The 72,089-nt window shown below is 36.5% G+C and overlaps 4 protein-coding genes and 1 pseudogene across 6 annotated transcripts in view; 3 read left to right on the plus strand and 2 right to left on the minus strand.

Annotated features, from left to right (window-relative positions):
• The first annotated feature begins 3,718 nt into the window (after window positions 1-3,718).
• Window positions 3,719-18,933, plus strand: LOC121756163 (SNARE-interacting protein KEULE-like). 2 transcript variants are annotated; one of them, XM_042151635.1, is made up of 21 exons: window positions 3,719-4,084; window positions 8,194-8,252; window positions 9,216-9,297; window positions 10,356-10,434; window positions 10,695-10,745; window positions 10,916-11,012; window positions 11,129-11,161; window positions 11,422-11,547; window positions 11,628-11,819; window positions 11,912-11,995; window positions 12,076-12,174; window positions 12,261-12,334; window positions 13,276-13,372; window positions 14,142-14,267; window positions 14,355-14,450; window positions 16,779-16,898; window positions 16,979-17,053; window positions 17,635-17,831; window positions 18,032-18,122; window positions 18,189-18,278; window positions 18,647-18,933. In XM_042151635.1, exons 1-21 carry the CDS (start codon window positions 4,012-4,014, stop codon window positions 18,698-18,700), a joined length of 1,995 nt encoding a protein of 664 aa, XP_042007569.1. In that variant the 5' UTR covers window positions 3,719-4,011; the 3' UTR covers window positions 18,701-18,933. The 2 variants fall into 2 exon arrangements, with proteins under 2 accessions (XP_042007569.1, XP_042007570.1); XM_042151636.1 differs by lacking the exons at window positions 3,719-4,084; window positions 8,194-8,252 and having other exon boundaries at window positions 9,237-9,331.
• Window positions 18,934-41,218: 22,285 nt separating this feature from the next.
• On the plus strand, window positions 41,219-41,706 carry LOC121754444 (transcription factor bHLH51-like). Its single transcript, XM_042149805.1, has 2 exons — window positions 41,219-41,347; window positions 41,425-41,706. Exons 1-2 carry the CDS (start codon window positions 41,219-41,221, stop codon window positions 41,704-41,706), a joined length of 411 nt encoding a protein of 136 aa, XP_042005739.1.
• A 933-nt stretch (window positions 41,707-42,639) lies between these two features.
• LOC121755110 (uncharacterized protein At4g22758-like) lies at window positions 42,640-44,412 on the plus strand. The gene is made up of 3 exons (XM_042150402.1): window positions 42,640-43,015; window positions 43,663-43,870; window positions 44,060-44,412. The coding sequence occupies exons 1-3, from the start codon at window positions 42,722-42,724 to the stop codon at window positions 44,260-44,262; spliced, it is 705 nt and encodes a 234-aa protein (XP_042006336.1). The 5' UTR covers window positions 42,640-42,721; the 3' UTR covers window positions 44,263-44,412.
• A 6,583-nt stretch (window positions 44,413-50,995) lies between these two features.
• On the minus strand, window positions 50,996-52,746 carry LOC121754984 (annotated as a pseudogene).
• A 14,091-nt stretch (window positions 52,747-66,837) lies between these two features.
• LOC121755500 (kinesin-like protein KIN-UA) overlaps window positions 66,838-72,089 on the minus strand; it is a 13,134-nt gene continuing 7,882 nt past the window's right edge. For both annotated transcript variants that reach the window (XM_042150796.1, XM_042150795.1), the window contains exons 11-19: window positions 71,679-71,813; window positions 71,462-71,593; window positions 70,575-70,713; window positions 70,070-70,162; window positions 69,373-69,498; window positions 68,346-68,471; window positions 67,883-68,026; window positions 67,311-67,439; window positions 66,838-67,215 (exon numbers count right to left, since the gene is read on the minus strand). In XM_042150796.1, the coding sequence (XP_042006730.1) occupies window positions 67,028-67,215; window positions 67,311-67,439; window positions 67,883-68,026; window positions 68,346-68,471; window positions 69,373-69,498; window positions 70,070-70,162; window positions 70,575-70,713; window positions 71,462-71,593; window positions 71,679-71,813 (1,212 nt within the window). In that variant the 3' untranslated portion in view covers window positions 66,838-67,027. The remainder of the gene's footprint in view (window positions 67,216-67,310; window positions 67,440-67,882; window positions 68,027-68,345; window positions 68,472-69,372; window positions 69,499-70,069; window positions 70,163-70,574; window positions 70,714-71,461; window positions 71,594-71,678; window positions 71,814-72,089) is intronic.

Below are 72,089 nucleotides of genomic sequence, written 5' to 3' on the forward strand. Positions count from 1 at the left end.
CTAGTATATCAAGTGTGTGAGTAGTGAACAGGGGGGTTGGCTGCTGCCACGCTTTAACTTTGAAAGTTTTTAACTACTGATTTTAACTTAGACAGAAAAGTAACTAACTACTTGCTCAAGGGAAATTTAACTACTGGGTCAAGTGAATTTCAGACAGGAAAGAAAATTTAACTACAAAAGCTCGTTACTTAGATGGTTAGTACCCGGTCTGTGGGGATACCATAGTAGCTTTGTTAGCTCTTGTGATTTGTATCTCTCGTGCGGACCGAGTCACTTTTGGGCTTGGATGATGTATGTTCTTTTGGTGATTTTTGATATATACAGGTTGGGGGTCCGCCTTAACCCCTCGCCGTGATGGTGTTTGAGGAAAAAAAACAGTAAACACCATGATGAAAACGAAACAACTTTGATTAAAACTGAACTCAGAACAGTACAACGTGAAATCTAAACTAAGCTAACACTTTGGAAAATACGAAAGCAAGTAAAACCGAGGAGATCCTCGGAGGGAAATTTAAGAAAACACCGACAGATATCAAGTATTCTGCAGAGCTCCTTCGATCGCCCTTTCTAACTAAGCATTACTTTATCTAAGCTAAGCTAAGCTATTCTAGAGAACTGAACTAAGCTAAAGAACTAAGCTAAACTAAGACGGAAAGTAAATGATCGGATGATTTTCATGTGGTGGCACATCCTCTATTTATAGGCTCGGCGCAACCTCCAGCTGGATAACGATCTTGGCAGGGAATATTCACTCATGATGAGAGTGAGCAACTCATTGATTGCTGCGTGCTCTTCTTCTAGAATGACGATGCTTTTCAGCAACAGAATCGTGACTCAGCTCCGTCCTTGCGTCTCATATTTCAGCATGTGTCCCCTTCTAGAACGTTGTCTTTGATAATAGAATGTTGCGCACCATCCAGCTCATAGCCTCGCGTGTCCTTCTTCTGACATGCAGTGGTCCCCTCCTTAACTGCTTGATTATTCCCCTTGATCAACTTCCCCCGAAATTTGGCCTTTTTCGCGTATTGTACTCGCTTGATCAGTTTGGCCTTGTTGCCTTGGTCAAGCGGCATTCCTGCACATTTAACACTTGCTTTGCGCGATAAACCGATCAAGTAGAGTACACTTTACCCTTAAACCAATGCATGAAATGAGCCTTATCAATACCCACACAAGATCAATTTTTCATAACTAGATTCGACAAATGACTCCACCAAATCCAACAAATACATCTACATATGCACAATATACGTTAAAATCATGAAATTACCTTGCGCGACAACAATCGGTTCTCTTTGATGAAAATTTCGTCGCCCGATAATGTGCATCATTCTTCTACGATGCCTTGTTGTGAGACGAAGGTTTGTCTTTGAGTTGTGCTCAAATTCAAAATGAAAAAATGAGGAAGGGAAATTTGGATAAAAAGGAGTTTATCAAATACGACGTTCGATGCTAGCTAATAAATGCATCAAAATATGCGATGCTGAAAATAACGTGAACAGTGCAAGCCTTGCTTCTAACACCGGGCCGACATATAACATACATAAGTAACCAAACACAAGGTTTCGTGCAGATAATAATTGCAATCTGGCCGAAATTTAATAGCCAAATGACTCCTTAAGTCATTGTTTGTACGATGGGATAAAGAGGGGATGACTGAAGTGAGAATGAAATGAAGATTTGAATGAAATGAAGATTTCATTATCTCCTTGTGCTTGGTAGGCACAATATATATAAAAAGAATGCAATTATTGATCATTGATTGATTTCATCCCAATACTTGGTAACTATATAATATATGAATGAAATGGAATAAGATTGTATACAGAGTCCACACATTGCACTAACACACAAAATATTACACACACTACACGCTACATACTACACACAACATACACATATACTACACACTACCCACATAACCACACTAACTACACAACACACAATGCGCGCGCGCACACAGTACACGCATTGCACACACATGATACATACACTATATATAATTCACATAATTTTGTATAGTACACGCATTGCACACACATGATACATACACTATATATAATTCACATAATTTTGTATGCATGTATGTAGGAATGTTAATTCAACTTGAATCCAATGTGTTACCTGAATAGTTTGACAATTTGCTAGGTTTATGATTGAAAATTTATAGCCTACAAATATCACAACTCGAATGATTCTGAACTGAATAACCCACAAGGGTTGTCGCGAAATTAGCCCCAAGTCCCATAGGTTTATCCCGATATTAACCCAAATCCAATAACATGGGATCAAACTTGAACATGTTGGACCGACTGATATCCTTGTGTGTGTGTTGTGCATGAAATTATTTCCATATAGAATGAAATAATGATAGATTGATGTTTTTTTTAAAAAAAATTATTCCTAGCAAAGGAATGCACCAATGTGTTATCTATTACAAATCTTTTCTAAAGAATCATGTTTTATAACACATAAGTTACTTTGATGTTAGAAATACATCCAAAGTCAAAACCTCAAATTAAAAGTTATAATTTTCTTAATTCTTATATTTATTAATAAATTCAAAAGTTGTGCAGAACTAAAAGCATATTCTCTTTTCGCCATTAGAAGTCCAATTTTTTGGCCCACGGTTTTTAAGAAATGTTAAGAAAAATGGATAGTAAAAAGTTAGTGGAATATGAATCTCACTTATATATATTAGATTTAAATAAGATGTCAGTTAAATGAGTTGGTGGAATATAGGATCCTATTACTCCTTCCGTCCCAACTAAGTAGAGTTGTATTCCTTTTTGATATGTCCCGACTAAGTTGAATCATTAAACTTCCATGGAGTCCAAATGGAGCAAGGTAAAAAACATTCGAAGAGAGAAGGGAAATAAACAACAAAAAGGCGAATACAACAAAGGTGAAAATATGTGAGTTATAACATGGAGTGAAGAAGATGTCTAGGAGTGCAATCATGTCTAACTACACATGTCGTAAATGTGGCGAAAAAGGGTCATAACAAGAGGACAAATGTAGGGGGACAAAAATTAGACTTTATTCATTTACTACAATTCAAAATCTTTTAATTCCACAATTTGAATTGCATATTAAAAGCGGAAAATTGAAATTCCAAATAGTAATAAAATTACATAGTTTCTCTATATATCATAACAAACACTTCACACATTTCACACACTACACACATTTCACACACACTACACACATTTCACACACTACACACACTTCACATACTACACACATTTCACACACTACACAAATTTCACATACTTCATACACTACAAATACTACACACACTGATAATAAAGAGTTTAAATTGAACCAAACCGAAAAACTGAAAAACCAAACCAAATTTGAAATTTCAGTATATGAATAGTGTGTAGTGTGTGTGCAATGTGTGTAGCTTGTGCATTTTGTGTATAGTATATATGTAGTGTGTTTATTTTGTGTATAGAGTATGTGTAGAAAGTGCAATGTGTGGAGTGTGTTTCGTTTGTGTAGTGTGTGCATTGTGTGTACTTTATGTATAGGGCGTGGAATGTGTGTATTTTGGGTATAGTGCGTATGTAATGTGTATAGCATTTATATTTTGTGTATAGCGTATGTAGAGTGTGTATTTATATATGCTATATATATTTTGTGTAAAGTGTATTTGAATGCGTATTTTGTGTATAGTGTGTATAATGTGCGCATAAATTCTTCAAATTCAATTTCATATAGATTACTTCGTTTTATCGATTCCAATTGCAACTGCAATTCCAATTGCAACTCCAATTCCAACCGTGTACTTCACCGATCAGCAAAATTCATCAATTGGAGGCGAATAGTCAAACCCACGCAAAACCCGAATTTATATGCTATTGCTGCCTTCCTTTATCTTCCCTTAAAACCTCTCTCTCTACAATCCAATTCACCAGAAATCAGGATCAACAACGTTTTTTCTGGGCTTTGATTGATCCCTTGCACAAGGAAAAAAGTCACGCCGCTACAAATTACAATCGATTTGCCATGTCGATGTCTGATTCCGATACAGCGTCGCTGGGGAGCGAGTACAAGAATTTCCGCCAAATCAGCCGCGACAGTTAGTCAATTTTACAATTGATGTGCCTCTTTTCTGCGACATATATGTATATCCAGAGAGTGTGTTGAAATCAGCTGGTTTGTGCATGTGATTGGGTTGAGTGACACTGATACCTCGCGAGAATTATTTCAGTTTTCTCTCCGTGATTCTATTGTTACCTTTGTTTCTGTGTATGACTTGATGTACTTGTATACTTTGATTTGAATTTAGTGATCGTGTAGCAGCTATTGAATTATCTGAGTGGCTAAAACTGGTGTTGGATTTGAGGCTTAGAAAAGGATTCCGATCGATTAAAGAAAACCGCGTCCTGGTTTCAAGTACTAATTGGATATATTTTCTAAGATTATACTCTTATAGTTCTGTTTTATTTTTTGTGTCAAGAGTGCTAAGGGCACCAAAGTTCCTTTGAGTTGATTTAAGAACAAGTGGTTGTTTACAGTTAGTTACCACTAGAAATTGCTCTGTGATACTTCTAGTAAACAGTCTTAGCATGCGTCTATTGTTAATTATCATGTTCAAATTTGAGTATGCAAGTCATGCGACCATAATGCTCTAACAAATGAGTTAGGATCTTAATAATATGCTATACCTATGCTTTATCATTGGCAGTGTCCGTCTTGCAATGTCAGCACTCTTGACCATGATGATACCTTGAGAAGTAATGCGGGTCCAAAATTAGTTCGTAGCTTTTAGAATAGAGTTGTGCCTACCATTAGATTATTTATTGAGACTTTACTAATATATTGATGGAGTTTTGATGTCAGCAGGGCAGTTACTCAAAATCATTATCTGCTCAAAAAGGATATATTTAGTACATCAATTTTCATTTCTTTTTCAATACTCTTCTAGGATCAGAACACAGAAAGTGTTAAGAGATGATTTCTCTTAACAAGTTTCCGGCGTCGCAGAGGCGATCGGCGGAGGGATAAACAGTAGTCGCGGGAGCTTTGCCCGTCGATCAAACCAAGATTTAGGATTGCAAAAGAAAGTAAAATACGATAAAAGGAAAATAAGATAATTTGATATTTCTTGAATGATCGAAATGAATAATAAAGTCCCTATTTATAATAGTGGATACCATAACTTAAGGAACAAGAAAATAATCCTAATAAATATGAAAAGATATGGTAAATCAATAACCAACTAAATAATATAGATATGGGGATAATTCATGAATATGCTCGTATCAACTCCCCCACGGTTAAAATTCACCTTTCCTCAAGGTGGAAACCACGAAGCATGGCGAACGCCTATGATCCTCTCGTCAAGCAGCTTAGCAAGAACATCGCGTTCCACCGACTTCACAAAATGGGCTAGAATTGCATTGGTGTAGGCAGCCATAGCCACAACAATCCCAATCGATGTGCTATGTTGATTCATTCCACTATTGGACTCAACATATAAATATCCATTTGACTCAGGCAAGTCCCCTTTGCATCCTCTCCATTCACTGCTTTTCCATATAGTTGAAATATAATCAAGTGGAGAATTATCAAAGTCCATGACGCATAGGAGCTTCGATCCATCATCTCTTTCGCCATCCAACAATGCCTCTTCCTCCTCAATTTGAACTTGATTAAGTAATCGATCAATTTGGAGCTTGTCAAGGCGTCTATGAATGCCCAAACACGGCGTGTTGTTTTGCGGAGGGATCAATCGTGCATCGGCGTCGAGCGATGTTGATCGATGATTCATACTTGCGACATCCCTGACATGAAATGAATCACTCAATAATTTTAGCGATGCGTTGTCCACAACGGAACTACCCAAACCAATCTGGGCTTGGAGAATCTTGATTCGAGAAGCATTCAATTGTCGCGAGCACTGAATCTCGATGCAACCTTGAACCGGTTTCTCTTTGCGCGTAGAATCCGGACTGGACTTCTCCATCTTCTCAACCTTTTCAACTCCTCCAAAACCAACAGAAGAATCGGGAATCTTCTTGGTAGAATCAGCAAAGCCTTCCTCAACTCGATCACAATAAGGAATCAACGGCGGCGGCGGCGGCTGGTAGGTTTTTGGAGGAGGCACTTGCGGGTAATTTTGGTGGGGTAGGGCTGCTGGGAGGAAAGTTGTAGCGGCTGGTGGTAGTCGTGTGACGGCGGCGGCTGAGTGTGGAAGTAGTGTTGCGGCGGCGGTCTGTAGACGAGCTGCTCCTGCTGCCATGGATCGATGTAGGTCTGGGACGTCGGCTGCATGTATGGGTTAGTGTCGTGGAAGTAGGGTTGTGGCTGGTTGTCGAAGTAGGGGTTTGTAACGGTGCCGGATATTGCAGCGGCGCAGTGGGTAGGTGCGCCCATGGTGCGTCCCAACAAGAATTTGGGTTTACCTGCGGCAACGTGTAGGGCAGCGGTGGTTGCGGGTAGGGATGGAATGGCTGCACAGGCTGAGGGAGGTCGTATTGATGATGGGCGTGTTGTTGTTCATCAAGCTTGTCCAATCTCTTGTTTAATCTGTTGCAGAAAGCCATTATCCGGTCACATAGTGAAGACAAAATGATTTCCTCATTGGGATTCATGGATGAAGGATGAAGATGATAGAAGATGGAGGATGAGCACGAAATGAAAGCACCAATTGTTAAGAGATGATTTCTCTTAACAAGTTTCCGGCGTCGCAGAGGATAAACGGTAGTCGCCGGAGCTTTGCCTGTCGATCAAACCAAGATTTAGGATTGCAAAAGAAAGTAAAATACGATAAAAGGAAAATAAGATAATTTAATATTTCTTGAATGATCGAAATGAATAACAATGTCCACTGTTTATAATAGTGGATACCATAACTTAAGGAACAAGAAAATAATCCTAATAAATATGAAAAGATATGGTAAATCAATAACCAACTAAATAATATAGATATGGGGATAATTTATGAATATGCTCGTATCAGAAAGAATGTGTAAATTGATTATGAAAGGCATGGATATCAACTAATATGGTAGATCATGATCTTTCTTGTAGCATAACTAGTATATATTAGAAAAGCACCTTTCTCTGAAAAAAAAACATTGACAGGAGAGGCCTTTCCGAGTCACTCACTAAGATATGCTTGTATGTTTTTAGAATATGTGCCGATCTCAATTTTTTTTAAAGAGAGAAAATGACCATCCTTTTTTGGAAATAAAGCAGAAATGCATGCCTTCACTTGACTACTTTTCAGACATATTTGTGCTATCTTGACAGTTTGATTTGTTTATAGGCTTTAGTTATGTTTATATGCTTTAGTTACAGGTTTCACTCTTTTATTAATTGTGCAAACTTTTTAATGTTAAAGAAATCCTGAATAAACTAAATAACTAACTAATAAGATAGCACAATTGACTCTTATATTTCTTAATGTTATGCATTAATATAGAATATCATTGAGCACCAGAACTTGAAAAGCTTTTTCAAGATAAAACAACACCTGTAAAAGGCAAACTGAGTCTCCTTATATTTTTTAGTGTCTGTTGATGCATATATTGCAGAATTGAGCACCAGGGCTCGAATAGCTTCTTAGCTTCAACATGTATAATATTTTTTCTACTAATCTCTTGCAGAAGCTGTTGATGCTATAAAATTACCATTAAAACACCACTATTAAGATAAGCCAATTTAATTGCCCTACTTTTTCCACGCCTGTTGATGGCTTGATGCATCGATTAAAGGATATCTCTAAACACCAGAAGTTTAAAAGCTTCTGGAGCTTCAGTCTGTATCAGTTTTAATTTTTTGTATACTATCTACTTCTAGAAACAGTTGATTGCTAAAAGTCCTGTTATGAAACCACTGATTTGATAGGATCTGAATCTTCATACAGATATAACATCTGTTGATGCATACATTAAGGACTATCATTGAGCTTTCTGTATCAGTTTTATTCTACTGGTACAATATCAGATGATTTTCTAGTTCATATTTTCTGGTCCAGCAATGTTAATTTTTCTAATCTCTTTTATCAGTTTTTTATGACTGATGTATGCTTGCTGATGCCTTGGTGTGGGTCTTAGTTTGTTCTATGCAAATCTTTCTTAGTGGGGATTATTATTTAAAAGGATTAGCCAGCTACATTTATATATTTTATGTCCTCTGTAATTTCTCTATAATTGCTAATTTCTGCAATCCCATATGCAGGATTGTTATATGAAATGCTCCGATCAACCAAAACAGGGGACTCCAAGTCGAGTTGGAAGGTAGAAAAGAATATATATTTCTCTTACACTCAGAAAGTTAATTAGATCTAGGTGTGGGTGATTGGGTTGGAGGATTGCTAGGACTTCTCTCCTCCATCAATCCATTGCATGTTGTGTAAATGTATGATGTCTGAGGCTCAAGTTTTTTTCTTACCAAAATCTCAAGAATCTTCCAAAATTTTTTATATGTATGTGTGAAGTACACCAGACTGATTGAGCTCCATTTGAGGGAATAATTTGTCCAGAATAAATACGCATTTTGGTACCAATATGTCATACTAAATACAAGTATCCCATAATACCGGGAGAAAAAATGAACAAAGAAAATTATGCAATAGAGGGTGCGTGGTATGTTGAAAGCATAGGGAAGAAAATAAAGTAAAGTAATAGGCATGTTACGATAGCAAATCCAATTGAGGCGGTGGTGTAGAACAATGGTTTCTGTAGTTAAATTGTTATTAGAGTTCTCATTTATTTAAACCTTTTCTTTCCAATGGTCAATATATTTTATAATTACAAGTCTATTAATGATTTTTGCCTTTCTGTTTTATGCACAAACCTTTTTTCCCCCTCATATGCCTCTTGTCTATTATTGGTAAAATTTTGTTGGCAAATAGCTCTTTTAACTGAAATCATTCAGCCCCAATCACCTTGGATGAAACTTTAACTTACCCGATCCAGTTTAATACATAATCTCTTGAGATGTGTTGGTTTTACTGTGCCATTATCTCTAACTCTAGTGCAGAAAATAGTAATCTACCAAGTATATATATTACGAGGAGAAGCACAAAGTCCTGTTTGACATTTGTAAAATAACCATCAGGCACAAATTGTAATCAAATTTTGTTGTAGATAGATAACATATTTTGGGTTTTGATTTTCCTTTGATCTATTATGTGATGCCCTTTAATCCCTCTATTTCTATGTTCTATCACCTCCCTGTTCTAATACCTTGACATGTAGGTACTCATTATGGACAAGCTTACAGTTAGAATAATGTCTTACGCATGCAAGATGGCAGATATCACAGAGGAAGGAGTTTCATGTAAGAAATAGAAGGCCAGTCTCAGAGAAAAATTGTATCTTTCTTCTTTTCACACCCAATACTATTGCTTGCTTTTTGTTGCTCTCTAAATCTATGCCATGATCATATATTTATACATGAGCTTTCTGGTATTGTTTATGGTGGAGTTATTTATGTAACTGCTTGTAAGTTACTTGCCAAATGTTTCAAATAATATGCTTGTACCCTCAGTGTTCAGGTTGTGTGTGAGAACAATAATTGATATTTGATAATTTAATAATCTAACAACAACGAGAACAAAAACATTAAGAACAACAACAACAACAAAAATAATAAGATTTAGTGATTGGAAGGTTTGATTATCACTCTACTCAATAATATGAACAGTTATTTTGTCAACTACTCAACTCTCATCTGAAAGATAGTGAATATAAATATTGATTAGATTATGAAATTCACAGATCACAACCTGTTGAAACGTACTATCTAATGAAAGCAATGGCTCTAAATCCATATTCTTTTTAATATAAATGGCTTACTAAATATTTTAGGTACTAAATGCCACTTCATGCTAGCAATTTTAGTAGGCTACTTGTCTATTTTCGATTTAGTTGCCATCCTCACAGCTTATTTAGTTGCTCCAATTTGTGCATTCAATATCTATTCATAAGAACGTCATCATATGTATTGCTCTGAAAACATTGTCTGATGTATTACCTGTATGCTTAGACTAATAGAAAAGCTCCGGATTTATGCTGATCTGTTGGCCCATGCAGTTTGTATTTATTAGTACTATATAAGCTGGTGGAAGCATTATGAGTTAGTTTGTCTGGACTCCATGTCTAGTACAATCTTTAACTTTAATTTTAGGATCTTTAACTTTAATTTTAGGAAAGAAGAAACAGGTGTATTTGATTGATTTCCAATTGCAATTAACTGCTTCATTATTTTTGCGGAACAAAAGGCAACCTAACATTATCTTTTGCATGAGTCATGCGTGGGGAAGATTCACCATGATACAAAAAGATGCAGTTATTTATTGAGATAGAGGAGTAACGATGTTCTCTGACCTATTGCAGTGGTGGAAGATATACACAAACGAAGACAACCTTTGCCATCCATGGATGGGATATATTTTATCCAACCAACCAAAGAAAAGTATGTAGTTCACATTTTTATCATCTGACTTTGGTTTTGATATCATCCTGATAGTAAGGCTATAAGGCTTGCAGAATAATTTGTACAAGAGACTCATTACATGAAAGTTACTGGACTCTAATGAAGGAAGTCATCTGAATAGTTTTAATGTTTTTGCTTACAAATTTCTTCTAGATAAATTTAGTTTACAAATTTCTTCTTCTTCATTCTTTATGTGCTTCACATTCTTGCCCTTATCTTTCATTTTCTTGATCGTGCAGCATTGTTAGCTTCCTGTCTGATATGTCTGGAAGAACGCCATTGTACAAAAAGTATGTCAAATGTTTTATTCTTTCTTTCGCAGGTGTTCCTCTACAATTTTATGGAATAGTTGTAACTCACATAGTCACATTTCCCGAGTTATATGCGGCTATTGTTATGGAAAATAATTGGTCTCATCATCTCTTTGTTTCATCTACTTTTATCTTTTTTCTGCCTTTAGGGCCTTTGTCTTCTTCAGTTCACCTGTTTCCCGAGAATTGGTTGCCCAAATAAAGAAGGATGGAAGTGTTTTACCTCGCATTGGTGCTTTAAGAGAGGTTACTCAATTTTCTTCCTTCTCTTTCTTTTCTCTCTCTCTATGTCCACACATATTGTACATTTGTACTAAAGGGAGATCTAGTATTTATTCTTATTTTGAATCTGAAATGTACAGATGAACTTGGAATATTTCGCCATAGATAGCCAGGTATATATAATCCTTTTAGACTTTTATGTGGAAGTTCTTGTATGTAGCATTCTCATAATCCCTTTACCGTTCACAAGAAAAAAACTCATTCAGATTTAGTTGAATGGCTTGACAAACTAAGATGTAAAATTAAGTCATGCTATATGAGACGGTGACCACGGACAACTCAGATCCATGTATTTTAAAAATGTTCCTGCTGCATGGTGTGAACTTCAACAAAAAAATGCAATGGTTCATTTGGCAATTGCCTAATACTTCAGGGTTTCATCACTGACAATGAGAGAGCACTTGAGGATCTCTTCGGGGACGAAGAAAGCTCTCGCAAAGGTGATGCATGTTTGAATGTGATGGGGACACGAATAGCTACAGTACTTGCTTCTTTGAGGGTACGTTATCTGAACCTTAAATTGTCCTATAGCGTTAGCAATTTCAGATTGAAGACCTCTATTTTATTGTGATATGGCAGGAGTTTCCATATGTCCGTTACCGTGCAGCTAAGTCCCTCGACCCCACTACAATGACTACTTTCCGTGATCTAATTCCTACAAAACTTGCTGCTTCTGTTTGGAATAATCTGATGAAATATAAAGCCAACCTTCCTAACTTTCCCCAAATGGAGACATGCGAGCTGCTTATCTTAGATAGATCAGTAGACCAGGTATGTAGTATCAATTCCATGCCCACTATTTCAAATACTCGAGATTTCCTCTGTATTTTTTATTGTATAATATACTTGTATTTCATGTTCAGATTGCTCCAGTTATACATGAATGGACATATGATGCCATGTGCCATGATTTACTAAATATGGACGGAAATAAATACATCCATGAGGTAGTGTCTCTGAGATCTTACCAGACAGCTTGATTAAAATTTGAAGTTCCTCAGCCATGTTATGTAATCATAATGGTCAGGTTCCAAGCCAGACTGGTGGTCGCCCTGAGAAGAAGGAGGTTCTTTTGGAGGATCATGACCCTATCTGGTTAGAGCTCCGACATGCACATATAGCCGATGTACGTATGGAGAATCCTCCTATGTATTTATTGATATTTTGCTGAGATTTGACTCAATTGCTATATTTACTTCAATCAATTATCAGGCAAGTGAGCGGCTGCATGAGAAAATGACAAACTTCGTATCGAAAAATAAGGCTGCACAAATTCATGGTTCAAGGTTGGTTGATATATACTTTGGTTGGTTCCTCAAAAATTTGGTGGATCGAACCTATGCCAACATTTAAAATAGTCTTAGATCAGACATAATATTTAAATAGTCTTAGATTAGACAATATGATTTTTGCGGAGTTAGATAATTAATCTCTCAACTTGTAATTAAAATATACTCCATTAGGTATCTTACTAGTTTACAAGATACTTGTAACCTATTATGTTTCTGCCGACCATTTAAATATAAGTATATTTTGGTCTGAGTGGCTATTTAGGGTTTGTTTAGCTTCCTTGTTTTGTCAAGAAAAAGATCCTTGTAAGCTAAAAACATAGTTATAAAATTTATGTTCTCTTAGCTTATATCATGTCAAGCAAACTAAACAATCCCTTAAATGCATAATATCAAAAGCTATTGTTATAGTACAGTTTATTAGCTAGGATTTAACATTAAATATGCTATTTTTACATGGCAGATTTTCAATGGTGTAGTCTTATTTCAAGTGTAACTATTAGCCTCGGTTACCTTGTTAGACCATCCCTGCTCTTTCCTTCTTGTTTTGAATTTGGATTAAATTGTCTTGGATCTTTTGGTTGGGTTAAAGAGCTGAGGTTTTGCATATCTCTGTTTTTCTATTTAAAGTTGTATCAACGTGTAGCAGTACATAATGCTGCTATGAGATTTTGAACTATCCAAGTATAAAAAGTGAAGTATGATTATGATTATTAATTTGGAACGGCGAAGTCTTAACAAAATTTCATCTGTGGGGTCTTCGTTTCACGGAGTACACGTTCAGTTATATGGATATATTTAGATATACCTAAAATCCCTAATAATTCCAAAAGTCCCTGCCTCACTTTTTCATGCTTCTGTATTGTAGCAATGATATATAAACATGTGTCCTGCTAGTCATGGTATATGTGTATCTATTGTGTACATTAAATATGCAGATCTGGTGGTGAATTGTCAACGCGGGACTTGCAAAAGATGGTTCAAGCTTTGCCTCAATATAGTGAACAAATTGAAAAGCTCTCCCTCCATGTTGATGTGAGTTTTAGTGTATTCCTGGCTGAAACATTTTTAATGCTTTTACTTGACCATGTTGTCACACAAGTGATGTTTTCTAACCATCTTCTAAGATATTACTCACTCCGTCTGCGAAATGCTGTCCACTTTTGCAATTTCGGTCCATCCGCGAAATGTTGTCCACTTTGCTTTTTCCATTTTTGGTAAATGGACACCACTTTCCATTACTCATTACACTCGCATTCTATTATAAAACTAATATATAAATGTGGGATCCACATTCCACTAACTTTTTACACTCACTTTTCTCCACATTTATCTTGAACTAGAGTAATGCTATATATTTCATCATTTTTGTTTGTTTGTCACTCAAGTCTGCATGTAAATATAACTGTGGCAGACTGTTGCTAATACTGGTTAAAACTAAATGGCATATGTTTGCTCGTTTTGATTGCACTTTGAATCTTAACAAATAGAAAAAATTGTAATTAGGGTCTTGGAGAAGCAATAAATTACCGAAAGCTTGAGTTAAGATATCGTATCATATTATAACTTTTAAATATTATAATGTTTGTGAATCCATCAGTTGATATATAGATGTAGTAATTCTAGCTAGACTCTTTTTATGAACTCTAAAATTATGATTGTTTATTAAATTTATATAATATGTACCACTTGAGTATTAAAGAATATTGTTGAATAAATGTAAGCAGCAGATCTGTAAATTAACTCCAAATATCAAACTCTATATTTATTTCTGGGCTGACTAGTGTCTTATGTGTTTCTTCAGATTGCAGGAAAAATTAACAAACTTATCAGGGAATCTGGGCTTAAAGATGTTGGTCAACTAGAGCAGGATCTTGTTTTTGGAGATGCAGGAACCAAGGATATTATTAATTTTCTTAGAGCAAAAGAGGTGAGTTGCGTTTTCCTTTGTGCTGTAAAAGGGTAGAAGCTTATATGCCGGTGACGGATGTTATTTAAAATGTTCAATTGTTGGCAGGATATATCACGGGAATATAAATTGCGATTATTGATGATTTATGCTGCCGTATATCCTGAAAAGTTTGACGATGATAAAATCTCAAAACTAATGGAGGTTAGTGCTAAGTTTGAATTTTATTTTTAACAGTCCAGGGTCCATGACGTGACCTCATAACCTTGTGGATGTAGTTGTTAATACCATATGGTTATTCTAACTGTGCTAAAAAACATAAACTTTTAGATGATGATAGGATTATGTTCACTATTTTTTCAGAATATGATTTTTGTTCCCTTACCATATATACCCTTTGTTTAGTCAATCTAACCCCCAAAACAGTACTGCATAAATTATGTAAACACTTATATAGACGCTTCCCCATACCAAATCATGTAAATTCCTGTCCCTCCTACTGTTCAATAAGCACCCCTCGTTTGAAAGTATTTCTGCCACCTGATCCACCCTTGTATAATACCCTCACCCCCAACCTGCCCCTTATATAAACATGACCAGTGACCACACCCACCAGACTTGTGTAAAACCCTCCCCTTATGCAACTCGGCAGCTCCCAAATTTTTTTTGTAAACTATATTCACCAAAGACACTAGCATTATTGGGATGATATGTTAAAGACGATGTTCACATTTACATGGATAACATGTTCGATTGAGTTTATGCTCTCATGATTAAATTAAGCATATCCGCGGTCATGTTTAAATAATATCGGTCACGGTTGTGTTCATATTTGCATGAGAAATATTGCATGTTTTCTACATAAGCATACGTTCTCTTGACTTGAAAAAAGAAGTCTGGTAACCCTAGGGTCCCAGGGACGAGCACTGGCAGCACAATTTGCCTTTCGAACCAAAGATTACTATTTGATACTCCCTCCGCCCCCCCAAAAATTGACAAACTTGTAAATGGCACGGGTTTTATGTGCAATTGGTAAAGTAAGTGAGAGATGAGAAAAGATTAAGAGAGAGGAAAATGGTAGTGGAATGAGTGTTAGTGGATTGTGGGGTCCACATTACAAATGATGTGTAGGATTATTATTTGTTGAAAAACTTTCCATATTTAGACATTGGACGGCCCAAAATGGTAAAACTAGTACTCCCTCTGTCCCATTAAAAATGAAATGCTTTCCTTCTTGAGTTGTCCTATTAAAAATGAACCGTTTCCTAAAATAGAAATAACTTTATCTCTACTTTTCCCTCTCTCTCACTTTACTCTCTCTTTTTAACTCACAAAACAACACTACATAAATTCTCGTGCTGAAAAACAAACGTTTCATATTTATTGGGACGGAGGAAGTATATTTTTTGGGGACGGAGGGAGTATTTCTTAATAAGGATCTTTTAGACATTGAGCCAAAAAGGGCTAAAAAGTTCACATTTCATATGTGGATGACAAAAAGGGCTAAAAAGTTCACTTTTATATGTGGATGACTAAATATGCATATAGCTTTTCTAGTTTGCTAAAAATGGCAATTTCCACTAATACTGTTCAATTTTAACCTTGACAATGTGATATCTTCCATAATATTTTTATGATTTTAACCTGAAGTCATGATACAACCATCAATCAGCTACTGCCTCAAAGAATATCTCCACACCTGAAAGATCAAGAATTAGTCTTGATAAATCATGCTGTTACTTTGAGAGACCTAGTTTTTGTTCACCTTGATTCAACTGTTGGAAAACCAATGTTTTTAAAATGCTGCCATGGCACTTCTCCGTGACGGGATTTTGAAAAAAACGCCTTTTCAATGTTGACTTGTGGCAGATTTTGATGGCGGCTGCCATAGCATTTATGGAATTAACCCTAAACCATGCCCAAATGACCCAGCCAGTTTCCCCAAAATCTGACCCATTTGCTAAAACCGATCTGCTTTGCACAATTGAAGTAGGGAAATAGGGTTTTAATATGTTTTCAGATATCCTGCGCAGTACGCATTTGAACGCCAACCCTACTACTTCCCTATCTATCCCCCCCGGGAGTTGCCTCCCCCCCCCCTAGTGCTGCGCTGGCTTATTGATTCAGTTTCAGTTCTACTTTCTTTTTTATAATATATTTAGATTTTCAATCATAAATTTTCTAATATACTATTATTATAATTAACATGTTGGGAATATAGAATCAGTGAGAACATGTTGGGAATATAGATTTAAAGGGAGAAGGATTTGTTTCGCTGATGTCGGTGATAATGATGAGAATGGGATGACTATGTTTAGGTTGATGAGGATTTGAATCTAGGCTTAATATGTTTTGATGTATGATGATTTTACATTTTTAATTATTTAGCTAAGCCTTCAATTACTGAATAAGCAGCTGTATATTTTTAACTCTATAATATACCTTCCTTGAGGTGGTTCTTGTGGCTGCAGCCATTAAGCAATCTGGTAAACCTTTAATATGAAAACTGATATCATGCTACATAAAATGCAGCTGGCTAGACTACCACCAGATGATGCGACTGCGATTTATAATATGAGATTGCTTGAATCTTCATCAGATCCGAAAAAGAGCTCAAGTGTACCATTTTCTCTTAAGTTTGATGTCCACAAGGTAGTGAATAGAAAAGTGATTGTTCTGTAGTAGCCATGCATCTGATAGTGTGGTTAATTTTCATTTTTCCTTGTTTTCAGAAGAAGCATGCTGCACGAAAAGACAGACCTGGAGAAGTGGCATGGCAATTATCACGTTTTTACCCCATTATAGAGGTAATTTTATGACTCTGTAAAGTTGGGAAGATCAGGAGATGTATGGTAGCTCTGGCTCTTGGATGAGCAATGCACTCGAAGCTCACATAGAGATATGAATATCACCCTTAAGCCGCGCCGCGGCTATTGGTAGAACGGGTAACATTCTGTTACCGTGAAAATTTGCCTCAGCAGATGTAATGCTACTGAATGAGCTTAAAAACTCCACCAAGAGTTATAGCAAACTGCTTGTGAGATGGATTTTGAATTTACTTGTCTGATACTAATATGTTTAATTGGTATAAATTTTGAATAACATTTTGAACAGTATATGTACTATAGCCCAGGACCATGAATGATTGATTTCTTTTTCTCATACAGAAACAATGACTTGACCCTGACATGATCTGGTGGCTGAATTAAAAATTTCGACAAAGTTGATCATGTTATAGACCCATTCATCCCGTGAAATTTTCACTTTAGGGTTTTGTTTGTGTTTACATTATAAGGTGTCTTGTGATGAAAACTAGTGGTAATACTTGTTGGAGTACATATGAAGTCTAGTGTAAACATATTGTCTGACTAACTGGTTCCCCTTGCAGGAGCTTGTTGAAAAACTTAGTAAAGGCGAACTACCTAGGAACGATTATCCTTGTATGAATGAACCTAGTCCTACTATTCATGGATCCTCTCAGAGTGCAGCAATAAGGTCAGGTGACATCCCAACACCTTTTTCAAAGAGATCAAGAAGAACAGCAACATGGGCTCGTCCACGGAACTCTGATGATGGTTATGCAAGGTATACTTGGAGTCTTGTGTTTGTTAATTGACTCTCAACTTATCTCTCGTGGTCTTTGAAAAATGTCTAGTGCTATCCTTTTAAGTTCAACAAGCTTGGACTTTTAGTCTTTTAACTTATTTTTTTCCATGTAATCTACATGTTGCTTTCCGTCATTTCACCCTGAAGTGATTGTGTCTTAATTTATTTGTTTCGTTTAGTGATTCAATTTTAAGGCACGCCTCTAGTGATTTCAAGAAGATGGGTCAGCGGATTTTTGTCTTTATTGTAGGTGGGGCAACACGTTCTGAGGTAATATACGATTTTTTGCTCTCTCTCTCTATATATATTTTGTTTTTGACATATGTTTCTCTGCAGTTACGAGCTTGTCATAAATTATCAGCAAAATTGCAAAGAGAAATTGTTCTAGGATCATCAAGTCTCGATGATCCCCCACAATTTATTACGGTAAAAGACTTCATTCTTTCCTGTTTACGTATATCATCTCCTTTATTTTGTGTTATTGCCTTCATCCAGAAGGTGCATTGAATTTTGAGGCAACGACTCTAGTCTGGCATCTGATTCTGAGATGATTCGTTTAGAGTGGCTGGCATGATTTCTGTTTTAGGAGCAGGAGATTTAACTAATTATGTATTTACTAATGACTTTGTTTCGGCATATGCTTTGCTTTTACATCCATTAAAAACAAACATTGACAGACACAGGAAATGTGACCTAATCTCCATCACGTGCTCAGATTCTTGGGTTCGCTTAAATGTTGTGAACTAGTACAGTGATCGTGTGGAGCTTATAGTGTGATTCTTTCTCTTTTACAGAAGCTAAAGTTGTTGAATGCAAATGAGTTGTCATTGGACGACCTCGAGATCTAGATATTTACGGCTGGTGAAGCTGGATATGCAATTTAAGCAATTGTGATCATACAACAAAGTATCATGCCGCGTTCCACTATCCTTCTATTTTCTTCTCACCGTGTACAAAATGGCTGTGTGGCAGATGTGTTGTAATTTATTTGGAAATCTGTGGTGTGTGACACTGTAACTATACTTTCTTTTGGCCCCCGAGTTGTTTTTTTTTTCCAGTTTGTTATTGCCTTTGCATGTCAGTATCTTTCTCTAGCTGATTATTTGCTCACATCTCCACCATGCATGTGTTCTTGCGCCACATAATTCTCATAGAAATCTTTATCTCCCTAAAAATATAGGAGGTAGTGCACGTGGAACATCGATCAATATATACGTAGAGAGCCAAAACCAGTGTTTGTTCTGGCTGTTTTATTTGTTTCATCCCCCAAATATGAGTCACCCAAATTCTTTGGCTGAATTGTTGATTGAGTGATCGTAGTTGCAAGTAATATGCATAATTAGTAAAGTAAAAGTAAGAAAGATAAAAAAAAAAATGATTGAAGTATTATTAGTGGAGAATTAGTTCTACATTATTAGAGAGAAAGAAAAACATGTTTTCTAAAATCAAAGCTGCATAATTGTATGAATAAGGTAAAATGAAAATAGTAGTTTATATTTTTAAGGGATGGCAATAGGATATATCCTGTTTATAAAAATATGTGCGCTTTTCCTATTCGTTTTCGTTCGTCCCATAAAAATATGAGTATTTCCAAGTTATCCCCGACTCATTATCCGTGTACATCAATTTATTTACAACAATACCACTAGACATTTTGTTAACTCATTAAACACTAATATATTGTGGGTCCAACTATCCATTAGTACTTTAACCACGCGTTTTACCCTCTCTCCCATTTTATTAATTGTGCATTAATTTTCGTGCTATTTTAAATACATACATTTTTATGGGACAAAACGAATATATCTAGGTTGTTCAATTCCACACATGCCTTTTACTAAATGCATTATAAGTAGATAATTAGATAAGAATTACTATATGAATTGGGGAATATTACCCCGATGAGATCTTAAATAGTAGTTTGAACATGTACTTTCTCTCCTATTGAAACTTTTTTCCCAAATTTTAGGTTATTCCACTAAAGATAAAATATTTCTTAAAATGAAAATAACACCATATCTATTTTTTCTCACTCAAACTTTATTCTCTCTTCATTTAACTTACAAAACAACATTATATTAAGTTTTGTGCCAGTATTAAAATTTTTAATTTTTATCATAATTTATTATAGAGTGATGATAATAAATTAGTACTCCCTCCGTCCCATAATAGATGGCACACTTGAAAAATGGCACGGAATTTTAGGAGATGTTTTGTGTGTTAGATGGAGAGAAAAAATAGTATATTTATATTAATGTGAGAGGGAGCCTTTTCCATAAAAGAAAGTGTGACATCTTTTGTGGGACAAACTAAAAAGGAATGTGTGACATCTATTATGGGACGAATGGAGTAGTATTTTATTCTTAGGCCCTTCTTTTTTTTTAATTGGCAAATGAACCGAATTTTAAGGGTGGCATCGTAGGACTTTTGGCCTCAAACATTACTATTCTACCACTAGTTCAACTTAAACACATCTTAGGCCAAGTATACTGAAATGTAATGAGAGTCGAGTTATATGAAGGTAGAAATGTAACGAAGATAATAATGAAATGATAATTCCTTTGGATCTCCATTCTATTTTCTTATTCATTCCGTTGCATGAGCATTAATAAATGAATAGAATGGAAGTATGAATCACCATTTTATTCCTTCTTTCATTTTATCGTACGAAGAATGGCTTAGTCCGTCAAGAATATGATCCACAACCACAGGGCATTGATGATATTTTTCTGCCAAAACATTTTTTCTAGAAAGGAATGAAACCAACATATTGGCTTTGGGAAATACTTATTTAGCTTAAATTCCGGGAGTATGAACCTACCTTAGCATACTTTAATATACTTTAATATAGAAATTCACTAAGGCCTAGGTAGGATTTGGAATGTTACAACTATAACTTTATCAATCCAGTGATCTAATTATTTATTTCCTCGTCCCACCAAAGATAACTCACTTTTCTTTTTGTTTTATCCTAACCAAGATTACTCATTACTAAATATGAAAACACCTTTTATCTCTACTGCATTCTCTCTCTTAATTTACTCTCTTTATTTAACACACAAAATAAAGTTACATAAAATCCCGTGCCGCCTAAGGAAGGGATCATCTTCCTTAGGACGAAGCGAGTACTGTAACTGACTCTCTATACACACACATAGAGGTGTCAAGTGGGCCGGGCCAACTCAGCCCGGCCCAAGACCACGTCTAGAACGGGCTGGGTCGGGCCTGGGTTTTGGTTGACGAGAATTGGCCCAGCCCAGCCCGAGCCCAGTTAGCAAGTGGGCCGGGCTAGATTTACATTTTTTTTAATGATGAATGAAAAATAAATGATGCCTTCATAATTTCATATCCAAAAACAAGGTAGAATAGGAAGGAGATGAATATGGAAAGAGTTATCAACCAATATTTATAGGAGATTAGGAGCATGATAAGTGAAAAAAATAGTAGCGATTGAATTATAAGGAAATGACTAAGTAATTATGTGTATTAATAGAGTATAGGGAAACGGTGAAAATGTTAATTGGAATTATGGAATATTAGGAAATGACTAAGTAATTATGTGTATTAATAGAGTATTATAGGGAAACGGCTAAAATAATAAAAATGTTAATTAGAATTATGGAATAGTGGGAGTAAGAAGGGAAGTATAAATGTGTGATTTATTGCAAAACCATAGTAAAAAATAATACACTCTTATATATTCCTATAATATAGGCATTTATAGTTTTATATATATAGTAATTTTATGTATACACGCCTAAACCATAATATATATATATATATATATATATATATATATATATATAGAGGTGTGATCAAATACAAACTCTCTAAAATACAAATTATACAAACTATGTCACCGGAGTGTACAAATTCTGTCACCGGAGTGTACAAATTATGTCAACGGACTGTACAAATTCTGTCACCGGGGGTCGATGTCAACGGAATGTACAAATTATGTCACCGGGGGATGTACGGAGTGTACAAATTCTGTCGACGGGGTGTCCAAATTCTGATTTTTCGATGTCAAAATGTTGACATTAGAAAAATCTCTTATATTAACCGTTGATTAATTGTACTAAGTGAGTATGATTAAAGTTTGTATAGTTTGTATTTTAGAGAGTTTGTATTTTATCACACCCCTATATATATATATATATATATATATATATATATATATATATATATATATAGGATTGTATTCAAATCCTTTTTTCATATTTTCTCCTATTTCCTTCTTGATCTCAGCCCCACGATTTTGTCATCCGACGGTTAGATTGATGCCACGTGTCATTTAATAATGCAGATTTTCAATTAAATAATACACACCGACTAATAATGCACCGTTATAGTGTAATAATGCAGATTTTCAGTTGAATAATGCACACCGACTAATAATGCACCATTATAGTGTAATAATGCAGATCATCTGGACCGTTGATGAATGAGATCTAACGGTCCAGATTAAGAAGGAACTTAAATCTAAGGGGAGAAAAGGAGTTTAACACTACCCATATATATATATATATATATATATATATATATATATATATATATATATATATATATATATATATATATATATATATATATATATATATATAGGATTGTGATCAAGGTAGAACCATTCTTAAACGTAGAACAAATGCCAAACGGAGGTCGTTAGATCTTTTAATCCAATCGTGTTGATTTGCACAACAACTTCCCATTACAACCAAAACTATTATTAATGGGTGAATGCAGAGAAGTGAAAAAATAAAGCATGCATGGACTCTTCTTCGTTTCATTCATTCTTCCATCAACATGTGAGTTTTTTCACATGTTGAGTCCGGAATGTCGTGAAAACATAGTCTAATATGTATGATTTTTAATCTTGACCGTCATTTTTTCCTCATCCAATGAATAAAATATGTAGAGTTCTAGGTTCTACACTTAAGAATGGTTCTGTCTTTAACGCAACCCTATATATATATATATATATATATATATATATATATAGTCGTGATCATATGATAACCCCTAAATATCGTAATAACCCTATAACTAAATCTGGACCACACATTTTTAAAATCACGCGGTCTAGATTAAAACTTAGATTTACTTCATAAAAAAAAGGCGAAGGGGTAAATATGTCATTTTCCTCATTTAATTTCTGAATTTCGCCAAATATCACGTAAAATGATAAAATGATATATTTTAGGTTTATGGCATAAAATGATAGTTTTGCCGGATAGAATGATACTCTACTTCATAAAAAAGGCGGAGGGGTAAATATGTCATTTCGCTCATTTAATTTCTGAGTTTCGCCAAATATCACGTAAAATGATAAAATGATATATGTTAGGTTTATTGCATAGAATGATAGTTTTGCCGAATAGAGTGATACTCTGAGTTGATAAAATGATACTCTGAATGATAAAATGATACTCTGAATTTCGCCAAATATCACGTAAAATGATAAAATGAAAGGTTTATTGCATAGAATGATAGTTTTGCCGGATAGAATGATACTCTAAGTTGATAAAATGATACTCTTGACTGATAAAATGATACTCTAAATTTCGCCAAATATCACGTAAAATGATAAAATGATAGTTTTGCCGGATAGAATGATACTTTCAGCCGATAGAATGATAGTTTTGCCGGGTAGAATGATACTTTCAGCCGATAGAATGATAGGTATTTTTTGTGTATAAAATGACATTTTTGTTTAATAAAATGATACTTTTACCTTATAAAATGATAATCTAAGCGGATAAGATGACAGTAACCTTATAAAAATGATAGTTTAGCTGAAGAAATTGCATATAAGCTGATAAAATGATACTTTAACGTGACAAAATGACATAAAACTGATAAAATGATAGCTTTTCCGGATAGAATGATAGTTTTGTCAGGTAGAATGATACTTTCAGCCGATAGAATGATAGGTATTTTTGGTATATAAAATGACATTTTTGTTTAATAAAATGATACTTTTATCTGATAAAATGATAATCTGAGCGGATAAAATGACAGTAACCTTATAAAAATGATAGTTTATCTGAAGAAATTGCATATAAGCTGATAAAATGATACTTTAACGTGACAAAATGACATAAAACTGATAAAATGATAGTTTTTCCGGATAGAATGATACTTTCAGCCGATAAAATGATACTCTGAATGATAAAATGATACTCTGAATTTCGCCAAATATCACGTAAAATGATAAAATGATAGGTTTATTGCATCGAATGATAGTTTTGCCGGATAGAATGATACTCTGAGTTGATAAAATGATACTCTGAATGATAAAATGATACTCTGAATTTCGCCAAATATCACGTAAAATGATAAAATGATAGGTTTATTGCATAGAATGATAGTTTTGCCGGATAGAATGATACTCTGAGTTGATAAAATGATACTCTTGACTGATAAAATGATACTCTGAATTTCGCCAAATATCACGTAAAATGATAAAATGATAGTTTTGCCGGATAGAATGATACTTTCAGCCGATAGAATGATAGTTTTGCCGGGTAGAATGATACTTTCAGCCGATAGAATGATAGGTATTTTTTGTGTATAAAATGACATTTTTGTTTAATAAAATGATACTTTTACCTTATAAAATGATAATCTAAGCGGATAAAATGACAGTAACCTTATAAAAATGATAGTTTAGCTGAAGAAATTGCATATAAGCTGATAAAATGATACTTTAACGTGACAAAATGACTTAAAACTGATAAAATGATAGTTTTTCCGGATAGAATGATACTCTGAGTTGATAAAATGATACTTTTGACAGACTGTTAAAATGATATATGTTAGGTTTGTTGCATAGAATGATAGTTTTCCCGGATAGAATGATACTCTGGGTTGATAAAATGATACTTTTGACTGACTGATAAAATGATAAAATGAGCGGAATTTAGAAATTAAATGAGCGAAATTTGGATACGTAAATTTTATCATGAGCGAAATGACATATTTACCCCCGCGCTTTTTTTTATGAAGTAAATCTAAGTTTTAATCTAGATCGCGTGATTTTAAAAATGTGTGGTCCAGATTTAGTTATAGGGTTATTACGGAAATTGGGGTTATCATTATAACGCACCCCCATATATATATATATATATATATATAGGGATGTATTCATTTCCTTTTCCTATATTTCCTCATTTTTCCTTCTTAATATCAGCCATTAGATTAGAGAAATGGACGGTCAAGATCAACATTAGGTAATTAATCCCGTGTTGCATTATTTGTCCTATTTTGTGCATTATGAGGGTAAAATAGTAATCTAATAATGGCTGGAAACCGCTACGAATAATGCACCACATGGTCACGAGTAATGCATATAATTGCCTATATAATGCACAATATGTGAACTGCAATGCATACGAACAAGATGTGTTGTGTTATGATGTTTGACACACGTTTCTTGTTTCCCCTAAGGGTTTAATAAGCTTAGGGGCTAGGGTATAGTACGTAGACATGTATGTAATCTTCACATGGTAACGAGTAATGGATATAATTGACTATATAATGCACAATTTGTGAACTGCAATGCATACGAACAAGATGTGCGGTGTTATGATGTTTGACACACGTTTCTTGTTTCCCCTAAGGCTTTAATAAGCTTAGGGGCTAGGGTATAGTACGTATGCATTAATAACAAATTATAAAACGATACGAATAATTCACCAAATTGTCACGAGTAATGGATGTTATTAACTATATAATGCACAATATGTGAACTGCAATGCATACGAATAAGATGTACCATGTTATGATATTTGACACACGTTTCTTGTTTCCCCTAAGGGTTTAATAAGCTTAGGGGCTAGGGTATAGTACGTAGACATTACTAAATGCACGTATGTAATCTTCAATCCGTTGATTAACCCATATACACAATACCTCTAATAATGCATAATATACTGAGATAATGACAATTAACAGCTACATAATGCACTACCTAAACCAAATAATGCACATACGTATATTCCAATAACAACAATTTGTTAGTAATGTCTACGTACTATACCCTAGCCCCTAAGCTTATTAAACCCTTAGGGGAAACAAGAAACGTGTGTCAAACATCATAACATGGTACATCTTATTCGTATGCATTGCAGTTCACATATTGTGCATTATATAGTTAATAACATCCATTACTCGTGACAATTTGGTGAATTATTCGTATCGTTTTATAATTTGTTATTAATGCGTACGTACTATACCCTAGCCCCTAAGCTTATTAAACCCTTAGGGGAAACAAGAAACGTGTGTCAAACATCATAACACAGCACATCTTGTTCGTATGCATTGCAGTTCACAAATTGTGCATTATATAGTCAATTATATCCATTACTCGTTACCATGTGAAGATTACATACGTGTCTACGTACTATACCCTAGCCCCTAAGCTTATTAAACCCTTAGGGGAAACAAGAAACGTGTGTCCAAACATCATAACATGGTACATCTTATTCGTATGCATTGCAGTTCACATATTGTGCATTATATAGTCAATTATATGCATTACTCGTGACCATGTGGTGCATTAATGTGGTGCATTATTCGCAGATACCAAAATGTGGCAGTTACTTTTCCGTCAAATGTCTATAATAACCCTGTAATGCATACAACCACCTTCATAATGCAACACGGAACCAGTTTTATAGAATCAATCTGATTCGTTGATGCCTTAGATCTAACGCGTAATATTAAGAAGGAAAAATGATCTAAGATGTGAAAAGGAGAATAACGCTCCCCTATATATATATATATATATATATATATATATGGGGTAGTGTTAATCTCCTTTTCCTCCCTTAGATTTAAGTTCCTTCTTAATATCAACCATTAGATTGATGGAATGGATGGACTAGATGAAGCATCACAAAATCATCCCGTGTTGCATTATTAGACTCATTCTGTGCATTATATGGGTATAATTGTAAAACTACAAGGAATTAAAACGGAAGGAGCGAGATTTCAGCGTGATTTTCTTAGACCTTCCATCTACCCACGCTCTCTCTCACTCCCACCGTCTCACTCCTCAAACCCACGATTCAACATCGTCTCCCCGAATTCCCCCCCTTTCCAAACCCTAGCAACCACTCCAATCCACCGGAAATCAACCTTAGTGTCAATTTTCGCTGTTAATTCAACCTTCCGCCGCCGTTTCACTGTCGAAAACTCACTCCCTTCGCGCGCGACTTCCAGTTCGAGTCGACAACAAGGTAGGGTTTTAACGCTTCAAATTTTCGTAATACCCACTGTTTATCGCCGATTATCACCGCTGACACACTACCTAATCGTCGATTCATGTTTTTCGCACTTGTTTTGGTCGAGATTTTCGTAAATCGTAAAATCGTGTTCATTTGTGTTAGGGCTCTATCTATTATTGAGATTTGTAGTTAATAACTGGTTGACAATTGTGTATTGAGCGAATTTGGAGAGAAGATTGAATCCGATTTGATTTTTGGTTGAGTGTATGTTATATTATGTCGTGCATTATTCGATGGAATGTATACATTGTTGTAGGAAGTGTTGTGCTTTATGTTTTAGGCATTATAGGTCTGTTGTTGTACATGGGTAAATGAGTGAATGCGGTAGTTGTATGTTCATTAGTTGATTGAATCTGTACATTATGTAGCTATTTCTATGCATTATTTATCATGGTTTAACCATTATGTTGTGTTGCACATGCGTCATAGAGTGAATGCAATATTTGGATGTTCATTACTTGATCGAATCTGTACATTACGTAGCTATTTCTATGCATTATTTTTCCTGTTTTATGCATCCTTTGACCGTTGTTGTACATGAGTCTAAGAGTGAATGCAATATTTATATGTTCATTACTTGAGTGATTCTGTTCATTATTGTTTATTTGAATGCATTTTTATTCTGTTTTATGCATCATGTGACTGCTGTTGTACATGGGTCAATGAGTGAATGGAATATTTGTATGTTCATTACTAGACCGGATCTGTACATTATTTAGTTATTTTAGTGCAGTATTTATCATGGTTTATGCTTTATGTGACTGTTGTTGGACATGGGACAATGGGTGATTGTAATATTCGTGGTGCATTTGTTGATTTATTCTGAACATTATTTGATTATTATAATGCATTATGTATTAGTTTTTAGGCATTATTTTGAGGCTTCTGTACAAGGGTGTATAAATGAATGCAGTATAACTGTCCAAATGATTTATTCAGTCTGTACATTATGTAACTAATTGTATGTTATTATTGTGTATGTTGTACACCATCAAAGCAGCTAAGATTGGACATCGACGAGGCAGTCGATGATATACTATTAGCAGGAATTGCCCAGAAATTCCGGGAGCAATTATCAGAGGCCGGGACTAGTACAGTTCCGGAAGAGACGGAGGATAGGAAACCAAGGGGTAGGCACGTCGACCATCTGTATTGTCGACGGTTTCTGAATTCTATAAAGAGTTTAATTCCACGGCAGAAGGAAGCCGTCACGGAACTTGTACATGAGTCTAAGAGTTAATTCAATATTTGTACATTGTTTAGCTATTTGTATGCATTATTTATCCTGTTTTATGCATCATTAGACTGATGTTGTACATGAGTCTAAGAATTGATGCAATATTTGTATGTTCATTACTTGAGTGATTCTGTACATTATTTGGCTATTTGAATGCATTATTTATCCTGTTTTATGCATCACGTGGTTGTTGTTGTACATACTACACCGTAGCTCATAGGCTTGTTAAACCCTTAGGGAAAACAAGAAACGAGCGCTAAACATCGAAACACGGTACAACTTAAATGAAATGGGGCAAGATAAATGTTCATTACATATCACAAATAATGCATTCCAGAAGCTAAAACTTTGCAATACACTACATAATATGTACATTATAAATATCTGCTTTAAAAAATACCTACGCGCTATGCATGTGCAACCCCAGACGAATTACTGCAGCTCGTGTATTTGGACAACGTTTTTTAGACTTAGAACATACTACACCCTAGCCCTTAGGCTTGTTAAACCCTTAGGGAAAACAAGAAACGTGCGCCAAACATCCAAAAACGGTACAACTTAAATGAAACGGGGCAAGATAAAGGTTCATTACATATCACAAATAATGCATTGCAGAAGCTAAAACTACGCATTACACTATATAATATGTACATTATGTATATCTGTTTTAAAAAATGCATACGCGCTATGCATGTGCAACCCAGACGAATTACTGCAGCTCGTGTATTTGGACAACGTTTTTTAGATTTAGAACATACTACACCCTAGCCCCTAGGCTTGTTAAACCCTTAGGGAAAACAAGAAACGTGCGCCAAACATCGAAACACGGTACAACTTAAATGAAACGGGGCAAGATAAATGTTCATTACATATCACAAATAATGCATTACAGAAGCTAAAACTACGCATTACACTATATAATATGTACATTATGTATATCTGTTTTAAAAAATGCATACGCGCTATGCATGTGCAACCCAGACGAATTACTGCAGCTCGTGTATTTGGACAACATTTTTTAGACTTAGAACATACTACACCCTAGCCCCTAGGCTTGTTAAACCCTTAGGGAAAACAAGAAACGTGCGCCAAACATCGAAACACGACACAACTTAAAGGAAATGGGACAGGATAAATGTTCATTACATATCACAAATAATGCATTATAGAAACTAAAACTACGCATTATATTATACAAAATATACATTATGTGCAACCCCAGACGAATTACTGCAGCTCGTGTATTTGGACAACGTTTTTTAGACTTAGAACATACTACAACCTAGCCCCTATGCTTGTTAAACCCTTAGGGAGAACCAGAAATGTGCGTAAAACATCGAAACACGGCACAACCTTAATTAGGTAAGGAAAAATGTTCATTACATACCACAAATAATACATTACAGAAACTAAACTACGCATTATACTATACAATATGTACATTATGTGTACATTATGTGGATCGACGACCGAGTTCACGTTCACCAGGACTTCAAAGACCACGAGTTGAACCATTCAACTCACCAGCACAACCTCTTCTACAACCTTCTCAAAACACGGAATTTGAAACCTTGAGTCCACCTGCAATGTGAGAAAATGGTTATACCCTCATACGAGAAGCAAACGAGTATGATAACACAACTGAATTCCTAATTTCGTGGGCTCACATTTCTGATGCTATTCTTTTGACAGATAGCAGTAAACATTGCACCATGAATGTCAAAGGTTTGCAATTTAGGATGGCTGTTGAAGAAGTCGACAAAATCTATTTTCTGAACAATAAGCATTACCGCAAAACGCTGGAAACTACAGAATCGTGCAGTGAGGGAGAAGGAAGATAACGAAATCTCTACAATTTTGACAGATAGCAGCAAACATTGCACCATGAATGTCAAAGGTTTGCAATTTCGGATGGCTGTTGAAGAAGTCGACAAAATCAATTTTCCGAACAATAAGCATTACCGCAAACCGCTGGAAACTACAGAATCGTGCAGTGAGGGAGAAGGAAGATAACGAAATCTCTACAATTTTGTTGAAAAAACCGCAGAGATGCTGAAGGGAAGAAATCATGAAATTTCCATAACAACCCACTTAATTGAATCTCTATTATACCCTTTACGTTTTTTAAATGATTAAATTTGATAATTTCAGCAAATTATTTAGACCATAGGATTTGATTAAATCAACGCATAAGATTAAGAAGGAGAAAGGAGAAATGACGGGAAAAGGATTTGAATACAACTCTATATATATATATATATATATAGGGTTTTAATCTACCAAAAGAAGCCCTTATGTAAAGAAATACAGACCAAATACGGGCCGTGAGATCTGGAAATGAATGGCCACGATCTGGTGTTGTGAATGATTTTGTTGGGTCATAATAGGAGGGTCCTGTGTCATGAAAGGGTAATTTAGGTATGGAAAATATTAACAACTGCCTTCCGTTATTTACGAGCGGATTAATTGGAATCATTACTCCACACGTTATTAATATATTAAAAACTAATTATTAGTACAAACGAAGAATATTCTCGTGTTTTGAATATATTTAAAAACAAAAACGAGATTCTATGCAAGTTTTTAACATATTAAAAAAGTTAGAACGATTGAATCATGCAAAAACAATTGTTATGAACATTAATTATGCTTTTGGGTCATACTAAACAATTTTATATGTCATATCATTGTGTGGGTATATTGGGTCATATTTAGGCAACATTAGAGTCATCATATAAAACTAGTGTTTTATACGCCAAGATATTAATTTATTCACTTGGGTCATACTAGATGAATATATGGGTCATGCAAAGTTAAAGTTAAACTGAGTCATAATAAACCACAGTTCAAGACATGACATAAAACTATTGACAAACAGAATGCCAAATAAAATTAAGAATGAACTCAATCATTTCTAACAACGTAACATTGCAAATAAAATGGTCTCCAAAAAAAGATTTAAACCGACGTATTACTTAAAAAAACAAAATACATTGTATCAAACATCAGAATTTCTTCTTGACCGCAGCTTTTCTTTCTCTTTGAATTTGTCGCAATTCCTTGAATCATGGTGACCCCACTCCTGACATTTCTTACATTGACGCCAAGGCTTGCTCTTAAGCTTCAAAGCCTTCTCCACTCTTGATGGGAGTCTACTACCACATCCCTTCGTGCTGACGACTTCAGGAGATTGTACATCTACCTCCTGGGGTGCCTCAACACCATAAAATTCCTCCATTAGTTTCTTCTTCTGGGTTATATAATAATAATAGGTCATAATAGGATGAAATCGCGACATACAACTCATACCACTATCTTATTTGAAAATGGGTCATACTATACAAAAATCGAAACATAGCGGACAAATCGGTCATATTTAGTGCATATAAACGGTCGTACAATAACATGTCATATTAGCAATACAAATAAGTCATACTTGCATCATTAATGATACTGATACAGAATCAAGAATAAAAATAATTGATGATAAAGTTATGTCATACTAAGTACGGACTAAGGTCATACGTAATCATGTCAAAAAAATGAGAATTCAGATACTTAAATTCTAGGTTAAATAAAAAATGCCCGCAGAAATGAAAAATGAGAAGAAAAATTGAAGTAATTGATTTAACAATCCATAATTTCATCTCCTTCCTATATTAATTGAAGAATAATTTCATCTCCTTCATAACACGGGAATTAGTATGATTATATGTCATAATAGGATGAAATCGCTTCATAAAAGTGATACAACTATCCTATACAAAAATGGGTCATACTAAACACACATATAAGCATATCACAAAAACGTTGATACCAATTGAATACTAACAGACTCCACTAAATATCATAGCCACACGCCAACTAAGTAAGACTTACATCGTTACTAATATTGATACATAAGCAAGAGTAAAAAAAGGATTATAATTATAAGTCTTCAAAGGATGTTTTAAAAGATAACCTGTATTCTCCACAATGTCATCTACGGGTGACTGATTATCTACATGCGAAGTAGATGGCGTTTCATAATCCATTCCCGGATGTCTATATCATAACAAAATAGAGCAAATCTTATTCTTAAAACATTAAACAATATCAATAAAATTTCAGAAACATAAATTCATACGTCTACATAAAAATTGCCCCCATACAATAAAATGAGATGCATAACTGAATTAGATGGCAATAACTCACAGTATATATTCGACAGAGATACAAGAACTACAAATTCAAAAACTGGATGAAGATAGCAATTTAAACTGAAATGGCTAGCATCGAGATTTTGGAATGGAAACTCAAGTGTTGACAGGGAATAAGACTACACCACAATAACTACATCGACAGAGAATTTTTGCATATCTTCAAATGTTAAGACTATGCAGAACTACATTAATTGGAATAGGGTATGCAAATTCAACGAAAGATTGAAGAATAAGAAATTATGGTCTAATACACTACGCTAAAGAGCAATTAGTGGAGAGATGACAAAGCAAAATTATAGGAAATACTATAACTACCAACATACTGCAATTTACTTAATTAACCTTTTTAGATTATAAATAATTAAAATAATAATATCTTCCCATTAAATCTGGCCGTTAATTAATGTAATCTTAAGATTAGATTGTATAATCCAATGGACATAAAACCGTCTGCAATTCTTGGTTTAAGGCCATTTTTATTTTGATCAAATGCCTATATATATATATATATATATATATATATATATATATAAATGGCCTTAAACCAAGAATTGCAGACGGTTTTATGTCCATTGGATTAGACAATCTAATCTTTAGATTAGATTAATTAACGGCCAGATTTTAATGGGAACATATTATTATTTTAATTATTTATAATCTAAAAAGGTTAATTAAGTAAATTGTAGTATGTCGTTAGTTATAGTATTTCCTATAATTTTGCTATGTCATCTCTCCACTAACTGCTCTTTATCGTAGTTAGTTTATTAGCCCATAATTTCTTCTCCTTCAATCTTTCGTCGAATTTGCATACCCTATTCCAATTAATGTAGTTCTGCTTAGTTTGGTCATACTAAGCATTTAATACGTCATATGATTATAATATAATCATTTAAATGAACACTTCAGGGTCAAAATATGCGCTAATCGAAGTCATAATAACATATACATAAGTTTGGTCATAATAAGCATTTAATTCGTCTTACGCTTATAATATAAATATTTAATTGATCACTGTTGGGTCATAATACTGCTACAAACCGAAGTCATAATAACATATAGCTAAGTTTGGTCATAACAAGCATTTAATTAGTAATACGTTTATAATATACATAATTTAACCATTAAATACATACCAACTATACGCTAATCAACGTTATAATAACATATAGATATGTTTGGGCATAATAAGTATTTAATACGTCATATGTTTATAATATAAATATTTATATGCACAATTCAGGGTCAAAATATGCGCTAATCTAAGTCATAATAACATATAGATAAGTTTGGTCATAATAAGCATTTAATTCGTCTTACGCGTATAATATAAATATTTAAATGATCATTGTTGGGTCATAATATGCGCCAACCGAAGTCATAATAACATAGGTGAAGTATCTGACGAATCTTCGCTCGAACAAAGAGTGGTTGGAGTTTTTAATTGTTGTGCCTATTCAGAATTTCCAGAAGAGTTGTGTGATTTAGTGATTAGGATTTTTTGGGGTGAGGTAGATATGTTGGGGGAGAGACGAATTGAATAGGCGGGAACCGAACAATCAGGCTACTGGCGTGTGGAGTAATGCTCCCATGATTTCCGCGAAGAAAAAACGAAACGTTTGTTTTTATTTTTTTGGTGCCCATTTTACCCTTTTATGCCTCAATTCTTTCTTATTATGACCTAACAATATGGTTGTCAAGACTAAATCGTGGCTGCCCATAATCAGATCCTACGTTTCAGATTTGGTCTGTATTTTTGTACTTCAGGGCGTTTTTTGATAGATGAATACCCTATATATATAGGTTAGTGATCAAGATATAACTAATCTTAAGTGTATAACTAGAGAACAAATCTCAGCCATCATCTTAATGGAACAAATATTATTTATTTTAATAATACAAAATAGGCCAAGGGTATTTTTGGAAATTATATTATGAAATTTAAATATGGCGGTTTTCATTCTCTCCTTCCAAATCTGCGATCCTTTCTTTCTCCTTCCAAATCTGCGATCAAGCTTCAGACCAAATGGAAATTGCTATTCCATTGCTGTAATGCACAGCATCATCCACCACTGCCTCCCACTCTCTCTCCCCACCGCCGCCGCGGCAGCAAAGCTCGTGCCTTCTCTCAGCATCTCCACCTCTTCCTTCACGCAGACCTTCGCTGGCCAAGTCGGGGAGCTCGAGCTCGGGGAATTTGGAGAGGTTAGGGTTCCGCGGTGGCGGCGATGGCTTTGGCGACGACGTCTCCGGCGAGGAGATCTTGCGGCCAAATCTTCGAATGGAGCTTGCTCTTAGGAGATCTTGCTCGGTTGTTCGTCTGATTGGAATTGTATTTTTGGGGCAAGATTCATCAGACAGTGTCCAAGTTTGGAAATTTTCAGAAAACGTGTCTGATGTTGTTGGTGGTGTTCGAAGCCCTTTTGGCCTCTCAGGTGGATCCTGAAAATTTTAAAATTCATGCATGGAGAGATGTTTATTATCATGACTTCTTCACAACCCTCCCTAGAATGAGTGCATAGATACATTACCATGGGCATTTGGCATTGGAGTAAAGGATGATCAAAAGCAGGCTGTTGATGAGTCAATACACAATCGAAGATATCACCATCTGGACTCTGTAAAAAGCAAAGAAAAAATTAATCAGACATAAATAATGTCTACAAAACACATCACTCTTAGCATGATTTTACTTCACTCTTGTTAACAAAACACATCACTCTTAGCATGATTTTACTTCACTCTTGTTTACAAAACACATCACTCTTAGCATGATTTTACTTTACTCTTATTCTGATTTTACTTCACTATTGTTTACAAAACACATCACTCTTAGCATGATTTTACTTCACTCTTGTTTACAAAACACATCACTCTTATTCTGTTTTTACTTCACAATTGTTTACAAAACACATCACTCTTATTCTGATTTTACTTCACTCTTGTTTACAAAACACATCACTCTTATTCAGATTTTACTTCACTGTTGTTTACAAAACACATCACTATTATTCTGATTTTACTTCACTCTTGTTTACAAAACACATCACTCGTAGCATGATTTTACTTCACTCTTGTTTACAAAACACATCACTCTTAGCATGATTTTACTTCACTCTTGTTTACAAAACACATCACTCTTAGCATGATTTTACTTTACTCTTGTTTACAAAACACGTCACTCTTATTCTAATTTTACTTCACTCTTGTTTACAAAACACATCACTCGTAGCATGATTTTACTTCACTCTTGTTTACAAAGCACATCACTCTTAGCATGATTTTACTTCACTCTTGTTTACAAAACACATCACTCTTAGCATGATCTGAGCTTTTCTATAGCTCTTAGCATGATCTGAGCTTTTCTATAGCTTTCCACCCACGCTTCCTTATTACAGATTTCATTTTCTCCTCTCTCTATTTCTATCTCGCCATCCTTCATTTGACTTGCACAAATATTGCAAATACACAAAGCTTTCATCGTTTCACATACACACTTGGATTAGTTACGCCTGTTTGTTTGTAGCTATTTTTTTCGCCCACAAACACGCACTGTGTAGTGAAATGTTGGATCTGAACGTTGACGCCTCCTCCTCCGGCGATGAGGTGGACTGCGGCAAAGCGGAGGCTGCTGCTGATTCGGTGGCATCCACGACGACGACGACCTCCGCCAACAATAATGCAGCCGCTGACGAGGCCGATTGCAGCAGCTGGACTCGTGAGAAATCGGCCTCCACGCTCAATTTCGCAATCCTGAACAACGACGTGATCGAGATCGAGGATGACCCCGACAATGACGCCGGGAACGAGCTGCAGCTCTTTCCGATCGCCAATTCGCCGTCGCCGGCGATGGTTAGGGCGAAGTATTGGCTGAATCTGTCTGTGCCGGAGGTCGACGAGATCCATTTCAGAGTTTCAGTGAACTCTTTGTCAAGCATGTTAGCTTTCATTAATCATTTTCTTGTTATGCCACCTGCAGTTATGGCTCCACCAATTGAAATTCCAAGCAAATCTCCTGCCGTCCAGAAGGCCTGGATTGAGCTACCGACGTCATTTCAATTTTGTATGTGAAGTGACAATTATATCCCTGCCTTGTTAATGTGGAGTAAATTTGTGATTGAGAGAACTAATTTCTCCTTAAATTAGAAAATTATATGTATTAATACTAGCCATTGATTTTCTTGATCTTGTGGCTATGATTTGTTCTCTAGTTATTTGGTTAAGGGGTGTTTGTCATAGATCACTACCCTATATATATATATATATATATATATATATATATATATATATATATATATATATATATATATAGGGTTTTGATCCATGCAAAACCATTCTTAATACAAAAATGCAGAACCAAGCATACAAAAGTCATTTTTAGGTCATTGTAAGCTTATTTTTACGTCATTATAGTAAGGATGACATGAAATGATCTTAACATGACCTCAAACCCAAAGTTTATAATATGACCTAAAACTGCTTTACAATGACCCTCCGTGTTTTTGTTTAATTATTGACCATTGGATTGTCAAATCTCATGGTCAGGATTTGGTCTGGATTTTGTATTGAGATCAAGTTTTGTATTGATCATTTTCCTATATATATATATATATATATATATATATATATATATAGGGTCCCCTAATTCCCACAACACCTTCTTAGTGTAGAACTAGAGACTAAAGATTAGCCAATGGATTTTAAATTAGTGGTTGAGATTCGAGCTCCTAACTCTTAAATTCGTATTTCATCCTATGAATTAAATTGTTCATCCAAAGGGCATCTTAGTCATTCTGTAAATTATTGTAATTGGGTAAAATTGAATGTAGCGTAATTCAAGGGAGATTGTGTTAGGGTAAATCAAAAGTCACCCTTTCAGTCTCCCGCTCAACGTTTCATCTTCCTCCCACACTCTTCTCCCCCAACGCGGTGTGTCATACTCCTATTCTCTTCACTTATTCACCGATTAATTCCTTCCGTCGGCATTCTCCATCATAGATTATCTGTGGAATTTCAACAATGGTGGAGACAAGATCTACAAAACTGAACGATATTTTTTTTGCTTAAGCATTTTTCTCAATCTACGAAAACCCTACAACCTTAACTCAAAAATTTTGGTTTTAGGTGAGCGGATGTTGCGCTCCAAAACTTCATCTGGAGTCAGTGAGTTCAAAGCATTTGTTTATTTTGTTTAGATTTTGTGTTTTCAAATTCTCGTATTTTTCAAATAAGTTCAGCGCATATGGTAATTTAGTTTTTTTTTCCGTAAATATGTAATGCATTATGGTAATTTCAGTGCATATGGTAATTTAGTTCATCCTTCATATTTCCTGATTTTGTGTTTTCAAATTCTCGGTTTGTTTTCTGATTTTGTGTTTTCTGATGATTCTAGTACAACTGTATTCAATTGGAAAACAGTTCTGGTGAGCTATCAACAATTCGGGAATTTTAATTTTGGTCCAAACTTTGTCGTTTGATTTTAGTTCAGTAAAGTGTTCCGATGTAACTGAAGTTATGAAATTGTTCGATGAAGTATTTTGAACATAAGCAGAAGTATTTATTGGAAGAAAATGTAAATGATTTAGCTTATTTTATTTAATTATAAAATGAAATCTTTTCTGCATATGATGAAGTATTTACTTCTGATTGGTGTCAGTTGGTGGTTTGTGAATGATTTATGTGTGCGATATATGAAGTGTGTTCAGTTTTAGATGAGTTTTTACTTCTGATTGGTGTTAGTAGGTGGTTTGTGAATGATTTATGTGTGTGATATATGAAGTGTTTTCAAATTCTCGTATTTCTTCAAATAGGTCCAGCGCATATGGTAATTTAGTTCATCCTTCATGTTTTCTGATCCTCGTTTTAAAGTTCAGTGCATATGGTAATGTAGTTCATCCTTCATTTGTGTTTTCAAATTCTCGGTTTGTTTTCTGATTTTGTGTTTTCTGATTCTAGTACAACTGTATTCAATTGGAAAACCGTTTTGGCGAGCTATCCACAATTCAGGAATTTTAATTGTGGTCCAAATACTGTTCAACCTTGATGAATGCAATAATCAGTCATGAATGTCTCAACAACAAGCGCATCACAACGAGTTACTACGTAGAGGAAAGCAAAAACAAGGACATTGATGTTGAAAAAATGATAGCATGTTACCTTAAGAAGAAGTGATGATTTGATATTTGAAATCGGAACAATTTTTCCCACGTAAACTGTAAACCGAATAGTTTAAATCTTCCTTTTTTATTAGCTTAAAGTAACCAAAACTGGTATATTGTGTAGTACACTTGTTAGAGATTTTTATTAGATTAAAGAATATATTATGGAATTTTTATACTGAGGGCTGCGGAAACATGGTTTTACTATGAAGTAAATGTACTATAGTATGAAAAAACATTTTATGAATTATATAAAATATGAATGATAATATAAAGAGATCACTCTATATTAAAAATTATTCATTCTATGTAGATATTTATTCATCAAAACCATCAGATTAGTTCATCCATCCAAAACGTAATTTGAATAGCCTAACTACTTCATTTATTATGAAACTATATTCATCGAAACAGAAAATATATTCATCTAAGAAAAATATAAAGAAGTTAAAAAACTGAGACAATACATCAAGACATCGTGACGAAAGATATCTTGTATTACTTTTTCTTCTGCATCTCCTTAATCTTTTTGCAATTTCTTGCATCATGATTACCAACCTCGCCGCATTCGGCACATTTACGACCAGGCTTTGCCTTCATCTTCATAGCTTGCTCAAGGCTTGTAAGAGGCCGTCTTCCTGAACCATTGGTTTTGACAACGTCGGGAGGATGGACATCTATTTCACTAGGTGCTTGAGAGAGAGAGGCCACACGTGAGTGAGAGGGGGAATGAAGCCGCCACTCGTCGGCGAAGGCATAGATAGGCACTGGAGAGAGATGCAGTGAGCGAGATGTAGAAGATGGATAAGAGAGGTTTTAATCGAAAGTTTTCCATTTCTAGGGTGAAGTTATTTCATTATAAGATGAAATACAATTATTATAAGATGAAGTGATTGAAACGACGACAGTGTAGCAGCGGCAGTGGTGGCACACTACATTGGTTCATTTTGAGCGAGAGAGAGGGGGGATGACCGGTGGCCTGCCGCCACTCGCCGGCGAAGGCAGAGGCACGAGAGAGAGCGAGGCAGTGAGCGAAGGATTGTTCGATCAGACGTTTGCTGCATCCGGAAAAATTAAGATGCGGGAGAAGGATTGTTCTATTTTTTCATTGAGACAGAGATTGCAATTTGAAGGAGAGCTTGTTGAATATCACGATGGAATGGAATTGGAGATTTAATTGATGGAATGGAATTGCAGAATAATCGCGATGGACTGGAATAACAGTATAATCTTTGCCATATTCACATGGCTTGAATTATGGAAAAGGTGATAACCGCTCAAGTTAAAATTACAAAAGAATCCCCCAACTATATATTTTGAAATATTATAATATAATTAGGCAATATTTAATAATATTTGATTGAATTAATTATGACCACAAGATTATAAAAATAGGTGGACAAGATTTGGTCTCTAGTTCGGTCATTAAAATTAGTTCGACATTGAATACAATCCTATATATATATATATATATAGATAGAGGAGTGATCAAATACAAACCCCTATCTATAATACAAACTACAAACTTTAGTCCTACACACTCCTTGTAAGTAATCAACAGTTAGCAATGAAATTCATATGTCAATGTCAACGCCTAGCAATGGAATTCATATGTCAATGTCAACGCCTAATACAAATTTTGTCACTGGAGGAATGTCAACGCCTAATACAAATTCTGTCACTGGGGGGAATGTCTTTGTCAACGCCTAATACAAATTTTGTCACTGGGGGAATGTCAACGCCTAATACAAATTCTGTCACTGGGGGGAATGTCAACAATGTCAACGCCTAAAGTTTGTATAGTTTGTATTATAGATGGTTTGTAGATTATCATGACTATATATATATATATATATATATATATATATATATATAGGGTCCTGTTAGGTTGAGATTATTTAGCTAAATTGAGAAATGAGATGCAATCTCAGCCACTAATCCACAAGATTAACGAAATGTCAACAGCTATCACATTATGTCAACACGGGGGTATAAGTGTCATTTCATGTTTTAATGTGTCGGATTGTTGACATAGCTTGTATGTCTAGTTGACATAACTTATAATTGTTGTTGACATGGTTTCAATGTGCAGTTGACATGGCTTGTACGTGTAGTTGACACGATATGTACCGTAGTTGACATGACATGTCAATATTCTATACAATCTCATCTACCAAATTGGTATTTTATGGAGTTGTCTTACGAAGCTCAAGGTATGTTCTCATGCTAATTCCACAAATGTCAGCAAAAAACATCACATAATGTATTCATAAATTTCAAAGAAATGTCACTAGCAACGCAAATGTCAATATGTCAACAGACCTCCAAAGGCACCTACAAAATGTCATCCTAAATTTTCATCTTCAATTCACAATGTCAACAAACCAGCATCTCCTACATTTCAACATGTCAACAGCAAATGTCTACAACTGAAGTTTCAATATAATGTCAACAGCAAATTTGTTCACCCAAAAACCAACAGCCAATGCCGCAGATTTTCAACAATAAAACAACATCCGAGAAACGCCGCAGAGACAGAATCAACGCTCAACTCTCCGCAAACTCATCCCTAAATCGCTCAACTCTCTGCAAACTCATCCCTAAATCTGAAAAGGTATTTTCCCTTCTTTCTCTGTCTCTCTCGAATCGAATCAAAATTCTCACTGAATTGACTGATTCCGATCAATATAGATGGACAAGGCGGTTCCATTGGGGCACGTGGTGGATCACGTGAAGGAGCAGCGGCAGAGGGCGAAGGAGGCGAGCAAAATCAGCAGCGGCGTGCCGAGCGAGATCGACGAGGTAATCGTCGATCAGATTGAAGAAGGATCGGAGCAGATCAAGTCGTCGATCTATTGCGACGATCGGCCGGAGCTCTTCGCGGAGATCGGGAGCGCTCTGAAAGCGCTGGAAGCCACCATTGTTGAAGCCAACATCTCGAAGCACACACACCAGCACCCTCACAATCCCTAATTAAAATATGAAATTACCATTCTGTCCTTTTATAATTAATTAATCTAAAAATATTTTTCATGTGGCAAATTCAGGACCACTCATTTAATAAAAATGAGTGGCTGAGATTGCATCTCATTTCTCAATTAGCCTAAAAAATCTCAATTGATCATGGATATATATATATATATATATATATATATATATATATATTAGTTTGATTTAATCCCACAAATTTAGGAATCAAGAAACTAAAATACACAATTTATTATATGCATATTACTATAATATATACATACACGCATATAAAACTTAACACATACATATGTATATAAATGCACAAAAGGTAATACTCCCTCCGTCCCATAGTAGATGACACACTTGAAGAATGACACGGGATTTTAGGAGATGTTATTTTGTGTGTTAGGTGGAAAGAGAAAATAGTATATTTATATTCATGTGAGAGGAAGCTTTTTTCATAAAAGGAAGTGTGACATCTTTTGTGGGACAAACTAAAAAGGAAAGTGTGATATCTATTATGGGACGGAGAGAGTATTATATAGTTTTATATAATCTCACAAATTTAGGAATCATGATGTATGATCAACTAAAATACACTATTTATTATATGCATATTATAACATATATATTAATAGTATTATAGGGAAATGGCTAAAATTATGGAAAGATTAGTTGGAATTATGACATATTGGGAGGAGAGAAGGAAAATATATATCGATGGCTAAAATCATGGAAAGATTAATTGAAAAATTAATTGAAACTAAAAAGAGATGGTTCATACTTAACACACGTATAAAAAGGTAATACTATACAGTTTTATATGATCCCACAAGTTTTGGTGATTTGGTTTGTATATGCTTGTATAGTTTAAAAGATAGTATGAAAACATAACAACTAACAAGGCAAAGACATAAGCTGGGCCGGTCCTGGGTTTATAAAATAGCCCACCCTCTCAATATACACACATAGATATATCACCATCTGCATCAACTGTGTACTCAAACCTTGCTCATTTATGTCAGACAAGAATCTGTTCAAAAAGCCTACCAAAATACGGAGAGCGTTAAAAGGCACCAAAGCACCACGGCCATCTCCCTCCAGGCCGGCCGGTGGGTTCAAGTCATCACAAAAGTTCAAGCTTGTGCAGAGAAGCAACTCCGAGCCATGGCTCTGGAAGCCCGGTTGCGATGTGATGATGGCGGCTGATGATGATGACGACGACGACGACGTTGGAGTCCTTTACCGCCCGAGTACATGTACCAATATTTTTTCCACCCCGGAAAATTTACTGCCCGGAAACTCTTCTGAGGTAATCTTCATTTTCTTAATTAAAAAAAATATATTCTTTTTTTTTATACAAGAGAGGGCATAGCCTTAAGAAAATATTACAGTTTATCCGGCTAGAAAATATGCAATTCTCAATCGATCGCTCAATAACAAGTTTTGTATCTCAAACGGTGGCTAATCATGCAAATACAAACTTGTATCTTGATCTGACGACGAACATGCCACGTAATCCGCAACCGAAAATATTATTGCCTTTTCATTTGTCGATCATTTGAAAAAACGTCAAATAAATGCTTCGTAGTTTTATTTTATTGAAAAATGTATAGATATTTTATTTAAAGAAAATTATTGATTTGACTCCAATATTTTTAATTGTCAAACAATTAGCCAATAAATGTTTTCTGAATTTTTATTCTTTTTCTTTTAGTGGGCCTTTTAATTGGTTATTTTGTCCCTTGGCCCTTCCCCATTTGAAGTTCTACATATGATTATAAAATACTATAAATCACAAGATGACACTATGGTGACTGATCCTCTTTTAATTAATGGATGTCCCTATATTAAGGTCCATATTTAATAAGTATAGTATTCAAGTATACTAGGATTTATTTTTCTTGAATTTGTTTAAAATTCATTTGATAATAAACATGCACCAAATATTATTTGCAGAGGTACAACATGGATACGAAGGTGGTGATCAATGTAACCGTGGAAGGAAGCCCTGGACCAATCAGAACGATGGTTAAATTAGGATCAAACGTTGAGGATATAATGAAGCTTGTAATGAACAAGTATAATGAAGAAGGAAGAACCCCTCAAATGGATAAAAAATCATATTCAGCCTATGAACTTCACTACTCTTATTTCAGTCTTCAAGGTAACAAACTCCCTTGTTTTCAATCTTTACTTATTCTTCAAAACACATACTAGTATATTATATATACACACATCACATTCCCTACTTATATGAAAATTTGGAAGTCATCAATAACATTAGTAATAATTCATAATCTATAATATAGTCCTAAATTTATCAAGATTGAATGTGGATGTAACATGTTGGCAGGGTTGAGCAAGTCGGATTTGATCGGTGATGTTGGGAGCCGAAGCTTCTATCTTCACAGGCGTAGCAGCGCTGATGTAACTTCCAATCAGCTGGAGGCGTTGCCGCTTCCTTTCCTTCCAACATTCCTCAATCGAAAGATTACAAAGCTCATGCGAAAAACACGAAAACTCTGCATAATCTTAGGTTGCTTCCCCTCAGCCTGATATTATGTACTCCTCATCCTATATACTATCATTATAGGAGTATTATGTAATCCATTTCTGTTTAGACTAAATTCAGAGTGTGTATTCAAACAAAAGGACAAATGGTGTTAGAGTGGGTGAACAATTGCAATAAACGAATTGCAATGAAGAGCGAAAAGAACAAGTGCTCAACATGTTTCAATTGCCTCACGTTGCACAAGATTCATTCACATTTGATAGCACAAAGTTAAAGAAATAATAAGCCAAAAAGAGTTCATAAAAGGCTTCATTATTTGGAAGCCCGACCGGATGGAATTAAATTCATGAATAATACTAGTAAGTTTTATGAACTGGACCACTCTTGGTATAAGATATTAATTACTTAAAGTTACGGACTTAAATGAATTAATGTTTATTTAAATCTTAAACGTGGAAAATACTTAAATGAAATTATTCATAATTTTGGTCTAGGGCGGGTGGTCAATATTGTTTACGGTAGTCACAGAAATTAATATTTTATAGGATTGAAATAAAATTGAGGCTCAAATTTAATTGGTTGTAATTTAATATGTGAGGCCTAGTCTAACCTCCATGGTTCCTTGGTGTGACCTAATGTGACTTTATAAATAGGAGACAAGATGTGAGATATAAACCCTAGCCTCCTACCGTGTAATTTTTGTCCCCCTATCCTCCACAAGAACAATTTTGAATTCTCGTATTACACGCACACATTTGGGTTTTGTCTACTATGTTCTTCAAGTTCTATTGGTATTATCTGATTTTTCCCAATTACATTTGGAGTTAGGGCACAAATAAGAAGATTCACGGTAGAACATGAAGAAAAGTACATGGAGTAGTCGCAAGTCATCAACGATCCTTTGAAGAATCAAATCTGTAAGTTATATATTCCGTAGAATTCGTGTTTATGATTTATTTTCTATGCATGAATTTATTGCGTTCTTGGCATGCAATGCTGATATACTTGGGGATTGAATTAATCCAATAATCACCAAAATATATTCTCTTCGTAAATTTATTTTATTTACAATTCTTCCTGAAAACCCCATCATCGAAGCCCTAAGTACTAGAAGTGTGTGAGGTTTAAAGGGTGGGTCGTTGAACCGGTTTAGAAGCTAACTGAAAGCATATTGCACTACCTAGCGGGTGTAATAGGTTAGAGAGCAAATCCTAGGAAACGTGATTGGCTTATTCTAGGTGTATGATTCCCCTTAAAACCACATATGACCCCTAGAACATACAATTGAGTAAGGAAATAAGAAACATAGAATATCAACCTTAAACAAATTAGGAGTAGTTCTTAATCTCAAGTTTGTTTTCTCGATTTCTTCTTTTAGCATTTGCAAACGTTCAAATCAAATGAATTTACTGCTTCATTTGGTTGTTATAGATTTTTCAGAAACTATCCTCCACGTGGCTTTGATACATATTTGACAACATTGCATGTTTGTTCTCTTGTTGATACGCTCGGATTTTGCATTATTTTAAGGTCATTATTTGGTCTGTTTGAGTATCAAAGTTGCATTACATGCTCGGATTTTACATTATTTTAAGGTCATTATTTGGTCTGTTTGAGTATCAAAGTTGCATTACATGTCCATTATTTACATATTAGATCTATTTTGGTATTTTGACGTGTTTTGTGAGAAATGTGTAAAATAGAGACGAAAAATGACATAAAATGTCAAAATCTGGAAGCTAGAGAAGAAGTGCAACCCAGCGGTCGTTGAAAGTTGCACAAAGAGATCAGAACATTTCTAGCGGTCCGTTTGGCCCATCTCAGCGCCTCTCTGGCCTGTTCGCACATAACAACCTCACAGTTCAATCCCATTTTGCCGATGATTCTGAAGTTCAATCATTTGGGGAGCCTCCAGGGCTCCTCCCTCTCTACTCCCTAAACCCTATATACCGTTCTCCTCATTTCGGAAGAGCTTCATGTTGATTCAAACGTCGTGCAGTGCAGTCAAAGTTGGCGGGAATTTAGGCGAAAATTTAAGGAAGGGAAGAAAATATCATTTGTGAAGCTAAATCTTTTCCATTCCTTATAGGCCACGAAATTTACCTTCTTCAAACCCTTTTCAAGCCTATAAATACCCCATAGCCTAATTTATAATATCAACCCATTCATAGCTTCCCTTTGGGGAGCCTCCAGGGCTCCTCCCTCTCTACTCCATAACCTAATTCTTCCATCAGTCTTGCAGATTGAAGCAAGACAAGAGGATACTGAAGACTTCAAGATTCAACCTTGGTCTTGTTTGTTTATTTCATGTCTCGTACTTTAACTATTTTTTTAGTTCATCTGTCTATAGGTTGCTAAACAATAGAATTTTGAGGATTGATAGTAATTGAATTTTATGTATTTTTTTTAAAATACCTCCTTTATAAGGGAGGAAATTACAAATAAACTCCTAAACTAAAGATAGGAGGAAATTACAACTGATGTCAAGAGGGCTCGAACTCGGCACCTCATGCAATAATGTCTAAGCTCCTTGTCGCTGGGACAAAGGCTCTGGACATGTAGTTCTTTTTATGTTAAATGTTTAAAACTCGTTGCACTTGATTTTTCCTAAGCTTTTGTTCGACTAATTGGCCGTTACATTGATTGTTGTTAATCACTTATCGGTGATAGCTTTGATTGGTTTATCTTATGTATTCGTACAAGAATTGTGACATGAGTATTAATGAATGATATGGGGAAATCGTTGTAAAACTTGAGTCAGATGAACGCAGAACTAATTAGAATAACTAAAGGGTTAGTGAAATCATTATCCTTGAAATTCCACTATTTTGCCTGGTTCTATCTGATTTGTCGTTATGCTTTCTTTCTTTTACTTTATTTATTTCTGTTTAGTTACATAATTTCAAACTCAAAAACTTTGTTTTCTATTCCCTAAGTTCGATATCCCGGTACTGGCCTTTTGCTATACTATTTCTACCTTGTATACTTGCAAGTAGTTATAGTGCTATGAAGTGAGTAGGAGAGCGTGTGCTATTGATATATCACAAACCCCTAGGTCAAGAGGATTCGCTAGATCATAGGGTCTAGGAGATCGTGGAACCTTCATAATTCGGTCGTTGGACACACACTTTTCCCGCTTCAAAACCTCAACCCACTACACTATTGGCTAGTATAGGGAAGTAAAGTATCGATCCCACGAGGACGGATGAGTTAGCATGCATTTGGAGGGTTTTGGGAGGGTTTGACTACTGCCACACAACAAGTGGATCGAGAATTTTAAACTACAGGGTCACGAGAATTAAAAGCACTCAAGTACTAACTAACTACTAGACCTAAGAAACAATAAGAACACGTACGCATACATGATTCGAGACTTGAAATTAACTGCAGAGGGTTTATCAAACTACTGGGTCAAGTAAAAAAAATTTCCTAAAACAGTGAGACTACAAAGCAAGAAAAAGCAGTGGGATAGATTCCCGATTTAGCTACTGTGACAGGTAAAGCTGCAAAAGCAAACAAACAACGGATCTGGATCTAACTACCAACGATTTTCATCTTCTTCAACAAATAAACATGACCATGAACAAAACAGAGCAACAAAAACAGAGCAAACTCAGATCGAACGTCAAACATTATGATTAAGCAGAAAACTATCAGATCTAAACTACCATGTCAAGTAAATCAAAAGCAACAGACATAGCCATGCAGATCCAACAAGTACGTATCAGATTCATCTCTCGAAACCACAATCCACTCCAGATCCAATCGATCCAAACTCAACAACACCCAGGTCCATATCCATCCACTCCGATTCAAACAATTTCTCAACAAACAAACTCAGATTCAACCAACCTCAACTCCAATTAAACAGTCAATTACGAAAAGCATCCAAAATCAGTAAAACCAACATCAAACATCAGAAACAAAAGTAAAACAGAAAATAGAAACTGCGATAACCACGGAAATAAGGTTCAAACACAAAAGCAGTCGTCGAGCTTCCGGCAAGGAAGTTCACGTCGAGATTAAACGATAGAAAATAAAAACAAATTGTATCTTCGCCCTCGTGAGGACGGTGTTACACCACAGAGACTAACTATCGCCAAGCCTGCCCAGAATCTCCCATCGGTGCCAAGTGCGTGTGAAGTGAGCTAAGACTAGAAAATGAAACTAAGGAGACTAAGAGTGAAAGATAAAAAGTGATGTAAAAGGCTCTCTCTTCAAAAGGGGTCGTCCCTTTATATAGGCACGGATCCCTATGGCACTCCTTCTTCATAATTTGTGTTTTTTTTCCCTTGATTCTTATACTTGCTCCTTTGTTTGTATTCTGCCAGCGTTTCTTTTCATTTCCTCGGTCTGGTAAATTGCTGCCGTTTTCAATTCATTTTCCTCCTTTTCCTCTGCCCCTGGTAATTTGTATGCGCTTCCTGGGTTCGGCAGATTTTACATGCACCTGAACTTACAAACACTTATTAGTTCACTGAATTTACAGAATTTAACCCCATAACCAATTCATGAAATGAGCCTTATCAAATTGCTCACACTTAAACCATACTTGTCCTCAAGTATGAAAGATAAAATAAAAGAAATAAGGCAAATTTCAATGCATGGTTATCACTTGACTGACTTTACGGAAAAAGAAAAGACTTAAACTCCTAGACCTAGACGCAAAAAGACTTAGACAAATAAAAAGACACAAACAGACATACAGAAAACAACAAGACAAAGGAAAACACATCGACACATAAATGCATAAACTGGTATTATTTTCTAGCAGCCGTCCCCACAAGATTAAGGTCAATCCAAACATCTACAGCCTCAGATTCCTCCCCCTCCCTTCTTCTATCTGGTCAGGTTGTCAGATCGTCAAGATAGCCTTAGTTCTTACCTTCTGTTGGATTCACTCGATCACTCATTCCTCACCAGGGATGTTAGTATCATTCGCTCATCATTTTGTCATATCATCGATGCCTTGAGTTCTATTGACACATAAAAAGTTCCTTAAGGTCTTTACTTGGGCTGTAATGGGGCCAGGGGATTGTAGCATGTATAGGTGAGAATCCTAGGGGTCCTAAGTTCAAGAAGTATAATTGAAAACACACTGCGGACATGTGAACTTAAGGACAAAATTTGGAAACAACCTCCCTATGTACAATTCTAACTTCCCAAAATTTGGAGATGTTCCCTGGCCAATTAGCCTTATTCCCTACTCTTACATCACATGCATACCAAAAATTGAATCAGGCTTGAAGCTCCGAGACATAAACCTCTTAGGCTGCATCAATCCTCGCCCTGCACTAGAAATAACGAAGCATGTGTGGAAACAAACATAACATGAACTAAAATCAGCAGTTTCAATATACAAGTTTCAGGACCGATGCTCACGATCCGGCTATGAACCGGCTACGTGTGAGCCTAAATCTTGAGATAATGGATTGATTTCGCCGATGCTCACGAACCGGCTACGTGTGAGCTGTCGAAAAGCAGCTCTGACACGACAAGACCATCTAACCTGCCGCTACTCACCTTTGAATAAGTTTGGGGTGGAGAAGAAGATGCGGCAAGTTGACAAAGCACTCACCTTTGTGATTCCATCTATGGCGACGGTCATTTCCGAAATAGTACGGTGACCATCTTCGGATATCGTAATTGATAGAAATCCATGTGTTTCATCTTAAAATCAACTGGTGATAGAAGGAGTGGCCCATTAGAATTATATAGTGGTTTCAAGTCTATGTGAACACCGATGTGGGATAGTTGTAATATACTTATTTTAGTTTCAATTGCCAACAGTAATTGCTCTGCTGTGGCAACTCGCGGAACCACAAGAGTTGGGTTGCCTTCTTCCATCGGAGCGTGTATGATTGTAGCCATATTTGGCGAATTTAAGGACTGGTTTGACAACCAAATACCTGAAAAATTACGAGAAAAATGTGTCTGCAATTTTTTTTTCACTTGATGCACTCCATGAGATCGAGAGGTATGGCCTGGAATATTTAAAAGTTGTAAGGGTTTCTTCTGCTGCAAAAAAAGGATACCCAATTCTTAATTATTGATGAACGCACACAAATACATCGACACAGGCAGTGGCGGACCTAGTAACAACCCATGAGGGGCTTAAGCCCCTCCCAACTTGTTTTTTTTAAATATTTCTATTTCAAAATTCTAAAAATTTTTCAGAATGTGTCTTTAGCCCTCTCCAGTTTAAGGCCTTTGAAGTCTAAATTGTTGAGAGATTAATGAGAAGGAGGGGATGAGATTTAAAATTGCAGAGAAAAACTTAAAACAATGGCAGCCGACGGAGAAAGTGTATCTGGGAAGAAGACTGAGAAACAATCTAATCATGAGCTCCGTATTATTTAAAACTGACATTTTGCGTTAGTCTACATTCTGCATTCAAACTTGTATAAAAGAAGTACTTTTATATCTGCTTCATTCTCTTTCTTCACTAAATACATAAAACAACACTTTATAAAATTCCATTACGCTAAAAGAAGAAGTCATCTTTATTAGGATGAAGGGAATATATCGATAAAAAATTTACTATGAAGCCCCTCCCATAATTTATTCCTGCGTCCGCCACTGGACACAGGTGGGCCATACCCGATGAAATCTGCCCAAGATTCATAACTGTGCCTTAACCAAAATGGAAAAGTGAACGGGTCGTCAATATATAAGTTTCAGATTAAACTCTCTTGAAAAAGACTAACTGAATGGCAAAAAATAAATTCGAGATCATACAGTATTAGTATGCATAAAGAATGGTGATAATATCATTAACCTCCACTTGATACAGACTAGGATACAAGGTCCTTCATCAATTTGAGGAAAAAACCATCTCCACTTGGCACCGAAGAAGTTGCAGAATCAGTAGAGAATCCGTTTTCACGCATTTCTTCCATGAATGCTCTTGCCTTGTGAACATCATTTTGCTTTATCATACTCTCGACGATGACATTGTATGTTACACGATTAGGTCCACAGCCAAGATTCAAACGTTTTACCTCCTCCAAAGACCCTTCTTGACAAAATGAACCAATGATCATAGTATATATATGAGCATCAGGTTGTACACCTTTTGATGGAAGTTGATTGAAAAGATGTCTTGCCATGCCATGTTTTCCGTGTTTGCATAATCCATTTACGAGAGCACCGTACGTGAGGGGTAAATCCTTTATCTTCAATCAGGCGCAACAATGAAAAAGCCTTATCCATCTCTCCATTGCTACACAGCACATCCAACAATATAGTATAAGTATGCACATCCAAACATATCTTGGAATTGGCCATTTCATTCAATAAGTCTCCAACATCAGTATGCGCATTATATGTGACAACATTAGGTAAAATAAAATACCTTTGCTGATCATCTTAGGTATAAGTTGCAAAGCGCCGTACCCATCATTCCACCCTGACACAACCCATCAATTAATGTGCTACCGGTGATGACATCGTATGTTACTTGAGTAGGCCCACAACCACGATTCTCCATCTCTACTACCAAATGTTTTACTTCATCAATCTCCTCAATCCTACACAGCCCATACAACAACATATTGTAAGTACACAAGTCAGGACACACACTTGTTGGTCTTCCATATCCTCGAAAAGTTTCCAGCCCTCAGCAAATCTACTCATACTAAATAATCTGTGTTATTATAAGTATGGTTATCTCGCACCAAGCCTTTATTTGGAATTTCAAGAAAAAGAAGCCAAGCTTCATCCACGCATCCCTTCTTGCAATATCCATATAAGCCATTATTGCTAACAATATTAGGCTTTAAGCCTATCTCTACCATGGAATCAACTAACTGTTTTGCTCTATCTATTTCACCTTTCATACAAAATCCCTCAAATAAGTGTATTATACGTGACCACATTGGGACAAATGTTTTTGTTGCGTCATAATTTCCAATACATTTAAAGCCTCGTCCATCTTCCCTTCCTTACAATATGCATCGATCAATATACTGAAAGTATGCACATCCAGAGATATCGTTGAATTGGCCATTTCATTCAATAAGTCTCCAACATCAGTATGCCTACCATTGTCACATAGTCCCTTAATCATGGTAGTATATGTGACAACATTGGGTAAAATACCCTTGCTGGTCATCTTAGGTAGAAGTCGCAAAGCATCGTCCACATTTCCACCCTTACACAACCCATCAATTAATGTCCTATAAGCCTAAATGTTGGGTCTCCACCCACAACTTTCTAATCTATGAACCCAATTGTAAGCTGCAATGACTTGTCCAGTTTTGCATAACCCATCTATCAAGTGCAGAATCATAACACTATTAGGCTCGCAAACTTTTAAATCCAGAATTTTCTCGAATAATTTCACAGCTACCGCATCCTTGCCCTCTAAAAACAATCATTTAATGAGAGGGCTGATTGTCGCAGTGTCACGACAATCATTTAGTTGTCAGCCATAGTTGAGTGAACGCGGGGTTTTTACTTTAAAAAGGCCGGAGTCACTAAATACTTTTCATTTCATCAAATTGATTGCGCAATCACATAAACATCATATACCATATCTAATCGTATGTGAACCAGGAATGTGGCCACATTCCACGACGGTCACTGGACCGGCTAACTCGAAAGCTAGCACACAGTCCCATATGTGTACACTAGTCCGAGTAGGGTTTGCGGCCCTACTTGGACCCGAATTCGATTTAACATATTTGGCATAGCCAACAGATAGGAAATCATAACATAAAACGTGGCATGACAACTCATTCAAAATATGTTCACGTTTTCACATAAAATCACTTTTTGAAATAAAAGCCCACCTCGTTTGCTTAAGCTTTCAAATAAGTGTCCCTCGACTTGGTCTCACTTAACGTGCGATGACGCCCCTTTATAAAAAATAAGTATACTTAAATTAGACTTAAGAAATTATTTACTTAGTGTGCATGCATTCCTAAGCATGTGATCATTTTTCTTTCTCTTTTCCTAATTCCATAAAAGTGTATTAATTAAATCAAGCTATTTAGTTTAATTGGGAATTTCAAATTTTTTTGTGATCATTCATTAAATTCCGGAAATAAATTTTAACGTCGCGAAGTTACGTAGCGGCTATCCATTATTTAATCGGATTCATTAGGAAAACTTATCGACTAAATTAGACTTTTAGTCATGCGTGTATTTTAATTAGTAGCCCATTCCATGATTTATTTTATCATTAGTCCATCCTAAATTAAATTTTCTTAAACATAAAATGGGGTTAAATTAGTAAGGTTCAATTAATTGTTGGCTCAGCTCTATTAGGTTCATGGTCCAAAAGAAAATAAGCCTACACTATGGCTCCAATTAAAAGGCTGGCCATAATAAAAAGAAAAGGTTTTAGGCCCAAATTCAATTTTAATTTATGGCCCACAAATTTTAATTTCAGTGGCCCAATTCACTTATACTCCCATTTGGAAAAAAGAAACAGCCCCCCCCCCCCCCCCTCTTTTCTTTTCCAGCTCGTCGCCCCCCTCTTTCTCTTCTTTTTCTTCTTCCAAGTAATCCTTGATCGCGGTCGGCCGGTGCCGTCTCTCTCCCTACCATCGGCACATCTTACAGCGCCTCCTGCTCAAATTCCGGCCAGCGACGAGCCGCCGCCACCGCCGACGACTCAAGCGGCATGAAGTCGGCATAGCAAGCGTCGTCGACGGCCTGGTGGAGTCAGCACAGCACCGCAGGCGTCCGCTGCTGTTTCAGGGATCTCGCCGCAGGACTCCCTCCGCCGGCGCCGTCTTTTCGCCGGTGGAGTTCCTTACTCCTCCGTCTCCTTTCGGCATCTCCGAGGCAGCCGTTATACTGCGAGGGACGCGAGTTTTCTCCGTCCAGCGCCGGCGCCTTCCCGTCGCCCCCGCCGCCTCGCTGGTTGTCCGGCTAAGCACCGCCACCCTGGAGTTCTCCACCCCTCGGCGTCGTCGGTTCATCGCCGGGGCAGCCCCCTCCTCAAGCTAAGTTCATCCCTAACTTGTTATCTAGCTAATGCATTTTTTAGTAGAAATTATGTGGGAGTTTGCTAGTCAGTTGTCTGGAAGCTTTCTGCATTAGTTGAGATTCATTGGTTGAGATTCGTTTCTGCATTTGGTTGTTTATCGGAGTGAGTTAGCCCTTCCAACTCCACTTGCTACTGTTATAACTCTAAGCGACAGTCCATAAATATTTTGGGCATTACTTGATTGTTGTGGTTGCCACTATGATGTTTATACAGTTATCCTCCTATGTTCTTGCCTAGCTCGATACTGTGAAATAGAGGCAGGGTGTGCTAGTGGTTCATACATGAATCTATATGCTATATAAGCGTGACTCTAGCTTGTTGGAGGAGTTACCTGCTGAACACAGCTCTTAATCTCAGTTTCCTTGGCTCTTAACTCCTTACGTTGCTTGTAAAATTTGAGGTGTGTGAGAGGGTTTTTAAATAGGTAGAGGGTGTGCTTATGGGAGGTTTAAAAGGACTCCTAGTCCTTGATCCTCCTTTTGCAGCCTTCTACCTAGGACAATTTGGTGCTATTTGGAGTACTAGGTCCTTCAGTATTAACTCCACCTTGTCCTCACATGGTTGCCTAGTACTTGGCCATTTATTTGCTTGTTTGCTTGTAGCTAATGAGGAAATAAGTGCTGCTATGAGTGTAACAGCATCCAATCCACTACGCGTCCCGCGACGGGCGCGCGTTTCATTTCGGAGGGACGGAACCGCCGCGGGACGCGTTGCAGCGACGCGTTCAGTCCCTATCCCGTCTCCATGCCGTCCCGTAGCCCCCGACGCAGGACGCGATGCCGCCAGTGTTGTTAGGGTCGCGGGGCTCACCGGGTCGATGAGGTGAAAATTTGGGTCGCGGGTCGACAGGGTCGAGAGACCCACAAATCTAGGCTAATTTTTTTGCCTTTTAATATTAAATAAAATAAATATATTGCTCTAATATTTATAATATATCAAATAATATAAATGTAGACGCAATTCATGTGAATAGAGATAAAGTGGAAAATAGAAATGATCAAAATATCAAAACAGTTCATAAGTCATAACACAATAAATAATTGAAACTATTGTCTTAAAATATCAAAACAAAGGAATATATGAAGGGTGTCAGCAAAAGATCTTTGAATTGTTTATTTGTTTAGGAGTGAAGAGGCCGAAAAAGTGTAGAAAGTAGGTTTGAAAAGTTTGAGATAGTCAGAAAACATGTGAGAGATTTGAGAAAATCAGAGATAGCATGTGTTTAGGGCGACCCAGGCGACCCTGTATCTCGATCAACCCAGCCATGTTGGGGCGGTGATGGTCTCGACCCAGGCGACCCGTCACGCCGCGCCACGCGCTGAGGCGACGTGGCGAGCTCTCGATGCATGCGTGACGCCCACTCGCTGGCCAGCGAGTGGGCGTCGTCACGATGACACCATAATTCAATTTTTTAATTCGAATTTTAATAAAAAAAATTGAAACGGTAATGTTACCGTTTTTTTTGCCGTTTTTCAAAATTTTTTTAATTTTTTTTTATTTCTTTACTCTATAAATATTTCTATTTCATACTCATTTCACACACAAACACACATCTATTCCTCTCAAATCATCTCTATATCCACTCCAATTTCCATCTCAAATCAACTCAAACTAATGAATCCTTTTGAGCAAATGCGACAAATAATGGAACAATCACTTGAAGAAGATCGACGCCGAGAGGCGGAGGAAGCCGCGTCGCCCCCACGACGCTCCTGGACGTACATCCACCGTAACCGGGAGGAAGCCGCCGCAAGGTTAGTACGCGACTACTTCTGCGATAACCCGATTTGGGGAGATACCTACTTCCGTCGCCGTTTCCGCATGAGGAAACCGCTATTTCTCCACATCGCGAATACTTTGGCGGCCCGGGAAGAATTCTTCCGAGAAGGGTTCGACGCGGTCGGCCGTCCCAGCCACACGACGCTGCAGAGCTGTAATGCAGCAATCCGACGAATTTCTCCGGAGGCCAAGCACGACCGATTGTCAGTTCCTCCTCGACCTGCACGAACAAGTGCACGGATTCCCCGGGATGCTTGACAGTGTCGATTGCATGCACTGGCAATGGAAGAATTGCCCGATGGCGTGGAGGGGGTCCTACGCGAGCGGCCACAAAAGCACCCACCCAACCGTTGTACTCGAGGCTGTTGCCGACTACCGGCTTTGGATCTGGCACGCGTACTTCGGGGTCCCTGGCTCGAACAACGACGTAAACATGCTCCACCAGTCCGACCTCTTTATCGAAGTTTTGGATGGTAAAGCGTCGGCCATCAACTTCGTCGTCAACAACCGGCTGTATAAAATGGGGTACTATCTCGCCGACGGCATCTACCCGAAGTGGCCGACCTTCGTGAAGACGTGCAGCAGGCCTGCGAACCCAAAGCAGACTCTTTTTGCGCAGAAGCAGGAGGCTGCTCGCAAGGATGTGGAGAGGGCGTTCAGGGTTCTCCAAGCGCGCTTCAACATCATCAAAGCCCTGGCTCGTTCGTGGTTCATGGAGAGCATGGTCGACATTATGTATACGTGCATAATCTTGCACAACATGATTGTCCAAGACGAAGGACCCGAGGCGGGAAATTGGTTCGACCCCGAATCCCCCAGAAGCTCAACCGCAAGTAGTCCGTCGCGAAGTGGAGCGCATCCGTCTATACAAGAACGGTTGTCTATTCGGGCAAGGACACGCGACTCTAGCGCCCACGCCTAACTCTAAGAGGATCTAATTGAGCCCATTTGGGAAAACTTTGGCGGAGAAAATTAAATTATGTCATTTTTATTTTTTTAGGATTTTAATTATGTTTTTTTTTCTATTTTTTTTAATTTTAAGTTGTAATGTTGTTTTAATTTTAATGAAGTGTTTTTTTAATTGAATTTGTGGGGAAAAAATAAAAAAAATGAAATTGAATGAATAGTAATTTAAGGGACGGTTAAGGGACGGAGCGTTGCAGGTTCCGTCCCTTAGTTAAGGGATGAAGTAAAAAAGTACAGTGAGGCCATCAAATAGTAGTTTAAGGTACAGTTAAGGGACGATATAGAGACAGTGTCTTGGATGACCTAAGGTTTTCTTTGTCAGGTTTGACTTGGTTTATTCTGCTCCCTTTGCTGCGTTAGGCAGCTCTCGGCTGGTGTGGGAAGGCTGGAGGAGGCACTACCATTTCAAGTTAGTCTTGAGCTCCCCTTGGAAAGGTGGTGTTGTCCTTTTTCCTCAATTGCTCTCCTACTTGCTTACTTTGCTTTGTTAACTTTTGGCAATCTAATTGGTTTATTTACTTTGTTACATTTGTTTTTTGTAGGGGTGGGGGAGAATACTTGGCTGGAAAATGGCCTTCCGCGACACGGCCCGTTGCCTCGACCCGTCGGACCGATAGAAGACACGGTTGAGTGTGGTGTGGCCTGGCTCGGGGGAAGAAATAGATCCCCAACGTTTTTTTTCTCTTTAGCATTCTTATGTATATTTCCTTTTCGTACTCTAAAACATCGCTTTGGAATGTAATACATTGTATATTATTTACTTAAGGAATAACGGTCACATTTCCATGTTTATTCGATCTTGAAATAAATGAGTACGTATTCACTCTAAAATCATACTTTACTTTCTCGTTATTCCTAGATCGTTATTCGCCATTAATCAAACAATTGAACGTAAGCCTTGTGTATTTTTCGTGTTTTAAATAGTTAGAAAAAGGCATTCGCGTCGCGCTCTTTACCTATTTTATAACGTTAAGGAAATTTACATCGTGGTCATTACACGCAGCATCTGGTAACCACTCTTAAAAAAGAAGGCCGCAATAGCAAAACCAGAGTTTATATCTTTCAAGTGACAGCAATAGTTAACCGCAATATAGTGTAACAATTAACAGGGAATCACATCCGAAGCATTTCATCGAACACATTGAGGGCAAAAGAATACTGCTCAATCTTTACACTAACACTCATAAGATTGTTGTACACTCGAATAGAAGGCTCAGGCTTCATCTGTCCAAACAATTTAATGGCACCATCTAATTCTTTAACAGTACTCAAATCTATTGTGCGCCGCTTAGGTTGAAAAGCCTTGGAAGAGAAGAGAGAGGATGGAGGAGAGATAATACCCGTTTTATTCGAGCATAGATTGAGAAATCTTCTCCATGAATGAGATCGATTGCAGATACAGCAGCCCTTCTGAGATTTAAAGTGAGAAAAGGAAAACAATTGGGAAAGAGACTCTTCGTTTTTCACTCCCTTAGTCCCCCAAAGATGGTCTCGTTTTGACCGAGCATGACTTTTAAGAAATTTAATAAAAAGTGCGTTAAAAAGAGTGAAATATGGATCCTACTTTTATATATTAATTTTATAATAACATGTGAGTATGAATGAGTTAGTGGAATATGAGATCCACTATAAAAAAAAGTAAAAAGTAAAATGTTACAAATTTTTTAGGACATACGAAAATGGAAAAATGGGAAAATCTTAATGGAACGGAGGGAGTATAAGATATGGGATTATGGAGGCAGATTAAAATACACTGGTCGGTTTTTGATTAAAATGCAACCGAATACAGTATTAGATAAGATTAGTCATAACCATGGCTGACCAAACGAATGAAGTTCCAAATTATTGCATTCGTGTTTCCACAAGACCATTTGTCTACGTTGATCAATCTAGATGTAAGCATAATGGTCATTACCTAAAAATGGCATCAAATGTTGATCATTATTTTTTAGGGAGCATGGTTGTTGTCCAGCTGATTATAATCATTTAAAATTTCATAGTAATCAGCGAGAATACTGTATTAGTAACATGCATAAGTAGAAGGGTTTTATTAAAGCTATTTACACTTTCAATTATATATACCAAACGGTTCACGTGTATTTAAAATTATATGGCCTTATCATATATTATAATTTTCCCAATTAAAATTATTTTAAATATACCAAACGGTTCACGTGTATTTAAAAATGTCCTACACTATTCGCAATATTCTAAACTTTCAATTTTGTATCTTAATCTAGCATCCGTTAAATATTGAAGGATTAAAATTTAAACCCTTCATTGAGTTGATTTGGTAAGAACACCATCCAGACTAGTGTTGCCCATGGTTCATGAACCGGCGGTTCCGATTTTAGGAAATGTGGAAACGGAACCGAATCGTGAGGCTTTTTCACGGTTTCGGTTTTCGTTAAAAAACCGGCAGTTTTGGTCAACAAACCGCCTGACCACCAAACCGTGAAACTGCCGGTTTTCACGGTTAACCGCCGGATTTCGCGGTTAACCATCGGTTTCGGTCAAAAACCGCCTGCAAAAGCTGATCCGTGGCTACCAAAAGCTTAACTCCTCGAACACCTCGCCAGAACCGACGGTTCGGTGGCGGTTTCGGTTCGTAAAATTTGGAACCGGAACCGGCCCTGATTCAAAATATGACGGTTCCGGTTCAAGAAAAATGTCACGATTCCGGTTCGGAATCGGAACCGGCAGTTACGGTTCCGCGGTTAATCACCGGAACCGAAAACCTTGGGCATCTCTAATCCAGACTCACATTTTGCCATTTATGTCTGTCCTACAATAAGAGTCACATTTCACTTTTACCATAAAATCAATATAAACAAATTGATCCCATATTCCACTAACTCGCTTCTCTCACATTCTATTATAAAATCAACATAAACAAATTGATCCCATATTCCACTAACCTTTGCAATCCAATATTCTTTACATTTTTTAAAATCCGTGCCTAAACCAAATATGACTCCTGCTGAGGAGTAATTCATAAGATACTATGTCAATGTGGTCTACGCTCAGTATGGGTATAATAGCATCCTTATTATATTAATGAACAATATAAATATGTATTTGTTTGTACATGGACGTGATCAGATGCAAACTCTAAATATTGTACAAACTCCAAACTATAATTGACAAAATAATAACAACAAAAAATATCAACACAATGTCAAATGCTATGCTCAGTGGCGGACCTACATATTAGGGTGGGGGCCACTGGAACCCTCACCAATTTTCAGATTATGTATATATATTACATAGTAAATTTTGAATTGTTGTAGAGTTCAAGTGGTTGTGTAGTTAGTTAAAAAATCTTGAGCTCTTTGTTGGCCAGAGTCGAATCCTACAAGTGTAATATTTTGTTTTTCTTGTTTAATTATTTTTTATTACTCATTTTTCTTGTATTATTTGATTTGGAACCCCCAGTGTAAAATTACTGCGTCCGCCACTGGCTATGTTGATATTGTGTTAAAACTGTGTTGACATTTTTTGTTGTTATTTTGTCATCTGTTGACATTTACTAATGGTCCAAATCATAGTTTAAAGTTTGCATTTTATCAGTACTTTGTTTATATATTTGTACATGTATATGTAAATGGTGGTAGACACGTGAAGAGAGCAAGCTCCTTTTTGAAGCAAAAATGCAAGAGTTAAGAGTGTGAAGGGAAGAAGGTGGTGCGGTGCAGGGACAAAGTGGCTTGAGCTAGCGTTATTAACGGCTTTCTTTGGATTGATGTTTATTATTATATGTTTAATTTTGTTGATGATCAATCCAAGAATTTCGAGATCCTTATCAGGAGCATAAGCTGAGAAGATTCTTTGAACTGAAGCGAAACCCTTTAAATACATGATGTTTGTTGCTTCCTTTTTATGCAACATGCATGTGGACATCTTAACCCTATCCATTGTCTCCAAACAATATCATGCCTTCTTTTTTCTTTACTTATTTATTATACATGATCACCTTCACTTGTTTCTCTACTTTTATTAATTCGGTTTCATCATTGTGTTGGGTAAAATTTGATTGCATAGTTAAACTGGACGTAATATATTCAAAGAAATGGAACTTCAAGATTGAACTACAAATAAAGTAATATGGAACTTCAAGATTGAACTACAAATAAAGTAATACAACTGTAATATTCAACCGAGTCGAGGAAGGTCTCTTTTCTCTTTATGAAATACATTGTGATAGTTCTCTTGATTTAGGCGTGTTGTCCCCAAAGATAAAAAAATAGCTACATTATGTTCGTTGCAACACCTCATACAGAACAAGCTCATGCCAACGGAAAGAGGCGAGGAAAAAGTTCTTACTATAAGGATGCAGAGAGACAAGGGGAGCGTATATGCTATGCAGTGCAGAGACTTGGTGTCTTGATGTGGAGAATGCATGAATATGCCTCCATATTTATAGTGCCACAGGGGATTATGCTGGAATCAATATTGTTATCATGACTAATAGGTAACGATTGGGAGTTACGGTTCTAATTGACCGGATGAATCTTGACATCCTGTCAGCAAAATTCCCGATGCATCTGGACTTGTATTGGTCAAACGGGGCTGACGGAACACGGATGCACTTTTTATTAGCACTAAATAAATCTGCAAGTATGCAGAGTATATATAGTATAGCTAAAGGTCAGTACCGAATATCGAACACAGGAAAAACAGACACAAATTGTCTACCTTCTACTAAGCTTCTTTTACTATTTGGAAAACTGAAAGTTTTTGAGTTTTTGAAAGTAAAAACAGTAGTAAACAACTAATGCAAATAAAACAGAGATAAAACAAATGAGTTAAGGAAATTTCAGGGATGTGCTTTCACTGTTATGGTAATACAAATTCCAACTACAACACCCTAGCACAGTTCATACTTTGATAGAACGAGTCACATAAATTTTGCTCATTCGGCACAAGCATAGATTACATACACTAGGGGCGTCAATCCTATATTTGTAACTCTCTAAAGCTCCTAAGACCCCTGAAAAGTCCCCACTCTCAATTAACAGTGTTGTTTTAAAGTAAGCTAATTGTAGTGCCATCTAAGATGTTCTAAGTCGCCAACCCTAAATAGCTAATTGGGGGAGACCATATCCAAATTCTTCCATAGATCCCTGACTGGGCCCAATATGTGACTAAATATAAATAGGAGAATAAAGGAGAAAGAATATACACTTGTATTTTCTTCCAAAATTTTCGTCCCCCTCCCTATTCACACAGGGGACGATTTCCCTCTCCTCCGGGAGATAGGATTTCTGTCTTCTTTATTTAAGTCCTAGTTCTCTGGTGAGATTAGCCCACACTGTTATCAGATTACAGTCCGGGAACCCGTCAAAAGATCTGTGATTTAGTACTCAAGATCTTCATGTGGAGAAGACGCGAGCCATCTCCGATTCTTCAGTGAATCAACGAGGTAAATTGGCTAACTCCGTAGCAAGCGTGTTTTAGGGATTATTTGTGTTAAAGCATGTTTAAATTCAAGTTATGAGCATGATACATGTGAAAATTACGCAAATAGAATTTGTCTAAATAATCTGTTAAAAAGATCAGAATTTTATGTGATCCGTTAGAACGCACGCTTCCGCTACCTATCCCTTCAACTATAAGAGCATCCACAATGGTTTTCGCCCAGCCATAGCCTAGCCACAAACTCCTCCTGCCACATCATCAGCACTAAAAATCCTCCTGCCACATCATCAAAACAAGCAAATAGCCCAGCCATAGCCCAGCCACATCACTCAAAATTATATAAAACAAATAATGAACAATCGCACAAAATACGGAATTAAATTTACGCCACAGATACGGGAAAATGCAACAATTTTATTTAAATTTTAAATAAATTACATTTTAAAAAATTACATAAATTTAAATAAAAACTAACGTCTTGCAATCCTCCGCGCCCACAACTCTTCAATTAAATCCTTTTGGAGTCGAATATGAGCATCCGTCTGACGCATGTCGGCATGTGCTTGGAGGAGGGCTTCTTCATCGTGAGGTACTCCACCTCGTACGTTGGCGGCGGCGACGCCGTGGCTTGGACAGGCTTCATTATCGTCGTTGGCCCAATCAGTCAGTTGTACACCTTCATCTTCGACAATCATGTCGTGCATGATAATACAAGCGCACATTATATCAGCAATGCAGTCGACATGCCACAAACACGTTGAACCCCTAACCGCCGCCCATCGAGACTGGAGCACACCAAATGCGCGCTCCACGTCCTTGCGCGCCGACTTCTGCCATGCCGCAAAGTAGGCCTTTCTCTCATCTGATGCACATCGGATCGTCTTCACAAACACGGGCCACCTAGGGTATATCCCATCGGCCAAGTAGTAGCCCATATCATGCCGGTTGCCGTTGGCGACAAAACTGATGGCCGGCCCGACGCCCTGGCACTGATCGTTGAAAAGGGGGGACGAGTTGAGGACGTTGAAGTCGTTGTTCGACCCGGCTATCCCAAAATACGCATGCCAAATCCACAGCCGGTAATCAACTACGGCCTCGAGGATCATCGTGGGATTCTTTCCCTTATAGTCGGTCGTGTAGAACCCCTTCCAGGAAGTGGGACAGTTCTTCCACTCTCAATGCATACAATCTATGCTGCCTAATATTCCCGGGAACCCATGCTTCTCCCCGTGCATCTGCATCAGATCCTGACAGTCTTGGGGGGTAGGGCTTCGAAGGTACTGATCACTAAATATCTCAATCACGCCCTCACAGAAATACTTCATACATTCCAGGGAAGTCGTCTCACCGATGTGGAGGTACTCATCCCACATGTCTACCGCGCCTCCGTAGGCCAACTGCCGGATTGTCGCAGTGCACTTTTGAATAGGTGTGTGGCCGGGTCTGTCAGCCGCATCGTGCCTGAAGCGGAAATACATATATCGCTGCTCCAAGGCGTTAACAATACGCATAAACAGGGCTCTGCTCATCCTAAAACGTCGCCTGAAAAGGTTGGCGTTGAACCACGGCTCCTCTGCGAAGTAGTCTTCGTATAGGCGCTGATGTGCAGCTACGTGATCACGATCAATCGCTTGTCGGCGATGGACAACTGGCCGAGGTCGAGGTACCGCCGGCTGCAAGGCGCTTTGCATCCATTGGTCTATCCCGCGGTTGGTATATGCCTCAAGCGCTTCGGCCATTCGACGTTCGTACTCCTCAGCGTCCCCCCCACTACCTCCACTACTACCACCCACGTTACTCATTTTTCGGTGTTGATCTTGTACAGAAATTAAGATAGAGAGAGTACTCGTTAATACAAGTGGTGCGAATGAAAATGAAGTGCAAATCGCGTATATATAGTGTTTCGAAAATTAAAAAAAAAAACCGTTGGGCTATGCGCTGGGCGATCCGGGCGCTGCAATGGCGCCGAGCGGATCGCCCAGCGCATAGCCCAGCGGTTTTTGACCGCCTAGCGCTAGGCGAAATTCATTTCCGAAAAACCGCTCGGCGGTTTTCGGCTTCTGCAATGGTTCGCCTAGCGACCGCCTAGTGCCGGCGCTCGGCTAGGCGGTGCGCTAGGCGTCATTGTGGATGCTCTAACAATAGAGTAAACAAAATTCAAATGTGTGTGTGTAATAGGAGAATTCAATATTCTTCTTTGTGGAGGATATGGGGATGAAAACCAAGAGGTCAATATTGTTTTCAATAATGACAAAAAAAAGTATTACTTTTATCATCGTCAGCAAACAATATTGACCACCCACCTAGACCAAAATTACTAATAGTTTAGGCTTCTCTTTCATTTAATTATTTCTCATGTTTAATACATATTAATTAATTTAAGCCTGCAACTAACTTTAATTAATTGACATTTTATACCATTAATGGTCTAGCTCATAAAACTTATTTCCTCCGCCCCACAAGAATATGCATTTTTTCCTTTTTAGTCCGTCTCATAAGAATATGCACTTTCCAATTTTGGAAACTCTTTTCATTCTAATGAGGTGGAGCTCATTCTCCACTAACAATACTTTAATTACTTTTTCTCTCTACCCCTCTCCTACTTACCCAATTTTGCATTAAAATCCGTGCGAACCCAAAGTGCATATTCTTTGGGGACAATGGGAGTATTATTCATGCATTTAATTCCATTAGGCCGGACTTCTAAATAATAAAGCCTTTTATGAACTCTTTTTTAGGATATTATTAAAAAAATGTCACACGATTCAGTATAATAATAATCTTAGCAAGATTAATTACTACAATATTAGAAATGTTAAATGGGTCAGCCTAGCTGGTTTCATATCAACCCTACTCAGGTCATGGGTTAGTCAGGTGTGGGCTAATCTAGTTATGAGTTTATAAAAATCATCAGTAAAGTGTTTAGTTAGTAGTCAAACTAGATGGAATAATAGCTAATAGGTGTACCTAGGTTCAACACATCGGGTTCTGGCCCTACTCGCGCTAACCCTCAATTTAGTAGGATATCGGGTCTGCCTATGAATTTCGGGTTGCACTATCATCTCTAATTACCATTGCCCAAGATATCATGTGATTAATTTGGGTTACGAAAAACTCACACCTATTGATAAATCAAAGCAATGCATAACTAATATCGTAAGCCCAATGTAATTAACAAAGATTAAAAAAATAACAAATTTTTGATATCTCTTCTTTTGTTATGCCAAGACTTACTTCACCCTTAGATTCGTTTAGTATATCCTTAGATTCGTTCAGTGTTATACTATACTAAAGTTTGTTAGTTGTAAGAAAATTTATAGACAAAACATTGTAATCAGTTAAAATCTATCTAAGTTGCGGAATACAATTTTAATTCTACAAGGAACTGATTTGTGTCACACTAATTGCGATTACATGTTCCACGACCACTCAACAGTGTAGAAGACTTGACTATTTGCTTATAACACATAAATGTAAGACAAATGAATAAACAAAGCACGATGTAACAAAATTACTTCTTATGGATAAAAGTGAACCATGAGTTTTACATATACAGAGCCCATGTTTTTTCAGTATACTAACTCTAAAATTCCAATCTACGTCATGCTCCTAAATTTGAGTTAAAAGAGACGTCAAATAATAGGCAACTATGCAGTAAGTAGACAATTACACAATAATAGGCAATTGTACCACAAACACATTTATAATAAGCGCAGTGGAGAGGAACTAATTAACACAAGAAAACTCAAATCATTCAATAAATGAAAAACATATTAAGCAAACCATACTACAAACTAGGAACAAGATCTAGCCACTCATGGTGGTCACAATTATAACATTAATTGACGTAAATGTCATTACGGACAGGTATTCGGTAGATGAAAGATTCAGTCTTTTCTCCAGCTCTTGGATGTCTCTTTTAAAGTTCTTTCTCTAGGGTGGCAAAAGTCCCTACTCAAACGTCTTTAGGTCTTATTTATATTTGGGAGACTAACGCATGTGCTTAAGATCAAATCACATTCGGATTCGGCTGAAAACTTGCCATATCATGTGATTTTACCCAGCCCGGTGGAAGTTTATGTCCTCCACTCGCATAAGTTACCCGATCGGGTACCAGGTAAAAGTCTTTGGAGTAACATCTCATTATCACCCGATCCGGTAGCTTCTTCATACAGCCAATTCTCACTCGGGTGGATGTGCGATTTTTTCCCTTTTCTCATACTTCGTTCTTTCTTTTGCAATGTTTGTACAACTTATCCAACATTAAGGATGTTCCATTACATTGTTTATTTAATATCAAGTGCCTTTCCGCATCTAAACTTACTTTAGGAGTGTTTTTGTGCTCTACTACAAATATCAAAGGAGTAGTATTTTAGTGACACAATTTTAGTGAACAAATAGTTAATTGTGGCTCTACGTTTGAAATTTTTTAGGAGGGGAATGAATGAATGCAAACGTATTTTGCCAGAATAAAGAGTTTCATGATCACATAAAAATACTACATGTATACAAAAACAGATTCATTTCTCAGAGAGAAAAAAAAATCAAGATGACCTATAAAATCTTATTTTGGTTTCTTTTTTGGTCTTTCTTCAGATTATATTCAGTCCAATCTCGTCAATCTAAGTTTCTAAGCTTTACAGTGAAAATTACCACGTGCATTCTTCATTACTTAAGCCATAATCGACTCGTAGTCTCTTCAGCTCAGCTTGGAAACCAGAAGTAGACTTTAGTGTTCGTTGCGCAAGAACCCTTATATCCTCTCGTGAACAATCCCGGGAAATACGAACTAGCTCCCACAATGCACCCACATGGATCATGTCTCTTGCATTAACCTCTGTAAAGAAGAAAACGAGCATTTTAGGTGTAATAACTCTAGTCACCTTGGCTTTTCATAAAGTAGACGCAGCATGTGTGTAGTAAGGTACTCACCATGTTGAGCTAAATGGCAAAGGGCTAGCTCGATGTGGCGCCTGATTGGTGAGGCGTCGTTGTTGGCATTCTGAACTATCCAAGGAAGGGCACCCTCTTCAATCAGGACAGATCGCCCAGTCTTAGTCCCTGAAAAAGCAAAACACCATTATAGAGGTTAATTATGAATGCATTATGTTTATAATGTTGAAACCAGATCAAATGTGCAACCGAATGTGAGAGAAAATAACAGTATCCTTAAATGAGCCTTTGTTATGTTTAAAGACACTTGCTAATATATGAAATATGGTAATAGTGATGAAATGTTGAATGAGGATGGGACAGAAAGAGTATATGTATGTCTTTAGACAAAGGTGCCTTTAACCCATTTTGCAGCAAACACAAAAATTATAAAATAAAAATCCTACTCAGAAGCTTCTTTAGTTTGTCATGTAGTAGTTTGATGTCCAAATAAGAAACTTTATGCATAATAAGAACAAAACTACTAAGTAACTTTATGGAAGAAGGCATGTAGAGAGTGCCATGTAACAGTAATTTACTTGGTGGGCAGAAACACCCAGAACTCTTTGTACCTTGGGTGGATGCCCTAGACTCACATTTGGCGAAGTTCGCCATCCCACGAGCTACTTGTGCAAGAACATCTGGATGTCTACATCTAACCATTTCCACCAAAGCTCTAATACCACCTTCACCTCTCAGCTTTACTTGCAATTTATCTGAGAATATGAACATTAACATCACAGATAGCATTAAAGACAGAAAACGCTACTCTAGTAGCCCCTTTGTACCAAAGTCTCATGGAATTCGAAGCAATGACATGACCTTTGCTGCAAATTTTTAATCAGCAGTCAAGAGAGAGAGATCTTTAAAGACAAGTTGGAGTACTAAGAGACTTGAAGGGAAAATATATGGCATTACAAGGAGGAGGATTCACTCCATAGAAGAAGGCAACAGTAGAACAAGATGCTATTTTCTCATCATTAATAATTTAAACCTGGTGAGGATAGGAAATGGAATTGAAGGATTGTTGCTTACCATTGCCACAAAGATTAGCAATAGCTCCAGCAACCATACGAAGCGTTTGAGGATCCTCTGTCTTGGTTGCTTTTAGGGACAACAAGCTGATGCCCCCTTGAGCCATTATGAGCTCCTGGTTGGTTTCTGGAAAACCCCATGAATTAAACATATACGTAAGTATCTTCTCTACATTATTCTCTCCCATTACTTTACCATTTCTCCACTTTAACTATTTATTATCATTTTTATAAAAACGAGTGCAGAAAAGTCAAAGTGACTCCGAATGTGGGACGGAGGGGATATTAAAATAATAACAAAGATCTAAATAATAACAAAGACTAATTAAAAGCCATTAGATTTGTTGATCTAATGGCTTTAAATAATGTCATGTGGAATATCATTTTAATTGATATATTGTATGCTTATGTTGTCATTTGTACATATATTAGAAGGGATGTATTCATTTTCATATGATAAATATTGTTCAAAAACAAAACACTTGTAGTCCATTGGATCTTGTGATTTAACGGATAGATTAATGTCATGTGTCATCTAATAATGTAACTTATTTTAGTAAAATAATGTAACATTTTAGTCTAATAATGTAGCTTGGCTAATAACGTAGCATCTTAGCCTAATAATGTAGTTATCACAACCATCCAATCCAAGGATCCAAGAGTTGTGATTTGTTTGATGCTTAACACTAAGGAGGTATTAGGACCTTAATGCACCCCTTATATTAGAATCCTTATAAAATTATCTTTAATTTGATATGTTGTGAAAATTTAATTTAAATTGAAAGAGTTATGTGGAACATGGAGTACAAAGTTTTGAGATATTTTTTGGGAGAGGGAAAGTGGATAACTATTTCGAGATTACTAAATTACCTTTATATTGCTATTCTAAAAGATGGAATCTTGATCGCTGATTTTCGAATATGATGGATTTTAAGTGGTCTTTGGTATGTACTAGCGTGGTAGTATCAACCTAGTATGAGCCTATCATCAATAGAATATGAAATAACTCCAATTAATGAAAAAATTACCATTCATTGCAAGATTGGCAATGGCGCCAGCGGCTACTCTATGAATGGTCTCATCATTGGAACTTCTCAGAAGCTCAAGTAAGGATGTAAGCCCACCAGCTTGAACAATCTTTTCCTGATTTGATTCTGAAGATTAAGGAAACATGATATGTCATGAACTTGACTTTATTAAGCAAACATATACAAGAGGTAAGACCTTTTTACTTGTAAAGATGATATTCTGAAGAACAAGATGACAACATAAGCAATTCATGACCTTATTCAACAATCAATGATGGGGGAAGTAGGGTTTTTTTTTCCAGTAATAGATGATTTAGCAGGTCACTGCATTATAAGATAGAGATGTGACCCAAACTTAATCGGAAAAGATTAGCATTGCTTCATCTAGAGACTTTGACGATTATCACACAAAGTAACCGGCTCTTATAAATAACTGCATTGTATCAAACTGCTGGTGTGATGACCATCTATGTAGTTTCAAAGTATGTCATTCCTTCCACTAAAGGAGCCACTCTAAAACCAGTATGACTGAACAGAATCGTCCATGGTTCCAATGGTATCACTGATTAAATTTACAGTACCAGTACTTCAGCCTCAGATGTATACTTGTAGTTGTAGACAAACGAGAGGAAGGAAATACAAGGAACGGAAACAACGTTATATTACTAGAAAGGAAAGGAGAGTAATTCAGATATACCTTCCGCTGCGAGATTAGCAACTACTTTAACAGCATGAATCCGTACATCAGCATCATCAGATTGAAGTAATGACAATATTTTATGCAGCCCCACTGTTGCAGTGCAGTAAAATTCATCAACATAATTGCTAGAATAAAAGAGAAGAAACAATAACCTAATAGGAATGAGGAATCGAATTTTAGATTGAACAATGAAAACAAAATTAACAAAGAATAATCACGAGAAGGTTTCATCCTGCCCATCTGCAGATGCTGCTATTCTGGGAAAGAATGTCCTAGACAGGTCTTTTTTTAGGGAGAAAATTTTGTTTTATAAAAATAAGCCATGCAAAGACCAGGTAGCGGTCCACATGGAAATACTGAAAAAAATAATTGACTGAAAAAAGAACGAGACTACAGACGGAGGGTCGCACACAATCTCTCATGTCCGTAATAACATTGAGACTAGAAAATGAGGTCCTAGAAAAGAATTGGATTAAAGTAACACAATAAATTACAAGTCCACCTTGTTCAAAGAGTTTCACAACTGATGCTTTGTCTCCATCAGCAGGCTCTCTCAGTTGCTGATGCTTAGCCTGAGGGATGAGTGAGTCAAGAGAGCTTGCTGCTTGACCACTCAATCTTTTATCAAGATTTCTTCGTGACTACAAGGTCATAAGTAGTAACTATGTTAGTAATTCATCATGCACATTACTAATACTCCCAGCCTTTTCTTTTATTTGTTTTTTTCTTCTCAAAAAAAATTCCAGTCCAATAGCCAATGAAAAATTCAGCACAGACAATAGTGGACTAAAAATACCAATAAGCTGAAGACAGAAAAATTTGGGCTGCTACCATTGCAAGATTTAATTCAGTTATAAATCAATCAGACACGGTTTTGATTAATATTATGTAGTCATCTCGTCTCATTAGGAAATCCAAAGAGCTTGCAATTTTTCCTAAGTTCAGTTCAAACTTCAAATCTATGACACCCAAAAGATGAAACACTTCAAGCAAGCCAATTTTGAGAGAATGTAGACTAAGAAGTATTGAGATGGACAAACCAGTATTAATTTCTGAAAGTGATTAACTAATGGGTAGCAGATGCATTGTATGAGCTCTAGCTCCAAAATAATATACCAACACAAAATCTTTCAGTTAGAAGACACATACAATTGACAATGTGCTGCCACTGCAATTATAAATTGCAAAAGTGAACTATCATCTAATGCCTTAAACTTGGCCTCAAAATGAACCGGAAAGAAAGGATTGGCAAGATAAATATTGTTGTTTGAATATTGAGCAGGAATAATCCATATTATGAATTCTCTTGTTGGGCGGGATTAGTAGGTTACTGAATTTAGATTCCAGTTATGAAGTAATGGCAGTTCAATACTCGTCAAACATAGATACCTGGTCTGCTTCAAAACTTATTTGCAATAGTTGACTCTGTAACATTTTGATTTCTTCTTCCAGTTTTGCCTTTTCACATTCTTCATCTTCCAGCCTCTTACCAAGCTTTAAGATCTCAGAATTTCTAGCAGCCTAGTGTAAAGCCAAGTTACAAAATTTATCAAGACAGAGAGTAGTTGGTCGGATTATTGAATAAAGTAACCAACTCAATTAACACCTCCATGTTTTTCCACTGAATCAATTGCTTATTCAGGTTATCAACTTCGGCTTCTGCAGCGTTGCGTAGAAGAATTTCATTTTTAAGCTTTTGCATAAGCTCTGTGACTTCATCAGAACTAGGTAACACTGGAGGCTGCAATATGAAGCAGTACATGTTTGGAGAAAAATACCAAAAATAAGGGAACAAAAGATAATGCAGATATTGTAAACAAGGCTAATGGAGTATTAGTTCTGGATTTACATAAATCCATTGTTCATTGTTCATTGTTCAACTATATCAAGTGAGAATAGAAAATTTCTAAAGTCTCTTTATAGATCACTCTCATGTAAAAGTATCATCATCAGCAAGGTTACTAAAGCAATAAATAGAGTATCACAACCAAGGCTTATGTTTCACAAACTAAGAGAC

This window comes from Salvia splendens, chromosome 11, assembly GCF_004379255.2.
Source record: "Salvia splendens isolate huo1 chromosome 11, SspV2, whole genome shotgun sequence".
Taxonomy (NCBI): domain Eukaryota; kingdom Viridiplantae; phylum Streptophyta; class Magnoliopsida; order Lamiales; family Lamiaceae; genus Salvia; species Salvia splendens.

What these genes read in the sequence shown, in the direction of transcription:
- LOC121754444 (XM_042149805.1), top strand. Translation starts at nt 41,219, where the DNA reads ATGCCGCAGATTTTCAACAATAAAACAACATCCGAGAAACGCCGCAGA. An exon ending in TCATCCCTAAATCTGAAAAG is followed by an intron (nt 41,348 to 41,424) that starts GTATTTTCCCTT and finishes CGATCAATATAG; the next exon opens with ATGGACAAGGCGGTTCCATT.
- LOC121756163 (XM_042151635.1), top strand. Translation starts at nt 4,012, where the DNA reads ATGTCGATGTCTGATTCCGATACAGCGTCGCTGGGGAGCGAGTACAAG. An exon ending in ATCCAACCAACCAAAGAAAA is followed by an intron (nt 10,435 to 10,694) that starts GTATGTAGTTCA and finishes TTGATCGTGCAG; the next exon opens with CATTGTTAGCTTCCTGTCTG. An exon ending in TAGATAGATCAGTAGACCAG is followed by an intron (nt 11,820 to 11,911) that starts GTATGTAGTATC and finishes TTTCATGTTCAG; the next exon opens with ATTGCTCCAGTTATACATGA.
- LOC121755110 (XM_042150402.1), top strand. Translation starts at nt 42,722, where the DNA reads ATGTCAGACAAGAATCTGTTCAAAAAGCCTACCAAAATACGGAGAGCG. An exon ending in TGCCCGGAAACTCTTCTGAG is followed by an intron (nt 43,016 to 43,662) that starts GTAATCTTCATT and finishes TATTATTTGCAG; the next exon opens with AGGTACAACATGGATACGAA. An exon ending in CTCTTATTTCAGTCTTCAAG is followed by an intron (nt 43,871 to 44,059) that starts GTAACAAACTCC and finishes ACATGTTGGCAG; the next exon opens with GGTTGAGCAAGTCGGATTTG.